The sequence below is a fragment of the Daucus carota genome, chromosome 2 (genome assembly GCF_001625215.2).
Source record: "Daucus carota subsp. sativus chromosome 2, DH1 v3.0, whole genome shotgun sequence".
NCBI lineage: Eukaryota > Viridiplantae > Streptophyta > Magnoliopsida > Apiales > Apiaceae > Daucus > Daucus carota.
The window spans coordinates 38,521,127-38,593,215 of NC_030382.2; the positions used below are offsets into that span (position 1 = coordinate 38,521,127).

General features: G+C 33.2%; 4 protein-coding genes and 1 long non-coding RNA gene across 9 annotated transcripts; 1 reads left to right on the forward strand and 4 right to left on the reverse strand.

Annotated features, from left to right (window-relative positions):
* Positions 1–15,673: 15,673 nt before the first annotated feature.
* LOC108206924 (uncharacterized) lies at positions 15,674–22,485 on the reverse strand. Of its 2 annotated transcripts, none has more exons than XM_017377359.2 (8): positions 22,359–22,485; positions 21,023–21,105; positions 20,368–20,490; positions 19,350–19,478; positions 18,168–18,695; positions 17,742–17,864; positions 17,175–17,602; positions 15,674–16,680 (listed from the first exon to the last, which is right to left on the reverse strand). In XM_017377359.2, exons 3-8 carry the CDS (start codon positions 20,471–20,473, stop codon positions 16,078–16,080), a joined length of 1,917 nt encoding a protein of 638 aa, XP_017232848.1. In that variant the 5' UTR covers positions 20,474–20,490; positions 21,023–21,105; positions 22,359–22,485; the 3' UTR covers positions 15,674–16,077. The 2 variants fall into 2 exon arrangements, with proteins under 2 accessions (XP_017232848.1, XP_017232849.1); XM_017377360.2 differs by having other exon boundaries at positions 20,368–20,493.
* Positions 22,486–28,739: 6,254 nt separating this feature from the next.
* LOC108208012 (uncharacterized) lies at positions 28,740–31,307 on the forward strand. The gene is made up of 3 exons (XR_001804256.2): positions 28,740–29,157; positions 30,031–30,084; positions 30,970–31,307. It is a non-coding gene; the product is annotated as an uncharacterized LOC108208012 (long non-coding RNA).
* An 887-nt stretch (positions 31,308–32,194) lies between these two features.
* LOC108208170 (uncharacterized) lies at positions 32,195–33,128 on the reverse strand. Its single transcript, XM_017378672.2, has 2 exons — positions 32,899–33,128; positions 32,195–32,706 (listed from the first exon to the last, which is right to left on the reverse strand). The coding sequence occupies exons 1-2, from the start codon at positions 32,993–32,995 to the stop codon at positions 32,333–32,335; spliced, it is 471 nt and encodes a 156-aa protein (XP_017234161.1). The 5' UTR covers positions 32,996–33,128; the 3' UTR covers positions 32,195–32,332.
* Positions 33,129–40,486: 7,358 nt separating this feature from the next.
* On the reverse strand, positions 40,487–47,417 carry LOC108207033 (uncharacterized). 4 transcript variants are annotated; one of them, XM_064087409.1, is made up of 6 exons: positions 47,309–47,417; positions 46,937–47,070; positions 43,301–43,810; positions 42,318–42,449; positions 41,762–42,192; positions 40,487–41,401 (listed from the first exon to the last, which is right to left on the reverse strand). In XM_064087409.1, exons 5-6 carry the CDS (start codon positions 41,990–41,992, stop codon positions 40,838–40,840), a joined length of 795 nt encoding a protein of 264 aa, XP_063943479.1. In that variant the 5' UTR covers positions 41,993–42,192; positions 42,318–42,449; positions 43,301–43,810; positions 46,937–47,070; positions 47,309–47,417; the 3' UTR covers positions 40,487–40,837. The 4 variants fall into 3 exon arrangements, with proteins under 4 accessions (XP_063943478.1, XP_063943479.1, XP_063943480.1 ...); XM_064087408.1 differs by having other exon boundaries at positions 43,319–43,810; XM_017377498.2 differs by having other exon boundaries at positions 40,491–41,401; positions 43,319–43,810.
* A 7,665-nt stretch (positions 47,418–55,082) lies between these two features.
* LOC108209489 (uncharacterized) lies at positions 55,083–66,495 on the reverse strand. Its single transcript, XM_017380418.2, has 14 exons — positions 66,050–66,495; positions 63,715–63,881; positions 63,157–63,260; positions 62,032–62,098; positions 61,591–61,683; positions 61,343–61,507; positions 61,091–61,231; positions 60,919–60,996; positions 59,121–59,233; positions 58,982–59,042; positions 58,235–58,402; positions 58,001–58,102; positions 56,220–56,309; positions 55,083–55,517 (listed from the first exon to the last, which is right to left on the reverse strand). Exons 1-14 carry the CDS (start codon positions 66,312–66,314, stop codon positions 55,455–55,457), a joined length of 1,677 nt encoding a protein of 558 aa, XP_017235907.1. The 5' UTR covers positions 66,315–66,495; the 3' UTR covers positions 55,083–55,454.
* Positions 66,496–72,089: the final 5,594 nt, after the last annotated feature.

The following is a 72,089-nucleotide window of genomic DNA, read 5'->3' on the forward strand; positions in this document are numbered from 1 at the left end:
TGGCTTGTCCCTCGTAACAGAGCCAAAAACATCCAGTTGGAATCTAAATACCCGACAAGTACTAGGTATAGAATTGTCTTTAGGTCAAGGTATCAGAATCCGCACAATCTGCTTTACGACTTGATTGAGATCATATAGTTGTGCAATCACTCAATCTGGATCCCTTTAAGAGCTTCTGAATCTGCCTCAAGTTTCACTTCAGATTGAAACTCAAAGAAATAACATCCTTTCACAATAGCTCTCCCAGTCTTCACTTCACCGTTAGGAACATTTAAGAATTAGAACCCGGGAATGATATTGACTCCAAACCCTTTGTCTAAGCAGATACGTTCTTTATATGTCCTGTTCATCTTGTGTGGTGTTGAGTTTGACTAGTAGATCCACCAAATGCTCCCCCTAAGCTGTTGTTGGGATTTCCTTAACAATTCTTATCCTTGCAAAGAGATTCTGCTTGGATTTGAATCATCATAATACCAATGATATCACCTTTAACAGCTTGGAGCAAAGTGTCATTCAATGTCCTGTCCAGACTTACAATCACCTTCTGTTGATTAATCACAATCACCCTGTAGATTGTAGACTCCATAGAGTAGCCGAGGAAAGTATTCTTTGATCTTCAAATGCAAGACTTTCGAAGAGGCATTTTCCTCCAAGCACATACCAAAAGTTAGTGTTTGCTTCTGATTGGCCACTGGCAAGAATGGTGTCTTTCTGGATTTATCAATGATCAGGGTTCATCTTGATCAACCTTCATTTGTGACGTCTTGTCCTTCGAACACATACGAACAACACGAAAGAATCTAGAGTAGTCAATGATCATCGCAAAAAGATATTTGGCTTGTTTTAGACATGACATTAACTAATCCGTAGAAATCCATACGTATCATCTGAAACGGCTCAGTAATGTTGATCATATCTTTGCTTCTGTGCGATGCTCCTTTGACTTCCCTATTGACATACCTCATAATCTTCATCCACAATGAATTCCAAATGAGGTAGTCCTCTCACCAATTCTCTTCTTACGAATAAGAAGAACTCCTTGTTTTGACATACAAGTGCGAGAGCTTCAGGTGCCATAGCTAACACTTATTTGATGAAGCTTTACTATCGAAACAGCTCACTCCATCTTCCGTTGAAGTTCCATATTAGCTACGAGCAAAATTCACATCCATCCTGATTTGAGATAAAACACTATTCCATGAACTGACATACTGTCATTTGTTAGAAAACAGTCTGATACTAGGAATTTGTGTGCTTTGACTCTTCCAAGAAAGATATGCTTCCATGATGACATTCCAGGAAAACAGGCATGTCCCGCAAGAGAATCTTTGTTGTCATCTTTCAAAGATTATTGACGGAACTGCTCACATGATCAAATTTGCTAACAGGGTACTTTTGGTGAATATATGATTTCAGCTACTCAGCAAACAGAGTGCACCAAAAATCATATGGAACATATGTAACCTGCAATCACAAATGGAAAGAGTTCTATGGTCCCCAATCATAACTGGGTCCGGATGGATTAGAGATTTTTCTTTAACAGTGGTAACAACAGAAGCAACCTTAACATGCTAATTCTTATCTAGACATTGCCCTAATGTGATTCTCAAACATGCTTTTCTAAATTCAATGCAAGTACAAAGACATGCATTCACGACATGAAAATAAGCAGACATGATGTTGAATACACATGGCAAACAATCAAAGATAAGACAAGAGCAAGACATGTAGTTATGCAATTCAGAAGATTCAATACTCTCTACTTAAACCAATTAACACAAGTGCAACAGGTAGCAAGTAGAATTACATACATTCAATAATCTTCGAAAGGCATATGGATTAGACACAAGAAATTAATAATTACATTATCATTTCATACTAATCCCAGTCTGTTGTTATATGGCATTATACTATCTCTATTACCTAAGTCAGTTTTAGATCTAACATGAAGTTCTAAAGGTTCTACTGACACAAGGTAGACATTCCATCATAGAACAAAATAAAATCCTTGACAAACAATTCAGATAAATAAGCAAATCTAATTGTACTAGGGAATCTGAAACTAAGTGTTTTAACAAAGTTATATATGCTAGGATCATAACTCCTAAAACTAAGAGCCGTGTTCCAAAGGAAAGCTTCTAATCTCACTATTGCAAATAATCAAATCCTAAATATTCATACACATGTTAAGAATCTGCTAAAGACACATGCATAAGATTATCATCAATCCTAGTAACTAGAAAAGTGATCTAGCATACTAGTTCAACATTATATATGGTGATGCTATCATGCTTGTGCTTGTGTATTAAACAATTCTACTCAGAGATTTATAACATGCTTTGAATATAAAGAAATAAGTATTGCAAAGTTAGAAAGAATTCATGCCTGAGATGTGCAAAGTGAATCATCTTCAGAGAATGCTTGGATAGCCAGATAACCATAATCATCCTTCTCATCAGCAATTGATCCATCTCACACCTTTCCTAAAATAGCATAAGAACTTGTTGTGATGTTTCTTTCAAAACATCCACTTGAATTTCAGACAAGCCCTATCATCCTTGTTTGTCGAGGCTTCAATATATATAGCAACCCACCTTTGCTAAAGATACCAAACAATATTGTGTGTACTGACCAACTCAGTTTTCAAACAACCTGTCGAACTGAACCTCGAAGAGTCTCCACTTGAAACCAATGGATTCCATCTGAATCTGACATGACTAAACCTCTCAGACAGTGTTATGCTAATCCTTGAAGTTCTGTCCTCACATTCTTCAAAAGTGTTAACTTTCGTCGACTTGAGCTTCCTCAAATTCAGCAGTTACAAACTCTTCTGTTCAATCCTAAGGTTCTGACATAAATGCACGAAACTGATTTGGTGCGGTAGTAACTCAATAATTATATCCTTAAACCTCCACAGTTCTCTGTCTTTGGTTCAGTTGATTCTGGATGGATTTAGCATTGATACAATTCATTGTGTAATTGTATTTCCCTGAATCACTGAGTTAGATTGAAATCCCTTGAAGATTCGTTCGTAAAAACTTCTCTTTTCCTACTACCAGTGGTACCATTCAAAGTTGATATTCCGAGCCCTGGAAAGATGCTTCACTGCAGATGTAGCAAATTCCCATCCTGATCTGGTGATCTGATAATCAAGTAGGAGTAATTACTCAGATCAAGGCCTGAAGTACCTTCTTCAAAATTCACTGTCAGTAGTGTCCAATCAGTCTTCAATAGAATCTTCTTCGAATCACAATCAGCTTTGTCGAATCATAGAGAATAGCTTCTAATAATCCTTTGAGTAATCAATTGGATTGGGTCATCAATGTACTTCCATTATCGGTTCTGAGAATCTGGTATTTGAAAGCCCGGTGTTTGTCTTGTAATCTGTCAGCCTGATCCGTCTCAACTAAATGTCAATCTAATTTGTCTTGGAGTAGAATAATTAAAAAGGTTACGGGACACTTGATTATTTAAACTAAGTTTAAATTATAAAGAAAATAAATTTAAAAATAAGTTTTAAAAGATGAAAGAAAATAAAGTATAAAATAAGCTTAGTCAAATCTATAAAATAAATTTAATTATATTTAAAAAATAAATTCAAATAAATTCATAATAAACTGAAAAGTTTAGAATAAATTTATTTCAAATTCATTTAGTAAATATATTAAAAATTTATTGTATAAATTTAATTTTTGAAAATATTCAAGTGTCTCGTCTCCAATTAAATCATAGCTCCCAAAACAAACTAAATTGAACCCTTGAACTTGAACTTATATCCATAATCAGTTAAATCCTCTTAAATTTATATTTTATATTTTAACTTAAATTTAAATCATAAACTATACAAATTTAAATAATAAATTTATAAAAATTTATGATAAACTTGATAAAGTCTAAGAGTAAACTTTACAAGTCTAAAATAAATTTAAGCAAATTTATTAAATGAATTTAGCAAAGTTTATAAAGTAAATTTAATTAAGTTTATAAGATAAATTTAATTAATTCATGATAAACTCAATTAATAAGTTTAAAATAAATTAAGTTAAATTTATAAAATAAACTTATTAAAATTTAAAGTATAAATTTATAAGTCCCGGTCCAAAGTTCAGTATCCGACAGATAATCCTTGCTTAGGCCTACGGACAAATTCAGCAACACAAACCGGAAGAACATTTCCCCTAATCAAATATCAAAAGCTAGGTTCTTGATTTTCCGTACGATAAGGATCCTGATTTGTATATCAATCAACCTCGCTCTGATACCAATTGTTAGGTCCAAAGTATCGTAGAAGGGGGGGTTGAATACGATACTCACTACAATTTAAAATTCTTTCGAATCTTGCGGATAAACAAATTGCAGTTCTGTAATGGGTTTCGTGTTCCGGATATTTATTGGGTCGGTTTCTGAGGATATGAAAATATTAAACCAACACACAATATTTTCCAAGGTATATCTGTATATTGATAAATACCTCGAAGGTGCTACAAATCCAAACCCGAAGGTTGGCTACAATGACCACTCCTCTAAATATTACAAGCCCTATCCACTACAAATATTTATGGTACAAAACTAGGCTAGGGTGTGTGTATATTTGAGAGAGTTTGTGCATAGCACTTGGCCATCCATCCCGAAGGATGATGTTAATTGTGAGAACCACAATCACATATTTATAGGCTTTCATAAACTAACCATGGTTAACGAGTTCGTCCAGGACGACTTCGTTTTATAAAAATAAAACTAACTCCCCAGTAAATGATTGAAGTGGCGCCAGTTATATATATACATATATATATATCACAAACTTGCGCTTGGATACACATATGTATATATATGTTTGAATGAGAAGGTCAAACATGGCGCCAGTCAAAACTTGCGCCCTATGGTACTCCACTGTGATGCCTTAGAAGATTTTTACTGAACTTGCGCCTTTGGACATGGTTGGAGAGTTGTGGCGCAAACTTTGACCAGAGTCAAAGGTTGCGCCTCAACTGAGCACACTGTACCACAGTTGTTGCCTTAGACAAATCTAGAAGTGAACTCAAGTCAAAGTTGGCGCTTTGACTTGAGGTCAAACCTTGCGCCACTTACTTGTACACAGCCATGACTTGGAGAAACTAAGTAGAAATGCTGTGAGTAGAACTTGGAGTCGCAAACTTTGACTGGTCAAAGTTTGCGCTCCAAGTGCACTTATATCCTCCTGTAATGAACTTGGTACTTAGACAATTTCTCATGTCTTTTCTTGTTATCACTCCTTTGACTGAGATTGACTTGAGTTTGCTTCATTCATATAATATATTATATTCATAATATTATATAAATATATGTATAAATAAAGATATATATATAAATGTATATAAATAATATTTATATAAACATATAGTAATATATATATATACATATATTTAAATATATTCTCATATATTTAAATATATATAATATACATAAAATTATATGTAAATATAAATATAAATATATATAGGGATATATATATAATTATCTATAGATATAAATATACACATATTTATGCACATAATATAATATATATATATACACTTAAATATATAAGTGTTTATGTGAAATATAAATACATATACTATATACATATATATTTATTTAAATATATATACATATAAATATACATATACATATGTTTAAAAACATATATACATATATATTATATATATTATATTTAATTAAATATACATATATACATATATGATTATATTTGTACATATACAAATATATAAGTGCACACATATATAAAATGTCACTTCCTGATATGGCTTTCTGTGGAAGCTTTGACATATGGCATTTGAGCAGTAAGCTTTGGCATAGCTGGCATTTGGCTTGACTTGGCTTTGGAACAAATGACTTGATATGACTGGATCAATTCTTCGATCGATAAATACTTTGCAAAGCTCCGTACGTGCTGACGCTTAGTGCACTGGTCTGGTTCACAAGCGACTAACACTGAAGTTAAACATTGTACCGTCTTTGTCAGCAAACATTGATCAGTCGGTTCCGGGTTAGTTTATGCTTCAGTTTGTTGATTATAAATAACCAACCAAGATATATAGAAATATCTTGCTTCAGGGGTTGCACTGAAATCTTTCGAGTACTTGGACAACATCTTCATTGTTTCCACAATCTTGAATACTTCAATCTTTATTCTTCACTGAGGCATGAACATATTAATGAACTTCTTCCAGTGAACTTATTCCTTCAAGACTGTAGATGGCTTCTTCAACCTTTGTCTTCGTATCTTCCGATTCCGGTGCAGGCGTAGTGTTATTTACTTGTCCTGTTCTATTGTTGAGTTATCATCCCTATGTAACAGATAGGGTTGTCTTTACATTTAGACTTACATCTCGCTCGAAACTGTCACTTCCTCGCGAAGAACGATCTAATACAACTGATAATGTGCTTGAATGATTAAACTGAAAACTACGATATTGTTCTATTCTACTAAACTACTTCTATGAGGCTAGGGTTTTACACACGAGAAATTATAAAGTGCATTGACCAAGTCAACCGGGCCTCGACCGCTGCGAAAATCCATCAGAAAAGCTGTAAAAATCGGCCCGCGGAGTTCTGCTGGGCGCGGCCGCGCTAAGTATAGCGCAGGCGCGCTAGTTGCAGCAGTTAGTAGCGCGGGCGCGCTAACAAGTAGCGCGGGCGCGCTACTGTCTGTGATGACAGCCCCGTTTCTTCGTTTCTCGCTCGTTCTCGCGTGCATGTCCTTCCTCGCTTCTAGTACCACTTCCGTAGGTGATCACGGTTGCATTTAGCACATGCAACAAGCCCTTTAAACCCCTAGATAGCTCTAGTGGACGAGTGTGCTCTCGTGAGGGTTTGTAGAAGATTTACCCACAAAATCCCAAGTCGCGGTGAATCCACAATCCTCTATTCTTGCAAATAATGCACCAAAACCAACCTAAAATGATAGAAAATCACTTCATCACCTCAACTCGTGACCTGCACAGAAAAACAATAAAAACACATCAAAAGACACTAAACACTTAAGTACAACCAACCAATTTAAACGGAAATGAAGGCCTATAAGTGTGTATAAATACCACTTATCACACCCCCAAACTTAAACTGATGCTTGTCCTCAAGCGTCAAAGACACTAACAATAATACAATGCAATGCATGAATGCAACTACGTGATGAATGAGTGAACTATGAAGTAATTGCCTTGCCAAATATAATACCTCAGATTGTGCTAATGTTCTCAAATTTCATCTCTCTCACTACTAAGTCAATTACTCTTCTATTTACAAGTGTGGAGTGCCCGTGTGTGCAAGCATGCTCTTTTATTGAGACAAGACAAAACTACTACTCCCACAGAATCCCAATCAAGAATCGTAAAAGTTTAGAACTAACACCCCGTCACTCAAGTCCAACTAAAAGCCAAGGTCCCAAAGAATGTCTACACCCTTCTATTTTATTCACTATAAATTTTTTTTTTTCTTTTTATTGGTGATTAATTGCTCGGTCTAAGGTCAGAGCGCTTCGCAGTGTAAATGCGTTACGAACACCATAAGACTTCACACACCAATTATTCACTCTATTTTAGTGGTTTATTTAACCGTGCAATGGTTGAGATCCCTAAAGATTTATGCACTAGTACCCATGTAGCGAGCGTTGGGTCAACAATCCCAAACCACGAAGGGCTTTAGGTTGTTAGGCACAAAGTCCCCTCAGACTTAATTACTCGAGTACTAATGAGCTCAACCTAGTTAATTCTGCCACTTATTTTTGTAGTGAATTTATTTACTACTCTTTTTTTTTTTTTTTTTTTTTTAGAAAGGCATATCTACTCCTCAGTTCCCCCAAACTTAAGATTTACAGACCTAAGCTGAAGGATGCTCAATTCAATCCTAGAATTCATGGAATTTCGTCTAAATCCTATCTCAAGAACATATGTGAATTACAATTTCCAACACAAGCAATTTCCAAGTACTAACCTAGCATTGCAATTGAAATTACTAATCAAGAACTACGCACATAACTCATCATAGGCAATTAGCTTGGCTTAACTTCATAATTCATGCAAATGCTCGTGATACTAACTACGACAATTACCACTAAACATGTAAAAATAAAGAAAATATGAGAAAAATAGAAAGAAAACGTGAGAAAATAAAATAAAAAAAAATCAATCAAATAAACGTGAACTACATGAACTAACTAACACATGCAATAAAATATAATATATGCTCTTCCTTAGATTACCACCCCCAACCGAAAATTTTCAATGTCCCCATTGAAAGTGATAAAAAGGCTAGAGCACCCACGTACCTACTCGGTGTCCGAGTCCTCCCCCTCCTCTGCAGGAGGTGAATCAGGTGGCGGATACTGCATCCCCGCTCCGAATACTGGCCACTGAACTGTGACCCCCTGTGCCTGGAAAGCACTACCTAGAGCCTGTGTCAAGTCAAAAGCAAACCTCTGGTGGATGTCATGCATGGTATCCATCCGTCTCGCTAGGCGGCGATAATGAGCATCTCCCATCGGTTCGGAGCTCCTCTCCGTCTGTGAAGTACTAGCTCCAGAAGCTCTAGGCTGCTCCCTCCTCACAAATGCTGGACGTCCCCCTGGCACCTCATCATATATGTACCCGAGGCCTCGAGGGTGGGGAACTCCTCCATCCCACTCCGTCATCCGACTGATCGCCGAATGATCAATAGGTGTTCCCGGCAACTGTAGTTGCTCGTTGGCTGGCCAACGAACACCGCTTGATCGACAGAGCTTCGTAACAATTGTGCCATATGGAATGGCACCAGTGGTTCCTCCCCGTAAGAACCTCAGCATCCCCTGATGAATAACATGTCCCAGATCAATATACTTGCCTGAGACAATCCCAAAGAGCAGAATCGCTCTATCCACTGTCACCTCATGCCCATGAGAAGATGGCGTGATGTTAGCACAGATGAAGGCATTCCACGCCTTCGCATACCTGTTCAAAGCGGCTGCAGGAAAAGAAACATGTGCCGGCAAGGGAGGTGCAGTCATCTTCCAATGCGTGTCCGGTACACACATGTCATACACCAACCGCTCAAGATCAATCGGATCATCATCAAATCGGCGTTTGGCATGCCCAATCCTCTCAACAACCCAATCTTCTTCATTACGGCGCTTGGCACGCCCCCCAATCACCCTACGGATCGCCTCCGCACTATAATCAACTCGGATTCCCCGCACCACCGTGAATCCATCGCGATTCTCCTTGGCATTAGCATAAAACTCTCGAATAATAGCCAAGGGAACCGCCTCCGGAGCCTCGCAAAAAGACTCCCAACCCCGCTCTTGAACCATGTTCAAAAGCTCACCATCTTCCGCCGTGGGTAAGAATCCCCTCTCCTTGACTAACGACTTATTCATAAGCCGTTGAAACTCGGTTCGTGCTCCATCGGAAGTGAACTCAACCTCACCCATCGAGGAAGAATCGCTAGATGTAGGGGCTTGGGTGCTTGTTCCTTGTGATCTTCGGGCTCTTTTGGGTGCCATTGGTAGAGATTTAGAGTTGCAAGAGATTTGTGTGTAGTGGGTTTGAGAGATTGGATGAAGGTTATGTGTATGGATGTGTATATATAATTAGGGTTTAGAGAATTATAATGGGATTTGGAGATGGGTTTTGTGTTTATATAAGGATTGGAGAGCTGAGTTAGGGTTTAATAAGATGTATTTCGGGCTAGGCATGCAAAATTAGGATTGTGGGCTTTTAAAAACGAAAAGAAAATATTTTTGGGAGAAAAATCGCCTGGCTCGGCAGTCAGTAGCGCGGCCGCGCTAAGTATAGCGCGGGCGCGCTGTGCAACTTAGCGCGGGCGCGCTGACACTAGCGCGGGCGCGCTAGTGTCTGACACCCGGGGGCTGAATTTTTCGATTTTTGTGTTTTTGAGGTTTACAATGGTACAATGTGGTTCCAATGCGTGGGTTGCCTCCCACGAAGCGCTTGTTTAACGTCGTTAGCTCGACGTGAAGTCCAGAATTAATCCGATTCTGATGAAGTATCCTGTGGAGGATACCTCGTTCCATAGCCAAACGAATCCCAAGTAACAGTAACATCTAGTGCCAAGAATGCTTCAGCAAGAGAGTCCGTTAATATATCAGCAAAACGACCAATTCGTTCTTCCACCGCGTCAATACGCCTGATTATCCTTCGGTACTGTGCTTCGTTCAATGTTGAATCAGCAGATGATTGAATTACGGATTGGTTACTTGCATTGGCTGAGAGTAGAGGACAAGTGTCTCCACATGCATTAGAATTTGAGTCTGAATGAGCTCTAATTCTGTGCCAATTAGTCATCTGATTTTCCTGAGTGACTTCGACTGCTTCATCCTCCTCTGATTCTTCCTCTTTTGGAATTTTCCACTTTAGGTCTCTGTGCTCAGCAGCGGCCAGGTTCTCTATCAGCTCGTAAGCCTCATCAAAGCTCTTGCTCCAAAGAGTTCCTCCAGCTGCAACGTCTAACACTGCTCTACATTGACTATTAAGACCTCTGTAGAAGTAATGAATTGCCATTCCAGGAGGCATGTCATCTTCATTGAGATTTTCGAGAATCTTCTTGAATCGGTCCCAAGCTGGACAAAGATATTCTCCCGAGAATTGAGAGAATTTACCTTCAGTGTTTTTGATAGCTGATACTTTAATTAGAGGATAAAACCTTGTACAGAATATTTTCTCCAACTTGTTCCAGCTATTAGTAGTGTTTGCCGAGAGAGAGATAAACCACGATCTTGCTACATCACGTAGCGTGAATGGGAAGAGTCTCAGCTTCACCAGATCCTTAGGTCCGATATTAAAATCCAAAGCAGTAATGAATTTCTCGAAATTCCTGAGATGCAGGTTTGGGTCCTCAAGAACTGACCCCCCAAATTGAATAGTATCTTGCAGCTTGAGAATGATTGATGGCTTGATGCGAATGCCACTGGCTGATATCGCTGGCTCAATTATGTCAGCCTTATTATCATTGATGTTCAAACGAGAAAATTCACGTGCTGCCACACCAACTGCTGTCCTTGCATAATTCATTGGTTCAGAATCAGAAGAAGAAGATGAATCCATTGCTTCCTTACGGGTTTGAGAACGTGTTTGCATAAACGCGATCCAAGTACCTGAAATAAAGAAAAGAAGAAAAGTGAGAAGAGAATAGAATCCTAGTCAGTGAATTTTAATGCACACTGATGACAAGTACATAAACTAATTAATTAACACCGAGTCCCCGGCAGCGGCGCCAAAAACTTGTTCGGTGAAATCTACACGCAAGCGCACGTGATCACAAGTAATATATTTGTTCGTTCCCACAGAGACTGGTGAATTATGAATACGCACCTATGCAACAATGTATGATCAATTATCACTGCCAAGACAATTAACAAGGATTGGTTTCTTTTATACTAATACTTAAATTTACTAATCAAATTCAGAATAGGAAAACACATGGGACTCTAATTTCATTATCGAATTCATCTAGAATTGAATTTACTGATTAACCTGCGACTGTTGATCCTAATCAGACAACACGGAAGTAATACATGCCAACTCTCGTTGCACACATATCATACCAATCAAAATCCGCAATTAAGACAGAAATCTCATGGACACCAACAAAGCTCAGACCCTATATCTCTATAGCGGTAGTGTAAGCAGAGAGGTTTAATAGCAAGTCGTCTATCGTGATTACACAGGGTGATAAAAATAGTTCAAGTCTACCACAAATTATGCTTCATTCACATAATCCTATGTTTACATGGCATAGTTCTAAATTCAATCATCCACTCTCGCTTCAGAAAGAATTAACAAACAACTTAGAAGTTAGCTACGCTCCTAAGAAGAATAAGCACGGCTCATGCAAAGAAATCAACGTATGTCACACAATCAAGCAATAAATATTCGTTACTAGACTACATCGATAAATCCATTAGAATCCCATGAAGGCGGTTAGTTCATAATCGAACTAATCGATATCATGGTTTCTAATGAAAGCATTATATATAAAAGACAAGAATTAAACGAAATAAAAATGCTTGAATTAATAATAAAGATCACACGTTACAGATTGAAGTTCACGATCTCGCTCGAAACTGTCACTTCCTCGCGAAGAACGATCTAATACAACTGATAATGTGCTTGAATGATTAAACTGAAAACTACGATATTGTTCTATTCTACTAAACTACTTCTATGAGGCTAGGGTTTTACACACGAGAAATTATAAAGTGCATTGACCAAGTCAACCGGGCCTCGACCGCTGCGAAAATCCATCAGAAAAGCTGTAAAAATCGGCCCGGGGAGTTTTGCTGGGCGCGGCCGCGCTAAGTATAGCGCAGGCGCGCTAGTTGCAGCAGTTAGTAGCGCGGGCGCGCTAACAAGTAGCGCGGGCGCGCTACTGTCTGTGATGACAGCCCCGTTTCTTCGTTTCTCGCTCGTTCTCGCGTGCATGTCCTTCCTCGCTTCTAGTACCACTTCCGTAGGTGATCACGGTTGCATTTAGCACATGCAATAAGCCCTTTAAACCCCTAGATAGCTCTAGTGGACGAGTGTGCTCTCGTGAGGGTTTGTAGAAGATTTACCCACAAAATCCCAAGTCGCGGTGAATCCACAATCCTCTATTCTTGCAAATAATGCACCAAAACCAACCTAAAATGATAGAAAATCACTTCATCACCTCAACTCGTGACCTGCACAGAAAAACAATAAAAACACATCAAAAGACACTAAACACTTAAGTACAACCAACCAATTTAAGCGGAAATGAAGGCCTATAAGTGTGTATAAATACCACTTATCACTCGAGTTCGAGTTCGACCGAGCCTTTAATTTCAAGTTCAAAGCTCGGCTCGTAAATAGTTCGATAGGCTCGAGTTCGGCTCGAAAGCTCGAATCGAGTCACCAAATATTGACAAAAACTCAAAATATGATTGGTTCGACTCGAGTTCGATTCGATTAAATATATAAATTATAAATAAAATATTAAATATATTTGTAAAAAAATATTTATAATAAAAAAAATAATAGAGGCTCGATAAGGCTCGCGAACCTTACGAGCCGAGTAATTTGAAGCTCGAGCTCGGCTCAGTAAAACATCCAAATAGCTCGAGTTCGAGCTCGGCTCGATTATTACCGAATCAAATTCGAATATTTTACAAGCCGAGCTCGAATAGCTCACGAACCGTTTGGTTTGTTTACACCCCTATTGTCAACTAATAACTGCACAATTAGCAATTGATAAGCTAATTCAGTAGTCGTTGATGGTTTCTTAAATTATCAGTTGATAGTTCATTTTGAACTCAGCCATTGATTTTTTAAATAACAGTTGATAACATATTTATTCCTCATCCATTAATGCAATGATTAGTCGTTGATCTTCATTTCATTTGTGCAGTTTATATAAATTATAATATTTGTTATTGATCATCCTAACTACACATCTGTTCATTGAACAATTACATTAAAATACTGCTAGTTTTGTTACAGCGTCACAACACCGTTGATGAGCTGTCTGATCAACAAAAACTACAATATGTATGTCAGCCTTGATCAGCTACAATTTCCTAACATAGATAAACAGACTCTAAGTGTAAATAGATTGGTTAATAACTTTGTTAAAACTAATCATAAGTTATAACCAACAAATACTTAATAAATTATGTATTTTGTTCTTTTAGCATCATAATTTTGATGTATGTTAGTATCTTTAATGATAGTCATTATCATTATAAAAATGTATTTAAAATCTAAATAATTATTATACATATCTTGAATTTTTAGTATTTATGAATTCGTGATATTAGATCATCTAAAATAATTCTAAATACCATAAATTAGATAACTCATACGTATAATAATGGGATATATATATATATATATATATATATATATATATATATATATATATATAGAGTTTTACTCCAATAGAAACCTTCTTATCCTAGAAACTAAAAACCAAACTGAAATATCACTAAATCCTAAAGCAAATACCACTAAATTTTTAAACAACCCCATCTCCATCTCCATCTTCACCAAACCCACCTCCATCTTCACCAACCCCACCTCCACTACCACCACCTCCGTCGTCGCCTCCTTCATAACCACTACCACCTCTATGCCGCCCACCCCCTCCATAACCACCACCTCCATCTCCATCTCCACCTCCATTATTTCTTTAACAACACAACCTCCACACCTCCATCTTCACCAGGCCCATCTTAATCCCCGTTTCAACCTCCTTCAGATCCGTTCATACTTCTTTCTCCACCTCGACTCAACTTCAAAGGCGGAGCCGCCACTATTCCGGCAACGCTCCAACCCTCTACTTCAAGCCGCCCAAACCTCCGCTACAATCATCTTTCCTCCATCTCCACCTTCACCTCCACCATCTCCACCACTATCACCACCATCTGAATCGAAAACATGAACAGATCTGGAGATTCTAAGCTGGTTAATATCTGGAGATTGAGTTTTCACTAATTTCTGCAGCACAGATCACTAAATCCTAAAGAGATAATCACTAAATTGTACTGAGAATATCACTAACTTGTATTGGTTTCTAGTTTTTATTTTAAAATTGGTTTCTATTTGATCATGAGCCTATATATATATATATATATATATATATATGATAATTATAAGTTAATTTATGAAATTTTAGCTAAACTCTTATGGATGACTAAATTTGCCGAACCTCTACAGGCTTATAAGAAATCTGTCAGAAGATTACAGTCTGATTTCTCTTGTTTTTGTGGTTATGCTTCGTATCTATTCTCGGGAGAATTCTTAGATCTAAAACCATCAGAGATTTCGTTTTCTTTCTTCTATGTTTCAAGCGGGTAGATTTTCAGTCCGATTTCTCTTGTTTTTGTGGTTCCACTTCAGATCTAAGGTTGTTTTCTCTCCCTGGTGAGAGTTTTGTTTTTCGCTTGTTAATTGTAAGCGGGGTCTTGATTTGGTGATGAAAGTTTGTATGGAATCGTCGTTTTGGTCGATAGCTCTGTCAGGCCATGATGAAGAGGGTACCAATAATTCAACGAGGATGCTTGTATATACATTTTCTTCAAAATATCGTTAACTGTCTCTTTATGAGAACATGTGATTGCAAATTACTGTTTGTTCGACTCGATCATTGGTGTAGATGCCGAATGACTTTTAATTATTAGATTAACACATTTGTTTCAAAAAAAACAAGAATTTACGGTTTACACTTAGATGATCTTTATAATTTTCATTTATAATATGTGTTTGTAGTTAAGGATTTTATGTGATTAGAGATGCTGTTGACAAAGTTTATAAAATATTATACTGGTCCAATAAAATTAATCGTTTTTATCAAAATGGTTGGAGATGTCCTAAAAAAACCTTTTGAGTAATGTTACTTGTACCAATAATTTTTTAAAATGACATGACAAATAAATATATGATTTTAATTAAATAATTTTATATGTGTAATGAGGATTTCAATATTTGCGAGTGGAATTGGTGGAACATTACCAACTAGATCTATTTTTTGGACATGTAAAACATTTTTTCTTACTCGAGAGAGACGAGGGAAACAGAGAGAAGACACGGAGATGAGAGACAAACAATAAGCAATCACATATACATTGACTGAGAATCAATCAGTCCTCAAAAAATTAAACCAAACAGTACTGCTCTGTTACTCTGTATGGAAAGAAAGTCATAGATTTTTTTATTTTTTTTGAAACAAGAAAGAAAGTCATAGATGATACTTGGTTCGTCACAACATACCATATTGAGTTTATTTTTGCATAGACAGCTCGATAGATATTACACACTAGGCAACATAGCACCTCTAAATAAATTGCCATGAGAGGCATAAAGTTCTGCAATCATACATAATGATCCTCTGTAATTATTAAACATCATAGATCAAATTCATAACTATGTCCGAAAGGCACGCTGAAATTGGAAGTGCTGCGGAATTACTGGTTCAAGACCTTGCTTGATTTACTAGTCCGAGAGTCTGGTTGATTTGAACATGAAATGCGAGACATATAAACATTCATAAAGATCTCCAGAAAGGTGCGGTGACATTGAATGTGCTGCAGATTTAGTAGTCCGAGAGTCTGGTTGATTTGAACATGGAACTCGTGACCCAAGTTGAACGGATTATATCAGCCAAAAGGCGAAACTTCAGACATATAAACATTACTGGTACACAAGCTAACAAAAGGAGGAACCAAAGAAGCCACGCATGGCCATACGTTAGGTGGATAGCAAGGCAAAAGGCCATGAGCATGGATGCTATTGAGACGAACAATGCCACAAGTCCAAGCATCAATTTCCAGGGTAAAGAGTGTTGAAATGCATATTTGTTGAAACGTGATGTGAGGATAGATAAGAACATTAGGATTGAGGTCGAGGAGGAGAGCATACCAATGACTTGTGATACGGTTAAGAAGTCGAAACTTGCCCTGTTTAACAAATTGGGATGCCCTTCATTGTCATAATCCCCAGGTACTGTGAAGGCAGATGAAAACATCACAGTGGCAGTGAGAGCTGCAACCACCATGCAAGATTTCGCAGTATCCTTCATCCACTTCTCACCCTCCTTTAATAATTTTTTGTGCTCCTCATCAAAGATATCCGCTGATGTCCTACCATTGCAATTTCGCATGTTTCTGTATGCAGCCGGAACTATTTTTTCCACGGCCTACAATTGAAATTAAAAAAATTTGTTATCTAAATATTACAAATACTATAGTACACTTGTTAAACTTAAGGCAACTGCTAATTAAACATGACGCAAACTATACTTAAACTTTGATGACAAGTTTGTTTGAAGGGATTATGATCGCTTTATTAGTATCTTATTTATGAATTCATATTTTAATGATGTTTCTATGATATTTCAATCATTCTTGAACTTCATTTCCATGTGAATTATAATATCTTGTGACAGAATGTATTATAATCGCATAGAAATGAATCAAAAAGATGATTGCAATATAATCTCATGAGATAGTAGTTCTTTGAACTTAAAAAAAGTAATGTAGTTGTCCGATAATTATAATCATTTTAAACAGGGCTCAACTTACTAGCAGTAAACTACCAGTAACTGTATATCAGTATGTATTCTTTTATCTGTTGCACACACCACTTAGGCAATAAATGTACCTAATCAAATCACAGATTACAAATGTTTACCTTGTACCAACATATTGCTTGCTGCATTTGAAAAGCTGCTCCAGTTACAGTATCGAGCTTATCCTTTGGTGCCAAAGTTGCTGCTAAATGAAGCATAGTGTTACCATCTTTATCTTTATAAAGAGTAACTAACTTCCGGACTTCATCCATGTTATAAAGTAAAGAAAAGATGATTTCATGGCGATACTGAACAGCAAGATGGAACATGCTCACACCATGTTGGTTAATCTTCCACACAAGTTCAGGGTAATAGCAAATTAACCGCTTGAATAAATGAAAGTTGCCTCGTTTAGCTGCATCAAATAAAAGCAGGGGTGCTGTATCAACTATGTTTGCAATATTCAAGTCATTTTCCTTGAAAGCACATTCCAAAATGTCGTCTAACAGTTTTAGTGCTTGAACTTGCAGTAACTCTGCTTTCTTCCTGCCTATTGATAAGGAAAGCAAACAAATCATCATACAGGCGTGTATAATCATGCTATAGGCATTTGTAATACATAATGCAAGTCATCAAATCTATCTTCTGTGAATGAATGTTAACGAAATTCATTGAAGTTCTGGACTAACCCCAACTGAAAAGGTTTTTAAATCTTCCCCTTTTACTTCTCTCTGCCATATGCTTTGTAGCCAGCAAGAGAAGTACTTCTTTATCAGAAATAGCTAGTTGCAGGTTCATCTTCCCGGCACTCTCTGCATCCATGGCAACAAAATAAAAGGACTGGATCAACCAACAGATTTCGTTCTTTACATTCATTTAATATGGTAAATTAATTGCTTATTTTTTAGTTTATAAAATGTATTACAATTTTTTTTATCAGGATTGTTTAACATAATAGAATAATGGGGCTGTTTAGATTGACTTTAAAAAAGTGACTTCTTGCTTAAATTAAAGAAGTGAGGTAGAAGTATAATTATCATAAACTTCTAGATAATTATCTAGCTTCTGATTCCAGGAGAGGTTCTAATTTAACAACCAAGTACATGTCAACTTACCATATAAATCAGACGCAACCAAGTCCTTCATCAACTCAGCACCTTCGCTTTCTGTCCACAAAAGGCTGCTGCTCGATCGCTCACGTAGTTCTTCTACCATGGCTTCATTTCCTAACTTGGCAGCCATCCGGACTGGTAAAATTCCCTCAGGGCCACGAATCATTGCCGGTTCAAGGTGTTCTCCAATTTCATGCCTCTCCCCCACTCCAATGTATTTTCCGATAATCGCATGGGCTATGTCGACATTCCCCCCGACTGCAGCTAGACAGAGGGCAGTGTTACCTCTCTTATTTGTGATAGCCAAATCTTCCTTATCCAATTTCTTCAGTAACTCAACAACAAACGTAAGCTGATTTGCTATAGCAGAGATGTGAAGTGGAGTTTCCCATCCTTCAGTAATATAAGCACGCTTAGCAGCTGGGTATTCTATGAAGATTTTTTCAGCTACTTCCCAATTTCCATTCCTTGCAGCTTCATAAAGCGGCCGACCTTTACGAAGGTACTCAACTTTTTCCTTTCTCCCGTAGGCTTCAAAATAAATAGTGCAGATATAAAATATTAACCTTAAGCTAACAATTATAATAAATAACACTGAAATAAAATTACTTTTTTGTTATTTATAATATATCTAAGTATTATTATAGAGATATCTCTTATCTTTAACGGTTTAAATACAATTTTTTGTATATATCAATAAGAGAATTGAACAAAATTTTCGTCCCCGAAACACTATGTTCTGAAATATAGGTAGTTTGATTTTTTAACATATACGTCCAAATCATTTGACCATCTAATTAAAACTATAATTTTTACTTTTTTAAATATAAATATGATTAATTCTATAATTTTTTAAAAAAAATTTAAAAATGATAATTTTAACTATGCAGTCGAAAACTTGAAACATGTGCTAAAAAATTAAACGATCTATATTTCAAAAACATTATTGATAAATATGTTGGTAGTACTCAATTTATTCAGGGGCGAGGATATGATGTCTGAGGACCTGTGTACTGCACTTTCCGACTGTCAATTTCAATGAATGAAGCAAAGGCAGGTACAAATAAGAATTCTACATGAAAAAAGGATAAATAATATTGCAAAGCAGAGTATAAATATGAACTGCATATGGAAAAATGAATGAGATCGTTTTGGTTGTTGCGGTTTGTGTTAAGGCATACTTACGGCTATGTAAATATAGACAATCAGAAATGTTTGTCCCCGAGGCCGACTCCCGAGAGCTGTGCGCACCATCAACTTTTTCAATTTCCAACTCTGACAAGGATTGATTATCCACAGTTTCATTCTCTGATTCTGGAGAAATCATAAGATCACTATTATTTTTACTCTTACAATCCGGCGACGACTAAGCACATCCGGCTGCCAATACTAATATGAATGTCACCGGGTAATATGTTATTCACACCAAATGACCAAAACAACGAACCGGGTAGATAACATATACTATAGAACTTTCCTAAAAAAAAAACAAATATTGAATTTAATTGCAGAATACTCTCCACTACTAGAAAGCGGCTATTTTCGACTGTTAACGGCCGAGAAACCAAATTAAAAAGATTAATCTTAAAAATATAGATTAATAGTTTTTAATATTTTAGAGTTCATATTTGGGTTTTAGAATGATTTATTTATTTTGAAATTAAATTAATTAAATAAAATATTATTCAAAACCCAACTTTAAGTTGCGTTTTGAGTTTTTAAAATTAATAAAGAAAAGCATTAACGTGTCACGAAGTCACGTTTAGGTTTTAAACGGAACTACATGTGACGTTTAACGGGGAAACGATTTTTGAAGTTGCGTTTGATTTTTTTATTTTGAAACAGATACCCTCAATGTGACTTCAGACTTGAAGTCACGTTTGCATATTAAAGCAAAACTCAGAACGCCAACCGCAGTGGCGTTTGCCGGCGTTTGGCGGTAAACATAATCCGAAGTCACGTTTTGGAGTGCCATTGAGGGCCATCTTTTTGGATCGTGCCATTGAGGACTATTTGGCACAGAATTGTGCCTTATTGAGTCGTCACCCTGACATATCTGAGGAAAATTTTGTATCTAAGAACATGACTTTTATACTTTTTAAAATTATTCACGAAAAATAAGCTAAAAAATAATATATAAAAAGTTATGCAATCAAATACACTTGATGGAGGCAGTATTCGGGGGTGGGCTAGGCATACGTACGGGGAAGTTGATGCGGATGAGCCGAGATGTTTGCAGCAACAAGTATGTTGATGGATATCGACTCATCTTGTGGCACCTCCCGACCAGCAAAAGTTTCATCTGCCATGCTCCTCACGCTGGCCGCTGCTAATAAGGTATATAAATGTCATCGGATTATACTCTTGGTAAATTAATTTAACCTCATCACCATCAATATGAATGGATCCAAAAACCTTCAACATGACTCTATATAGGTAAAGTTACAAGTAAACAAAATAGAACATCAACATTTATATGTCAGTACTCTATATATCCAGATCTGTGTTATATTCGTGAGAACACAATACAACTCATGCATGCAAAATAATTGTTGAAAATAATAAATCAATATCAATGATAATGATATGATAATTGATGTGTAATATTTTAATTGGTGCTTTTAATGTATATAAGAGGTCATTCCAATCAAACTAAAACATGTTATTTTGTGAAATATTCTGTACTCAGTTTGGTTCAGGAAACATTTTCCAAATCAATACCATAATCCGCAAACAAGAGATTATTATATGAACACTAGAGATTATTATACGAACACACACATATTGAAAGAGGAGAGAAGTCATCTAACGAAAGTAGTCTTTGCATAATAGAATTCATGAAACAAACACTGGCTAACCTTAAAATTTGCTGGCAACGTCACCAGCCAGCAGCTAGGCCTGTGAGAAGTGCAGCCTTAACTCAGAGTACAATGCGGTGTATCTATATATAGAGAGAGGAGGGGGTTGTCTTTTAGGAAATAAAAAGGGAAAAATATATTAAAAAAAATAAAAAAATAATAGATGTACCCCTTATAACAAATTATGGGAGGGTGAGTCTTAGTTTGGAAGATACTTGTGTTGTGGGGTTAATGATTTTCGAGAGATTGGAATAAAAATGAATTATTATGATGTTAATTGTTAAGAAATTTCATTCCATTTTCCATGCCATTCTTTATCTATGTACTAAAAATCATAATTTGAGATGGAATTCTCCATTCTCTTTTAGCCCCATTTTCTTTGCAAATCTCATCATAACAATTTTGCACACACTTAATTTTTGTTCAAAACTTTTTTCATATTTATATTACTTTCAAGTAATTTTACTCGTTGCATTCCATTCCCCTTTCTCCCCCATTGATGTTTATAAAAGTTGAAGATCAATAAATTTATATTATATATATATATATATAGGGTAGCACTCCATATCATACTCTCTTATATGGAGTTTCGTAGCACACCATTATAAATATATACATAATATATATTCTATTATATTTTTTATGAAATATAATTGGAAATTTTGATTATTAAACCGAAAACAAAGTTATACAATTTTTTTATTCCAAAGATCATCTAAAATTATGTAATATCTCAACATGATTCTATAACAGAATAATAATCATCCAGAATTATTCTGTTGTATAATCGGTTTCGAAAATATACTTTTTAAATCAAATTTTAAGCGTTAAATTACTTAAAAAAGATTTATTTTATAGTATTCTATATTAAAATCATGTTTTATATGTATTCTATAACAGAATTTTTAATAAAATTGATGATTTATAGTGGCGCACTATGTAACTCCATAAAGAGTCTCTCTTTGGAATGTTGGCCCATATATATATATTGATAATTTATAATTTGTTAGATATTTAAATGAATAATATAATTATTATTACAAATTACTTTTAATTGATCGTATAAATTTTTTTGAAGTTAAATTTCCGCTAACTTCTCAGATTCCAAATTATAAATAAGAAGTTACTATATAATATTAAAATATCATAAACTCATTTTAACTTATAAGTCATAATTTATGACTGAACCAAGAGTTAATGAAGATATAAATATGGAGAAGCAGGGTTTCATTTTAAATATGTCTTCTCTGATTTTAACATATAATCATAATCAAAAAACACAAGCAAATCAAAATTGTAAGAAGAATATTGCAGATGAAGTGAAGAAGGGTTTTACCTTAAATATGTAGTCTTCTGTGTGCGTTTATGTCTGTGGCCCATTACAACGTCAGATTCGATTAGGACTTAGGAGTACATGCATGTTATCTGCCGGACCCAGTAATATTGGCATCATATATAGGAAATATACTGGAATCCATCCTAACATGAGAAATGAGAAATGGTAATTTGGAGAAAGTACAAGATTTTTATTTTATGGGTGAGGAGAAGATATATTTCATATCTTTATAAGATAAAAAATTGTGTTCTAATTTCTTCTAATTAACCTAAAAATATATATAGTAAGTAGAACATAAAACAGTGGAATCCTCTTTTTGATAAAAATAAAAAGAAACCATCCTGGCAAAGATAAAAATGAATTAAGTACATTAAGGATATTTTTTGACCTATTTATCAACTAGATGAGTCAACTCATGCAATTTGATTTAGCAAAAGAAGAAAAGCAAGAAAACCCTGTGCCCATTTGATTTTTAAGTCCAGATTCAGCCTTCGACATATAATGGTTTAAAGCTTTTTCTTCTATAAATTTCTCTACCTAAGGTCTGTGGTACTTGGAAATTCATGATAGGACGAGTGTAGTTTCCTTGGCAATTCCAGGAAACTTCTCAGTGTCGTAATTAGAAAAGTTCAGTGGAGAGGTGCAGAGAAGAGGATAATTAAGATAAAATTTGAAAAAAATTACAGATCTCACAAAAGAAATTTAGGTTTGGGAAGTGTCGGTCTGAGTCCTTTCTGCAAATTTCATTAACACGGCATCAGCCTTGATATAACTGTTTGCGTGGACACACTTGCCTAATGGTTTACTCGGACGATCATTTCTTACTTTCATGTTAATAAAATTTAATTATAATATAACCAGATATTTAACAATTCTATTTTCTAGCCGTTTCATTTAACCACTCTTACCTAAAACTCAAACCCTCCACGTTTAGGAAAGAATACTCCATTTCTTAACCTAATTATTTTTTATTCAAATTTATCATACAAAATTTGTATATATTCTTTTTTTTTTCAAGTCATCCTTTATACACTAAATTTCTTTTATTTTCACTCATTTCATTTCATTTAATTTGATTCACCTAACGAAACACATGAATTCTAAAATTTGTACAAAAATGTTTTCACGATCTTTTTTACCCTTGTTTAGATGATTTTATATATCTCACTATTTTTCAACAATAAATAAATTGACTGTACTACATAGCGACCCCCAGAATAATATAAAAGTTAATAGAGGACGATGTTATTTTCCAAAAGAGCTCTACTTTATCGTAGAGTACGGACCTTTTCCAAAGAGTCACCGGGAAATTATAATGCAAGAAAATTTGAAACCACCGCGTGACCAGCAGTTTTAGACGCTAAGTGTCCGTGTTAGCGCGTATTACTTCTGAATTTCAGTTACTCCCTCCGTCCCATCCATTTCTTATCAAATGGGTTGGCACGGAGGTTAAGAAATATGTATAAAGTAGTGGAAAAAAGGAAGAAAAATGGGTAAAGTGGTGGGACCCATTGATTTTTAATGTATAAAAAGAAGATAGTGGAGTAAAAGTAGTGTGAAAAGTAAAGAAAAGTGGAGAAGTGGTGGGACCCATTGACTATTTTTGGTAAGTTTTGAAATGTAATGAATTGGATGGGACACCCCAAAAGAAAAAGTGTAAAGAAATGAGTGGGACAGAGGGAGTACATGATTCCTACGCATGACTGCTGTATCTATAGAGTTTAGGAGAGTTTCCAATTTATTTGAACTGTATTTGCAGATTTTTTATTCGTATTCAACCTTAACCTTAATCTTAGATTTCTGAAAACTGTACAATATGTACAATAATTACAAACCTATAGAGTACTCCCTCCGTCCCACTGGTTTCTATACACTTTCCTTTTTTGGATGTTCCATTCAATTCTATACATTTCAAAACTTTTCCAAAATAGTATATTTTTATAATATAAAAATCCCACCCACCCCCTACTTTCATCTACTTTTCAAATCTATCTATTAAATATTGATGGGTCCCACTACTTTACCCACTTTTTTTTCTCTTTCCCATTACTTTACACTAATTTATACACTTTTCTTCCGTGTCCATTTCATATGCATATAATTCAAAGGGACGGAGGGAGTATAGACTGTCAATTCTAACTGTAAATAAAAGCAGGCAATAATTACAAGTTGATGTTTCAGCTTTTTTTTAATTGTGACGTGAAAATGACAGTGGACTTGGGGTTTACTTATCGTTGTATTTTTTACTGTCGGTCTAGAAATTTTACTGTAAACGATATTCACATTTCAGAAAAAAATCTGTGGGTGAAAATAACTCATTTTGAGCTGATTTAGGATAATACATCAAGAGGTAGACTGAAGTTATATACTAATTTTTATTTTATGAACAGCGTTCCCTTCCCAAAAGAGTTTTAGGGTTACATAAAGAATAAGACTAGTACTTCTGATAATGCAGACCACCAACTATTCATCTTCCTCCACATATTTTAACAAGCGTATATAACTCAAATTCAAATAATGTTATAATTAAATGAAATTCTAATAGAAATAGCTAGGTTTGTACGATAGTTTAAGTTGTTAGCCAAATGGTGATTTTTCATTTGTGCTATGCACATTTTGGATTTTGTATATTTGTTTTGTTTTTATGAATAATATACATGGTGCTTTACAGAAAATTTTTGAAGGACGTATGTCCTGCGATCAAAACATTCTCAAAGTTATAGTCTTTGGAAGCTAGTCATAATTCCAGGAGTTGGGGCGAGCTAGGGGCCTTAAAATTGATAAAGAGGCGCGGACTTGACATCACTCCAAGTAAAGCAAGTCAGGAACTGGTAGTCGATTTCCTCTTTCCTGGATGCAAAGACAATGATGAGTCATGAGACGTACCCTGCTTATTTTCCGCAGACTCAATAATCTCCCATATTTCTTAACAATAATTTTACTAATAATTAACCTTAATTTTTAGTTAATTATTTTCTCTGTCATACTAGAAATAATTTCTATTTAATTATAAATAATATCTCCCGATGATATCATTCAAATTTGGAAAACATCCTAACATGAATATAGTTAAAAGATAAATTCAAATACATCTCTAAATAACATGGAGATAAAAACCTAATTCAAATAGTTTTGACTTGATCCCTATATAAATAAGTTGAGAAACCTTTCAAGTACAACCCCAAACAACCAAAATCCAAAATTTCCTATTTTCTATTTCAATTATTGCAGCAACACTCAAATTTGTTATGACCAAAAATTCCTCCATTAACAGTTAAATTTTTGTTTAGGTCGATCGGTGTGTGGCCGCCAGCATCTTGTTCCTTAAATATTACAATACAATCGACCAAATATCCTAGTAAAACGGTAATAGAAAAGAAAAAGAAAAGATATTTAATATAAATATATGTGAATCTATCTGTCTAAAGAAAAAGAATTATTTTATGCAAATCTAACATATCTATATAATTTCTATAAACTGATCATATAAATATCAATTTTTATTATGTTAGATAAACCTCGTAAATACGCATTTAGAAACGTTTCTCACTTCCATGTGTATACATATGAAAGAGTATCCAAAATTCAGTACTAGCTAGAGACAAGTTGCACATCGGATCATCTTAATTAATAAATATTAGTTATTTTAATCGAATTATATAGATATTAATATCTTCTCAATATGATATTGTACATTAATTAAATTCTTTTTTTTTTGCTAACTACATTAATTAAATTCTGTTTTATTAGATTATCATTTTCAAAATTGTATTATTAATTAATTAAGATTTCAGCGATGTGGATTATTGTTATGCTTGTCTTACAATTTTCAAAACCAAACCATTATATACTTGGAGGAGATGGCGGAGATGGTTGAATACAAGTATTGTAATATATGTATATTTCTCTATTGTCAAAATAGTTGTTCAAATACTCCCTCCATCCTAAATTAGATGAGCTTTTTGAGGAAAAAAATTATCCCAAAATACTTGAGCTTCTCTCTTTTCAATACACATTTATCAACAATTTTCCATACTTACCCTTTCTTATTTATCATTTCTAATATAGCATCTAGCTAATACAATTGAAAGTCAACACAATAAATATGGGTAGAGATGGAAAAAAGAAGAATCGTTTAATACTCCTTAATATGTGTGAAATGAGCAAAAAGCTCATCTAAATTGGGATGGAGGGAGTAACGGATAATTAGACACACAATGATGAAAATAATTGTTTATATTGATACTAACGAGTGAAACTTTCTCATTTTACGCTTATAACACTCAATTAAATTCTCTCGATAAAATACAAAGCTTCACATATGATCCAGGGCACTTGTCAATCTCTCATGCATATAATTATAAAACATGAGTTTATAAACAAGGTACCTATCAATTAATAACAGTGAATTCGATCGTTTTAATGTAAATAACATGAGTTTATATACAAGGTACCTATCAATTAATAACAGTGAATTCGATCGTTTTAATGTAAATAAGAGCTACGTTCATTTCTGATTGTTGTTATATAGTTATCATTAATACCAATATTTCCATCATCTAGTATATTTTTTCTTTAGAGTAGCCATTTCAACTTTATCTTTAAGACTTGTCCATCAATAAATAGGAATTTTCTTTTATGCAGTTTTTATAGACTCTTTAAGCATGCCAATTCTAGCAGTTTGGTAGACTTTGATCAACAAACCTTGGCCTTCTCTTAACATGCCTTTGATTCTATACAACTTCCATGTTGGACATTGTTCTAGTATTTTGATCATCATCACTTTTATTTCTAACAAATTTCCTATTTATGCTTTAGACATATATCATAAATTTTGGTTGATGATGTTAAAACTATGTTAAGCACTAGAATAATTCAGACAAGAAAAGATCACATGCCAATGGTTCAATTTCTATCTTCAGGGTAATCTTCTAAATTTGGATTATGTCTCAAAAACTCAGTTAACAACAATTCTTCACCTACATCCAATGCTTGAGTGACATTTTCTTTGAATTCAACCATCTCATGATTTAGACACATATATAATATAATAGTGAAGAGCTCTCAATTTATCTGCCGGCTTCTAGTTTTATTCCAATAAATCATCAGTCAAAACTATATTATGCACCATTCATTCTTGTGAAATATACATAAGATTCTAAGAGATGCTTCTTTATGAATAAAATTTTGATTTCAATTTCTTTATCTCTTCCCCCTTGACCTATGCACATCAGCTTAAATGGAAGTTCTTCTCACTTTTGCAACATGTAAATTTCCTTATCTCTTTCTTCAATTTTGTCTAACCAAAACCATAGAGATCTTGTTCTCACTTGAGTGAATTCTGCTCTTTTATATAGTAGAAAACTAATACTGTATAAGTTAGTTCATTTTTCCTTCTTGAACTCAAGTAGAGTTTAGAAATTTATCCATCTCACACTGCCAAATTCCAAAAAATATAATAAATAATCACTGATTTATTGCTTTGTGATGAATCCTTTGTGCTTATATTCAATCCCCGTAAGATCTTGCTTCTTAACTAGACAATCTGAGATCAACTTATTAAGTTGTTTTCGTGTCATTTTTTCACCATCTTATCCAATAGAGAATGATGATCATTTGAAATTTATAGTGTAGTAATAACATTCTTAAACTTTTCTGAACTCTGTAAACAAGACTTGTCTTAGGAGCCCAAGGTTGGTAACTCTGGTTTGGTGCTAGATAGTTTGGAGCTTCACTTTCAGGAGACACCATTTCCTCCTTTCAAAAAAATAATTTGATGCTCTGAATATTCACTGGTGTAAATAGATTTTCTTTGTCGTTCTACACAGGAAATTTCTTCACCAAGTTCATAGTTATCACGAGCCTTGTTGTATATTAAGCAACAAAACTTGAGCTTACCTTTCTCAAAAATATTAATTAGGTATAGTGTTTTGTGATTTACTCACCTCCTCCTGAACAAGATAATTAAAGCTTCTTCATAATTAAGTTAACTCTAGCACATAATTCATCTACAGAAATAACAATATTAATAAATAATCTATTCAAGATTGTTGGAAATATGGACCACTACAGCAACAATGAGATATTTATATAATACTCCCTCTAATTTCTTTACAATTTTTTTGCATTACTCGACACGCATTTTAAGGCGCATATAAAATATTGTTTCATAATTTTGATTTGAAATTTTTCTTCTTTTTGTATAAAAGATAGTAAATATTCATTCAAAAGAAAAAAATATAAAATAATTATCAACTATATTTTATAACAACATTAGAACGCATGCCACACCCCATCCTCCAATTTAAACAATTGAGGAGGACGGAGTGAGTATATTTAACAATACGAGACCAAGACACAAGAATTACTACCGTTCAGTCGTTCACCAAAGTCACAACCATGTATACCAAAAAACAAAAGTAGTGCTTATGCTCTGTTTGGTTGGCCTGAATGGAATGAGTTTTGGAGAGAATCGAATGGTCCATTCAGCCCATCAAAAAATTTTATTGTTTGGTTGAGCCAAAGTAATGGAATGGTCCATTCTTTCGATCATTCCATTCTGGGCCGGCAGTATACAACCTATTCTCGAACAAAACAGAGGGACAGCTCCATTCCATTCTCTTCTCTGCTACCGCACAAAATCAACATATACAAAAATTGTCCGTTGTATCCGGCGATTCTCAGCGAGCTTCGAACTCTACCGAATCTGCAATCATCAACGAATATGTTTCGTTTTCATTGATCTACCATAATCTACGATTCTTAACATTTTCAAACCTCAATCTATCTAAATAAACAGGTTTGATTTCCATCCATTTAAATTTCTTCATTATTCTTTCTAATTTATGTGCTTTTATGTCGATTGATTTCGATAAATCATTTGTCAATCTAGCTAATTTATGTGATTTCGGTGTATGGATGTGCCTTGGGCAGTTGCTCATTCCGGATTAGATGCTTGTGTTTCACCATGTGTATTACGTGTTTGATGAAATGCCTCATAGAACAATGAGAATTGCATGTGCTTGATTTATTCTCTGATGGAGTATGTGTCAGTAGGCCGATACAGAGAATGTATTAAGCTAGATAATTTGTGAATTTTTGCATGTTAAAATACTTGCAAAGTGAATCTACAGGAGGTCCACAGGGGCTCTTATAATCAAGGATTTTATTTTTAACTATCTGATTGCTTATATTCACAAGTATATTTGTGTTATGTTTTAGACAAGGCAGATGCCATGTTTGGCTGTGAGTTTGGTCCTGATTTTCATAGGTTTCTTGGCTCTAATTTTTAAATTTTGGTGGTACTAAATTGTATGGAAGTCCATTCATTTATATTGTCCTAACTGATATGCCAGAGAAATTTTAGGTTTGTTATTCTTTAGTCTTGATTTAACTTCTGTTGCTTGTTTTAACCTATACCATATTTGTTTTCCAATGTCTTTGTGGATTTTAAGGTCATTTTCGTGTTGATTATTGACTGCAAAATTTGAGCTTTATTATAATGGTTTGCTGGAGCTTCATCTTGTTAACATAAGAGAAACATAAGAATAATTAGGCCTAAATCTTGCTTAGCAGTTGCTGTGTCGACTCAACTTAGGATGTAATCTGAACCTTGTTTTACGGATTTTACTCTATTACATGATCTAATTTGGCGGGTTTGTGCTTATGGCAGAGAAACCTGAGCCTGTTGAGGAAAAGGCTGCTGAAGGTGGTTCTGTTAACAGAGGTAAGACACCGGAACTGATTAAGAAAATTGTGATTAATTGCACAGGAGATAGCTTTGTTGGGTGGCTTTTTATCTTGGTTAATTCAGAGTTACCAAGGTTCAACACTGTACTGGATATAAATCTGCGTTGCTGAGTTCATATGATTTATCATTATTTGTCCTGAGTTCATATGATTTTATGTTGTTGAGGTGCTGCAGATTTTATAAAATTATAGTTTTATCTGATATTCTGTTCTTTGCCAAGTAGAATCTTCATCTGTTGCTATTTTAGTCATCAGGAGCACACACTTCTGATGAACTTCTCATCCTGGTTTTCTACAATCTCTCTTGTGTTATTTAGATCATGTTGTGACACTCTAAATTATTTACTCGGCTATGTTGTTCGTTGATTGCTGTCACAAGGTTCTACATTATAGAAAATTATTGTTTACTTTTGAATATGTCTTGATTTATATATATGATGACCAAACTGTTGGACTGATAATCTCACTCTCAACTGGCTAGTGAAACTTAAACCAAACTCTTGTCATTAGAGTCCTTGTACTCCTGTATTCTTTATAAGTTTCTGGTGTGTATAAATACATATTTACAAAGCATTTGCACTTGGTTTATTTTTGACCATTATTGTCGTATCATCTAGTGTTGCACATACACACTTACATTTCATCTTTTACATGGGGCTGTATTGTAATGACTCACTTTTTGTCACTGTAGATGCCATTTCATGCACTAAATGTGATACCTGGTCTATTTGAGCACTCGAAAAATGCATCTTAGACTCTGCAGTTTTGTCAATGTGGACTAACAAAGTTTCCTGTCAAGTTCTTTACTCTGCAGTTCATTCAATTTTCTGAATTTTGGCTAAACAACTAAATTTGTTCGCAGCCAGATCTGAACCTGCATCTTAGAGTACTGAATGCGGCTTCATCTTAAATTTCTGATTGTTCAGAGTGCTTTATTCTCTGATGCTGGCTTGGAAAGTGGACTTGGTCATGCTGGAGAAGTGGGAGGGCTAGTAATAGTTCGGAATCTTGACCTCTTCTTGGAGAATTTTTGTATTTTATTTGTAAATTATGAAGGAGAATTAGTAGTGGCCAAAGTTTGGATTTTTTTTTTAAATTTTTAATATTTATTATAGTTGATTTAGTTGCTACTAATTTGTGTAATGAAATGTGAAGTATGATTGACATGAAATTAATCCATTTGTCTATTTGATTTATAAATTCTGGAAGTTAAAATTTTATATGAAAAAATTTGATAAAAAAATAATTAATTACCATTCCATTCCTTTGAGTAACCAAACAACTCAAATGAATGGAATGGTTCATTCCATTCCAATCATAAAAAAAATAACCAAACAAGAGTTTTGAATTGATCATTCCATTCAACCTTCTTTCCTTTCTCTCACCATTCCATTCTTAACAAACTTCATTCCTCCCAACCAAACACAACATTAGTTGTCAGGCCTTCAAACAAGTCGTATAAAGAGGTTTGATAAAAGAGAGAGTTTGATTCGAGTTTTGTTTACGCGAGACGCAAACATTCATCCAAATCACTGATCGACCCGACATATGTCGTGGCATGATGAGTTGGCGGCGCCCGTGCGCGAGACACTCATCTATATGATACTCCTTCTGTCCCATAATAAGAGTCGATTTGACTTTTTTCACGTAATTTGGGGTGTAAATAAACATATCTCTATATATTATTTTTCAAATTTTCATTTTCTGAATAAAAGTTTAACCTCTATATTTTTATTTTTATTCAGAATAAGAAAATTTAAAAAATAATATGTAGAGACATGTTTTTTTACACCTCAAATTACTGTGTAAAAAGTGAAAGCGACTCTTAAGACACAGAGAGTACATCCTTGCACGCCTTATTAGTTGTACACTAACTTTGCACATGTTTCCTAACTAAAGTGAAAGCTACTCTTAAGACACAGAGAGTACATCCTTGCACGCCTTATTAGTTGTACACTAACTTTGCACATGTTTCCTAACTAAAGCCAACCACCTCTTCATATTATTTCTAAGTACGACAAGTCCCCGCAACTCTTTCGAAACTCTCTCAAATTCTCCATCTTAACTCAATTTCTCTAGAAAAATACTTAAATACAAACATGAGAATTTAAGTGCTCGTTAAAAGGAACAACCTCCAATCATTAGAATTCGTAAATTACATCGAGTGAATAGTTTAATTGTACCCTAAATTTTCATTTTTCTAACATATATGCATCTGGATTCAGCTATACTAAAATCGGCCAAGTTAGGCGTAATATAGTTGCTAATGATAACAGATAATGAAGATGAACAGGATGAACGCAGCAACTAGAAGCACCACTATGCTTGCCAGAGTTATGGTTGTTTCTTTCATAAGCACCACCAGCACCTGCTCCAGCAACAACTCCTCCATACTTGGGTAGACCACTGCTATCACCTCCTCCTACTCCATGCCCGTGACTCCCACCGTGGCTGCTTCCGTGAGCTGCGCCACCATGCCCCCCATGACCTCCACCTCCGCCACCAGCACGTCTGTTGACGCTACTCACAGCTTTTTCTTCTATTTCTAACTCTTGTTTTAGCATATATCCTTTGTGTATGAGTTGCTCCTTGTTGCTGGCTGTAAAGTAGTTGTATAATCAAGTATCACAGCCGAAAGAGAACAACAAAATAGTACTCTATAAGTTTGTTTGAATTATGAGAATTCATTTCAACTCAATCAATGAAAATGATAATTACAAGTATATAGCATGTTTGAGAGCTTGGATTTCATCGTCATATAAAAGAGTTAAGACTTATCATCGTCATATACCTGAGAGCGACGAATGTGGGGAAGATGTATAACTTGATGCACGGAGATGTTGAAGCCGGAAAAACAGCAGAAACACGGGTAATATTTTCATGTACATTTCTATCCCAAGCTCTGTATATTTTCTCGTAAAATTCAGCACCTAGTAATAATTTGATTCAAGTAACTACTGATGCAAAAATTATTACTGTATGCTCCACCCTCGATCTATATAAATATACATGCACCTCTTTCTTCAAGTTAAAAAAGTTGTTTAGATATACCGCGTTAAGATTTACCTTAACTCGTAAGCAAAGTACTCGATTCTTTGTTTGTGTTCGATTCATGGACACCACGTCATTTTGCAGAGGATACCTATATGGTGCAGACACTCAACTTTTGTGGTGTCACTTTTTTCTTGAGCACTTTAAAGGTATCACTTTGTTTAAACAAATATGATTTGTCTCTCGGGAAACCTCACTATTTTGTGGTAATTTTTCTATTTTGTGTTCTACACCGTAAATTCAAACCATAAATTTCTAGTAACAGTTTAAATATGTAAACATCTAATTATAACTCGTCAAATTGACTTCATGTTAATTAAAACTTACATATATATTATATAATCATTATTATTAATGTGAGTGGAACCAATCATACGTTACTATTATAATTTGAAAAAAAAAAAATTAAAAACAAAAATTTTGGATACCAAATATTTTTTCTTAAACAAATTGTATAGAAAAATTTGTATTTTGCCATACAAATGGCAAGAGTAGGAAAGCATTATAAGAACTACTGGACTATACGTATAATTACCAGTCAACCTACTAATTGGGATCTTAATTTAGGATTTCAGTTTTCAGATATTTAGATTTTAGAACATCTCCGGTAGTTACTAGCATTGTTATCCAAAACCAAATTTAGGCGTCAAGGGCAAGAACTGCTTGGGATAGCAATACCATGTCCTTATGATCTAGATAACCTGTCACATATTCAGCCGTATCATTTATTGAGGTTGCTATGTCCTGCGTGTATCGAATAATTTGCATGACATGTGTTCGATCAGTTGGGTAATCACCTGGCGGAGTTCCTCTAAAAACTTCTGTATGATCAATAATAATTGAAAGGCTTCCAGTTCCGTCAAGATTTTATCAAAATCAAGGTTAAGAGTCTGGAATCTGGATAAGACCAATCTGAATCTCACAGTGTGGCTTAAAGTTCTTATTGCGCCCTCACTGGTCCCGTTCCTCCTCATAGCTTAGACGATGCATTAATTATAGTCTGATATTTGAGATTATAACATTCAAAATTTTTTGGTTCTCTCAAATTTCTTCAGGACCTAAACTGTCCAAAGAATAGAACTGAATATTTACACATGATAGATTCTTATATATATCTGCATGTGATCCAGACCGTTGAAGTTCATTGTCAATTTTTCTCATCTGAATCTAAACCAGCTAAATATATACCATCTCTGTTTCATTCAATTTTAACAAAATTATTACAGCACAAACTATACTAATTTTATATTGGTTTCTCACAATTCTGTCAGTGTTAGAGCTTTGTAATTATAAGAAAATATTTGTGAGAGAAGTAATTATACATAGCTCAAGTTATTAACCACATGTGAAATCTACCCAGTTCAGGAGGTCTCGAGTTAATCTGAGCTCGAACTCATGATTCTGAGCACTGATGACGAGTTGGTTGATTCTGAACAAGTTTGATTCACAAATTTATGATAGGTCTCCAGATCCTTGGCAGTCAGCTGGCAAGACTTTAAAATCTTAACATCGAGAAATGTCAAACTCTTTTACAATATTTCATGCATTTTGGTTTGCTTTATATGATCGGAATTTCTAATGTGTACATTATTCTTTAGGCATGTGATAAATTTTATCATCTCCCATTCCATTTCATTAATAATAATAACTCACTACATACACTAAATCTTTACTAATAAAAATATATGAACTTCCACGAAATATTTTGCCTCGAACTCCTTGATGTACAATACACCATATTATCAGAGTTGTTGTCAATTTTTTAGACCATGGTAAGGTAGTCCATGCTGTTAAACTATATATATATTGTCATTCAACATTTTTTTTGGGGAGATCATAACTGTTTCTCTTTCATGTGACACTCTTCTGCGTGATACCGTCTATATTTATACTCAGAAGACAATAATTTAAAATACTCGATCATAACTTTACAAGACACAAACATTGAATGATAACACGTTTCACTTATCCTTTTCAAATTTAAAAAAAATTATTAATTACAGTTTTTTATTTATAATTATTTTTGAAAGAATAATATTTTTTACATTTGTACTTCTAAATTCGTACTGTTTTAAAAATTAACATCTATAGATCGTACAGATATTTATTTACGATTGAAATGTAAAGGGCTTGTGCATACGTATGAAGAAGATGCGTATACTGTTTGATGTCATAAATTGTTACGCAAGAGATAACGCCATTCTCACAGCTCACTTGCTTCTGGACTTCTTGTCCACACCTCAAGTACCAACTAAAACACGGAGACATAAATTCTATTTGACATCGAAGGCAAGGACTTGTGATATTTTACTATTTTAGACTATCCAATGTTATATTCTATTTAAATAAATTTTAATAATGCTATTCTTTTAAATTCTGAAAGATATATTATGAAAAAAATGAAGAATTTGAGCAGATATCTTAGAAGTTAGTTGCAGATATATGCTGTTAGATTAGAGATTTTCGCTATGCTAATAATATAAATTAGATCATCGTTAAGTATAGAACCTTAAAATATACTGTAATGGATATGATACAAACAATTTATTTATTAAAATAAATACAAGTGTGCTTGTACTCCATCCACTCTTATCCACTCTTATCATATTCTTGATCTGATATTCATGCTTCTACTATTGCTTCCGTCTCTGCTCGTGGACCCTGTATTCATGCTGAGTACTACTCTTTTTCTGGTTGTTATTTTGAATTTTTACACGTAATTTAAGATACATAAAAAAAATATTTTTATTTTTTATTAAATTTACTTTTTATAAATAAAAATATACATTATAAATTTTAATTCAAGAAAAAAATTATGAAAATAATAAATGAAATTATGTTTTCTGATTACTTGCAAAAAGAAGGGACGGAGGATGAATTATTAAAGACCAGACTTACCTCCGAGTGAAAACGCTTGTATAATGCATATATACATCACATCTCAACTGAGTCTTGTGTTAGAACTTCTCTTCCCTCTTAATTCTCTACCTGTTTATTGTTACTCATTAATCATATTGAATATATCATCCCTCCCCAACAACAAAATTAATCGAAGAAAATTACTCAGTACTATTTATGTTTATTACTCCCTCCGTCCCCTGAGTTGTATACATTGGGGGACGGGGACGCGGCACGGACTTTAATGCTCATGTAAAGTGTAGTTGTGTAATTTATTTTTATAATTTTCTTTTTCTGAATTAAAGTTTGGATGTTATATTTTTATTCAGAAAAAAAAAATATCAAAATTAAGTTACAGAACTATATTTTATAGGAGCATTGAAATGCGTATCGAGCAGTTGAAAAGAAACGTATACAATTAAATGGGACAGAGGGAGTACTCACCAGTCACAGTAAATGCAGTGATCGAGAAACAGGATCGAGAGCGGTGAAAGGGGAGTCACCTATTACGCGTAACATTAACTGCCTAACCAACTGCTGTGTAACCAAGATGGACTGATGACTGATATATGTGCTGATGGCTAGCAGGAACGAAAAACTATTTTGATCAAAAACGTAATTTCGCAGAATCGTACAAGAAAAATATACAAGTACGCTGCATGCAGTTAACTGGTTCCAGTCTTGCAGACTTTTTAGCTAGCTGGTACCGTAGCGTATATCAGTATACTCCCTCCGTCCCACCCAATTGTTTACATTGGGTTTGGGCACGGAGGTTAAGAAATATGTATAAAGTAGTGAAAAAGAGGAAGAAAAGTGGGTGAAGTGGTGGGACCCATTAACTATTTTGGGAAAGTTTTGTAATGTAAAGAAATGGATGGAACGTCCAAAAGAGGTAACTGTAAAGAACCTGGTGGGACGGAGGTAGTATATAAGTTGCAGATAAGTATCGAGAATGTCCATGTTTTGTCCAAAAAATGGAGCGGATCCAAATCATGCATTTCCTTTATTTCTTTTTGGCTCATTTACTTTAGTTGACTTGGTATGCATAAGATGTTATGCCTTGTGGTTTGTTTTCGATCGATCTTACTGTGCCGCGTTTGTTAACTAAATATTACTAGCGTACTGCTCCCTATATATATGCACGCACTTCTGGACCGACTATTTAAAATTATTATTTTTTAAATTAAATTAATTTCATCTATTTTAATATAAAATGAAAAGAAAAATAGAAATAATAATTTTAATGACTCAGTCAAAATACATTGAAAAGTGGGTAAAAAGCCAAGTATCGTATAAGAACACAAGGAATATAAAAAAACAAGGTCCATCAAACACATAATTATATGATAAATTAACTTTTTTTTATATATAGTTTTAAGTACATATTTTATTGGATATAATATTATAACAAATATTGCTTATAAATATGTATTTTTATTCTTTAAAATGCGTGATAAGCAAAAGGTTATTTTTTATGAATTGAGGGAGCTTATGAATGTACAGTTTGTATAATAGCAAGTCTAGTTAGTTAAATTTTGGTTTTATAATCTGAATACCGTTATTTTAAATAGAAAATGCATCGTTGATTTTTTTTTTTTTTTTTTTTTAAGAGAGGGAATGCATTTATATGGTTGATTTTTGTTTTACTTCAATTCCAAAGTTTATAATATAATTATTGGTGGAGATCTATTATGTTTGATCAAAATCGAATTAACCAAATCAAACTGCTTGTGTGCTCATCCCTAATCTGATTGGCTTGTATACTGCTAACCTAATTGAGTCGATTCAGCGAGTTGATGCCAGTGGCAAAGGCAAGATATAGTAGGAAAGTGGGGTGAAAGAATTTAATTTATAAATAATAAATTAAAATTTTCATTTAAATAAAATTTGAAATTATGATTTGTTTGTAAGTCAGAACTATTGTAAAAATATATGGGTTCTACTTGTTTCTGTAAAAAAAACTGATTACAAATGTTGGATCATCCGACGATGCGGTATAAAATACACGGTCACACTCATTAATGGCTTCAAGTAAACTATTGTAATCAAGCCATTACTTTTCTCTTATGTATCATGCCAAAGTATTACTCCCTCCATCCCAAATTAGATGGCCCTGTTGACTTTGGGCATACAATTTAAGGTTCATTGACCGCATAGATACGTGACTTATTTTTAAAATTTTATTTTTGCAAATAAAAATTAAAAATATGAAATTTTCATTTATAAAAGAAAAATAAAAAAATAAATTTCGGAAGTAGACGGTCAATGCACCTAAAGTTACGTGCCCAAAGTCAACAGGGACATCTAATTTGGGATGGAGGTAGTATATTTTTTCTATCAAATTTTAATATATATTGAGAAGAATATGTGATATCAACTTCCATTAGATTATATTTATAAATGTATTTTATATAAGAATTATTATAATATGATTTAAATTTGGCTTACTAATTTTAAAATATATTTGATAAAAATAATTTTGTGACAGTGCGATTTATATGATTCTACAATTAAAACTGGTAGGAAATATTTATTTTGAATTAAAATATCCGGCTTATTAATTTTAAAATATATTAGATAAAAATAATTTTGTGACGGTGCAATTTATATGATTCTACAATTAAAGCTAATAGAAAATATTTATCTTGGATTAAAAAAATCATAAACATGTGAAAGACAGAATTTGTTTTGGATTCAGAAAAGGAATTATAAACATGCATATCAGTTGCCTTATAGAAATAGAAGTTAATTTTGTTTTATAGCCCGTGCAAGGCACGGGAGCTTTTTAATTATTTATAAATTTTTTAAATATATTTTAAATGGTGTGAAAAAATTTAATTTATAAATAATAAATTAAAATTTTCAATAAAATAAAATTCGAAATTATGATTTGTTTGTAAGTTAGAACTTTGGTAAATACATCATCACAGCCATTAATGGTTTCAAATAAATTATTTTAATCAAGCAATTCCTTTTCTCGTATGTATCATGCCAAAGTATTAAATTCTATCTATCAAATTTTAATATATTTTGAGTGGAATACGTTATGCCAACTCCTATTAGATTATATTAATAAATGTATTTTATATTAAAATTATTATAATGTGATTTAAATATTTTTCAATTTATATGGTTCTAAATTAAAATTGATAAACATAATTTGTTTTGAATTAAGAAAAGGAATCATAAATATGCAATAAGAAGGTAGAATCTATTTTGGATTAAGAAAAAGTTTTTGTATTTGTTGCTCACATAAATCCGGCTTATTAATTTTAAAATATATTATAAAAAAATTGTGACGGTGAGATTTATATGATTCTACGAATAAAACTGGTAGGAAATATTTAATTAGGACTAAAAAAAATCATAATTTGTTTTGGATTCAGAAAAGGAATTATAAACATGCAAGTAGATATCAGTTGCCTTCTAGAACAGAATTTAATTTTGTTCCAATCTAACGGTGCTTATTTGTTCAATATAAGATCCAACGGATGATAAGCTTTTGGACCAGAGGACCATGCGACCAAATTATCTCCCTTACGCTTATAAGTATATAATTATATAATTTGAGAGTATTTTCTCGGATGGTGATATTCTGTAAATTAAAGATAGATATTATGATACAGAGACCATTTTGAATTTTTAGTGAATATAATATATTTTTTAGAAGTGGGACCTGTGGCAATGAGATTGTTATATGGTGTTAAAAGAAAAAAATATAAAAAAAGTAACGGTAGTTTTATAAATGTAGGAGGTGGTTTTAATATTTATAAATTCATCATTAAAAGTTTAAAAATCTCGTAACATCGCGTAAATTCTTTGAAAAAGTCCCATTATATTCATGTTTTGAAGATGCATGATTATGGAAGTAGATAAATAGCAAGAGAGGCACAATGATCATTTTACACCGTTTATCGACGGAATTATATATATAGTTAATAATTTTAAAATATTGTTTTATAAAATCTTTTTCTCAAAATAATAAATTGTTAGAAAGATCTGAAAGTCATATGTATCTTTTTTTGTCACCCATGTACATACTTGTTTAAGAATTTAATTTGAGAGTAATTTACTTATAAAAAAAAGTTTGTTATCCCCAAGGTGGAGACATCTCGAACGTTTAAAAAGTAGATTTTAAAATCAGATGATAAAAATCTTTAAATTAAACACAACTATGTTTTTTATTTGACAAGTAACAAAGTTAAGACAATATCAAAAAGTACAAATTTTGAAATTAGTTAAATTAATTATAAGACTATTAATGAAGAAGAAACCAAAATTAATAACATGAAAATAATTGTAAAATCCAACTAAATGAAAGTATTATATCGCGGATCGAGTAAACAAATCAATATCTATTTAACATTTATAAATTATTGACAGTTTTGCCAAATAACATTAAGAATCAAATACAGTTAGAATCGCAATAATTAGGTGGAAATATATATAGCGAAACCAGATTATTCAGCATACACAACTCCATGTATAGATAGAAACATCACACAAATCTTTAAAAAGAAAAATATTACACACTAGGCAGCTCCATAGATATTACAGACTTCAATAAATAAATAAAAATAGGCATCATAGAAATTGTTACGGGGGAGCATAAAGTATTGCAACCATACAAATGGATCGTCTGCAATTGTTAATCGTAGATAAAATTCATAAAGATCTCCAGAAGGGGGCGCGGTGACATTGACTGTGCTGCGCCGATTTAGTAGTCCGAGTGTCTGGTTGATTTGAACATGGAACTCGTGACCCAAGTTGAACCGATTATATCAAACAAAAGGCGGAACCTCAGACATAAAACCAATGTTGGTGCACAAGCTAACGAAAGGAGTAGCCAAAACAATCCATGCATGGCCATACGACAGGTAGATTGCAGCGCAAAAGGCTATGACCATGGACGCTATTGAGACGAACAATGCCACAAGTCCAATCATCAATTTGCAGGGTAAAGATTTCTGAAATTCATATTTGTTGAAATGTGATGTGAGGATAGATAAGAACATTAGGATTGAGGTCGAGGAGGAGAGCATTCCAATGACTTCTGTTACGGTTAAGAAGTCGTAACTTGCCCTGTTTAACAAATGGGGATGCCCTGTATTATCGTAATCCCCAGGTACTGTGAAGGCAGATGAAAACATCACAGTGGCGGTGAGAGCTGCAACCACCATGCAAGATTTCGCAGTATTCTTCATCCACTTCTCACCGTCTTCTAATAACTTTTCGTGCTGTTTATCGAAGATATCCGCGGGCCTCTTTGGGGCGTCATCTGTCTCGTCGTCAACCGTCTCATTTGGCATGTTTCTATATGCAGGCGGAACTATTTTTTCCACTGCCTACAATCAAAATTAAAAAATTTCATTACCCTAAACATCACCCATACCAGAGTTCACATGCTAAAAAATAGGACAATTGCTAAACATGACTTCAATCATACTTAAACCTTTAACGTACTGGAGTAAACTAACAGTAACTATATAAATGCTTTCATGTGATGCAAACAGCACTTGGACCATAATGTACCTAATCACAGAGTTAATAGGCTAAAATATCACTGAACTAACTCAAAACTTGCAAATGAGTTACTGAACTCACAAAATTTTCACTCGACTGACCGAACTAATATAAACTTGTAATTAACTAACTATTATAAACTTGCAATCATATACTAGCATATTATAAACAGGTAAGGTTACCTTGTACCAACATATTGCTCGCTGCATTTGAAAAGCTGCTCCAATTACGGAATCGAGCTTATCCTTTGGTGCTAAGGTCGCTGCTAAATGAAGCATATTGTTATTAGTATCTTTCTCTTGATAAGTAGTGACTAACTTCCTGACTTCATCCATGTTGTAAAGTAAACTGAAGATTCTTTCATGGCGAAACTTAACAGCAACATGGAACATGCTCAGATGATCGGTGTCCATCTTCCATACAATTTCAGGGTAATAGTAAATCAACCACTTGACAAAATGGAAGTTGCCTTGTTCAGCTGCATCAAATAAAAGCCGTCCCGCTATTGAAACTACGCTTTGAATATTGAAATCATTCTCCGTGAAAACAAGTTTCAGTATGTCTTTTAGCAGTTCTAGTGCTTGAATATGCCGTGAATCCTCTTGCTTCCTGCCTATATATATTGATGGGGAAAAAAAATCATCATACAACGGCATACACCTTTTTAGAATGATGCATTAGGCACTTGTACGTAACATATGATACTAATCATCAAATTCATTGAAGTTCAGGACTAACCCCAACAAAAGAAGGTTTCCTATATTCTCTTTTCGGTTGCCTCTGCCATAGGCTTTGTAGCCAGCTTTTCAAGTATGCTTGGGTCGGAAACAGCTAGTCGTTTATGCTCTCCTAAAATCTTCCGGGCACTATCTACATCCATGACGACACAAATTGAAAAGGAATTTTAATATATAGGTTCAACATATAAAATTGATCAGCACAATAAAGTAAACTAAGATAGAACCAGTGTAACTTTAAATCAAATGTAAATACCTTGGATTCGACCTATACCAAATTCAAATACGATAACTAAAGGTCTTCCTTTTTGCATTCTGGATCATACACCATGGAGTGCCTATATATAAGATGACATGCTTTGACTTGGCAAAAAATATTTTCTTAAAATTTTATAAGATAAATGTTTTAAGTCAAAAAATTACTTTTATATTTAATAACGTCATTGATTTTACGAAAATTTGACCTATATAAATTTGTTCAACAGCTTACACACCTCGACTAATCCGAAAGGCATACTAGCACACTCCTACCCCAGTATTGTAGTCCCTTGCAGCCGAGGAAACGAACTCGTAACCTCTCTAAGAATTTTGATTTGATTGATTATAATTATTTACTATATCTTAAAACCGTATATATGTTATTATTATTTAAAATTGTTATTAATAGAATATATTATTTTAATATGCATGATAATACGATAATGTGTCATTCTGGGTCTTTTGACTAAAAATCTTAGACATTCTAGCTATAAACATAGAATATAAAAATAAACTACATTAAGAGGTTTGTTATAATATAAACAATACTCTTATATTAAATATTATATATAAATTTTATTTTTGGCATACAAAATTTTATCTAGGACTTTGCAGGGCTGAACATCCTCTGATACCACCAATTTCTTTCAACGAAGTGTCATTTTAGGAGAACTTGCTAATTTAAGTATCCAATATTCTTCCCCAGGTTGGTATGAATTAAGGTACCTGGGTGTGTGAACTTACCAAACAAGTCGGAGTCAATACATTCCTTCATTAACTCTCCTTTTAGCTCATTTGTCAACTGGGTTCTCCCACGTAGTGCCTCTACCATTCTTCCATTTCCTAATCTGGCTGCCATCATGACCGGTAAAGATGCAGCAGTACCATCACTCCCTGTTCCTATAAAATCCTGTAGTCCAGGACTCTTATCGATCAACTTTTCGGCTATCTCGACGTTCCCGTTGGCTGCAGCTAGAACGAGGGCAGTATTACCTTTCTTATTTATAATTTGCAGGTCCTCTGGTATCAAATCTTTAAGTAGCTCTTCGACAAACTCAACATTGCCTGCTAAAGCAGAGATGTGAAGTGCTGTTTCATGTCCAGCAGTAATAAAAGCGCGGCGGCCTTCATTCCCATTACAGATGCCCTGAACGTCTTTCCATTTTCCATTTCTTGCAGCTTTATAAAGGAGGCGACCCGTAATAAAGTAGTCATTTTTTGCTGGTCCTTCATAGGCTTCAAGAATAGACAATCAAGTTAAAACAAGGAATAAGCACACGTATATGTATGCGGAAAGATGTCAATATTTACATTAAGAAAAATATATGTATCACAAAAAGTGTTTTCAAATTTTTGTTTCAAATATATATGGTTGCAATATATGATTGTTTCCATTCAAATGAATAATAATAAGATCAATATATACATAAATCACTCACTAAAATTAGTCTCTCTCCACATCATTTGAAAACAGAATTTAGAATATGAAAATTATTCTTACATTAATTGTGTTAACTCCTTCAAATGTACAGATCTAGCAAGTCTACATGTCTACATGTATTACATTTTGCAATACTTGCAAGAAAATAAAATTATTATTTTTACAAAAAAAATACTTTAAACGTCGATTATTTAAATAATCGACACTATTGGACATGACGATAGATTTGACATTCTAGACCATCGTTGCTGCTGGGCAGGTCTATAGCGTCGGCATTTTAGACCGCCGATGCCAGAGCACTATGATGTTGACATTTTAGATGACAATATTGGTAGGACTACAGAGTTGGTCGTCTGAATAACCGACGCTATGTCAGGACTATAGCGTTGGTCGTATATATAAACGACGCTAATGTGTTGACATTTTAGATAACTGATGTCATAGTCAGGATAATAGCGTTGCTTACTTAATTGATGCTAAGCCTATACCTATAGCGTCTGCTACATTTACTACACCAATTAACCGACGTTTTAGGAGTTATATGACCGACTCAAAAAGTCTAGTTTGTACTAGTATTTCATCATTGAACTAGTACCTTTTTCAGTTAAAAAATCTACTGGGTTTCGACTTTCAAATCCAAATGAATAAAAAATATAAAATGTTGGGAATTAAATAAACAGAAATTATTTTAAAATTATGTCTACCATTTTTTTGTACGGAATTCTTCTAATCATAAATCAGATCTTCACTACTAATTAAATATTTGTAAATTCATATTAATATTGCCTAACATTACGATCATGTATGTTTTTCTCTACTACATAACTGACATAAAAATTTTAAGCATATAAAAATTCCATATACTCTGTGGACTACATTTCGCAATAATAAAGGGTGAATCAGGTCACTGAATTGAGGGTCGAATTAGTAAATTAGGGTCCTGGTAGACTTAGCCACTATCATTGGGACACAATCTTCAAATCATCCCACTGTCTTTTCAACTCGGGCGATGAGGTTCGAACCCGTAGCCCCTTGGATCAAGGCAAGGTCCCGTTACTACTCGGATAGCTCTCACACTCGTGTGCAATGTTTTATAAAGCTTTAGGTAGAATCTTGAAGTTGAAAAATAGAAGAGAAAAAACCCCAAAATTAACATGCTCATTCGGTTAAGGTGAAAATTTTGACTTGTAACTTATTTTCACTTCACTAAAAAGTGAGATTGAAAATTTAAATATATAAACATTATAGTTATATACTAAATAATATACATATATAATTTATCATATAATATTATAAGTTTCCATATTTTGTATCTTGAGTAGTTCATTTAATTTCCTCTGCAGTATTTGGCTTTGGTGGTATTTATCATGCACTTCCAAGAGTTGAGACGCTTGAAGAATCTTTTCATTCTCGGTTATGTATGGTATGGAAAGATAGAAACAAAATGACCACAATTTTAGGTATTCACTTAATCTTGATGATTTCATCATATATGATTGAGTTTCGAAAACTTCCGGCTTGTTTGGAATAACAGCCTTTCCTCTGGAATTGACCAATTAAGACCCAATACTAATATATATAATAAGTATAAGAGTGATAATTTGGTTATTTGATATAATATCACAAAATAAATATAAATCCTTAAATCTTCTCTTTTAACAAACGGTTAAGATTATATAATTACAAAAAAATGATAATTATATATTATAAAATTATAAATGTATTATAAAATTTTGGAAGATACTTCAAACAACTTCTAATTTAACCTCTTTCCCACTAAAATTTAAAAAACATATAAAGTCTAAGAGGGTTTATTCAATTGAGATTCTAATTAATTACTTTTAATCTATGGAATTTAATAAATTGTATCTTATTTTGATTTGGTGCGGATTCTTGATAAAATTTCGCAGAATTGATATAGAACCCTTAGGATTTTAGCGCAATATTTCGAAATCTCATGGATTTTGATGAGATTTCACTAAATCTATCAATATTTGAATGCCATCAAATTTTAATGAACCTTAAATAATTCTAGTTGTGTATCATCGGATTTTGAGGTACAATTTAATGATAAAAATTTTGTAGCATTAGAATAACTTAAAATCTTTATTAAATATTTTAAGATTCTGATACATATTTCGAAATCCGAGTTTACCTTGAATTTCATAAATAAAAAAATCTAATAAAATTCTAATTAAATACGCCCCTAATCACATTTTGTAAACAAACGTTTTCGGCAGACAAGAACATGTCATAACAGCGGCTATTGCAGGTACGGTTGTAGAGATTCCAACCGTACTTGCCATTTATTTGGTATAATCAGTGATATAAAAAGCGGAAATCATATTTAATCGTTAAAGTCACGAAACAAGGATCAACCGAAGATTAATTGAATTGATCGGAGATTAATCTGATTGATCGGTGATTAATCGTAGATTTAATCAGTTTGAAGAACTATGGAACAAGGATTAATCGGTGTTTAATGGTGATTTATCACGGACTTCAGAACCTGAGGGCAAAACTCAGATAAACAAACGCTTATCATAACATAAAGGCTTCAGCTGCTTATATATTTTGAATCGAGTTAGTCCATCAAAGTTTCTAAATGACAGAAAATGTCGAAGGTATATCGTTCAAAAAATTCTTTCCTATATAATAGAATTTTTGCTTCTTAATATTCTGGCACTTACTAATTATTAGTATATTTGCTATATATTTTGGGCTGTTATAAACTATATTATGAATATTTTGTGAGGTACTAAATTTGTTTTAGCTCTATTCCGCGGTACTAAATTGCTTTAGTGGCCAGAATATGAGTGCAGGACCTGTGCCGCAGTTGTGTGATTCTGTCAAATTTTAATGAATAAAGCATAGCAGCCAAATATGAAATATTTTGGGGGTTGGTGGTTGGTCATACGTACGTTCACGTAGAAACAGTTCAGAAGCGACGGCGTTTGAAGCAGTTGATGCGTTTGGACCATCGCCAGGCATAGGTACTCTCACCGATCCATCTGTCTGCTCATCGCTATTAGTATCATTTTCCATGCTGCTACGCCTGAAAATATATATCAAATTTTCGGACCAAATCATTAAAACGGGCTGATAATTAATTAATTAACCACTCGAAACACGCATTTGTAATTTAATATGGGTACATGCATGCATCAATGGTAATTGGTACATATAAAGATATATATGCCAAGTGAAACTAGAGATTACTATAACTCACACATTTTACATAGATGGCGAGAAACCATTTAAGGAAAATCAAGAAGACGGGGACAACATTTTACCTTAATTTTTGCTCAAAAGTTCACCAAGCGTGATTTTGAGAAGTATAGTTATGACTCATTGAGTTCTATCGTGTGTATGCATATATATACAAAGAGGGGGGAGGGAGGTAGCTTTAAGTTGATTAAAAAGAACACAGCAATAAAAAAATTCCAAATTACTAAATTATAAGTTATCAGTACTGGACGTCTGGACCAATAAGCGAATGAAGAATGTAGCGTTTTTAGCCCTAAATATGTTGTTTGTGTATGTATATATGGTGTCCATCAGAATGTAAGATTCTTTTTGATATCTATAATTATGTACAGGTTAAATGCTATACCCAGGGCCAAAATATTCTCTAACAGAAAATATTTGATATATGGATCAAATTAAATTTTGACTTGAAAATATTTATAGATTATTTCATTCATGAAAAGATTTTATTATGTGTTGTAGACGTTATAAAAAGTTAAATTTTTCTATTTTTTTGCAAATAAAAAATATAAGAACAAGAATTTAAAAACAGGTGTTTCGTAATTTGAAGAAAATAAAATACAGGAATAAAGATAAGAATGATAGTTGTATACTCCAATGAAATTATATCTTTGACCTAATTGTCAATCAGAATACTTAGACTGTACAAATAATTTTCGATCTGAAGGCTAATTAACTTGGACAAAATTTCAGGAACTTAGTGTCCAACGAATCTGATAAGGGGAATCCAAGAAAGATTCTTTTCATAGGCATGCATGTCCTTCGTTGACAGTACACTGCCCCTATTCTCGCTTTTATATGGTTTTAACTGGGACAATGCATTATATGAAGCAATTGGGACAACAGCAGACTGTAACTTTACTCCATAAACAAGTGACATAAAGTAAAAAACCGAAAGTAAATTGTTTTAATCAATTGTAAAAAACCTGAATCAGACGTAAGGAATGAAGACACCGAACAAAAAAGAAAAAAAAAATCAATCTCCAATTATTGAGAGGATAAATCCAATCAATTCAACGATCTAAGAAACAACGATTATTAATCTTTAGTCGGTGATTAATCTGGTTTTTTAAACAATGCAAATAAGTAGGGAGTAGATCAATTATCTATAGGCTTAAAAAGAAGAAGCAACAGCACACAAGTTTAAGCTGGGTCGAGAAATCAGTTGTCTCCTCGCCAGCTTCTTTGCATATTATTGTCGATTTTTTGTATATATGACACCGGGAGAACCAAGTCTCAGCACGTAGGAAAAGGCACAGGGTTTGGATAACCGGACATGATTGCAAAATAGTGTACTGTTTTGTAAATGAAATTGCATATATAATTTTTGAAATGTTTTTAACTTTTGTAAGTATAACTAATTAGGTTGAAAATGAATTCAAATAATTCAGGTTCGAACGTGAATTCGACTAGTTAAAAATGAATATAATTCATATTCGTATAGAAAATAAGTGAATCCGAATTCAATTTTATAATTCGAACGAATAAAGATTCGGATCTTACTACTCTGATACTCATTCATATTTATTTAAAATAATTTCAATAATTTAAAGGTACTTAGGCATTGCTCAAAAAAAGAATACCTTTAAAAGAAGAACAAAAAAGAACACTTTAGAATCGAACATAGAATCTCATCTAAAACTTGAATTAAATTCTAATTTTAAGCTAATTAACCTTTTATGATGAATAATAATAGTATCTAACATGTTTAACAACAATTATGAACTAAAAATAACATGATTCTTTGTGATATTAATCATGCAAAGAATATATATATATATATATATATATATATATATATATATATATATATATATATATATATATATATATATATATATGATTCTACTCAGGATTCTGTTTTGGATTCTATAATATTACATATTAATAATTTGGATGAGTTCGGATGTTAGATTTCATATATTAAGTTTAGTTAGTGTTTAACTATGTAATTATAATCTTAACAAATCATTTTTTATGAAAATAAAGTGTTATGAAAGTGTTCTTTGTTATGTTTTTATTAGGGGTGATCGCGGTGCGGGCGGTGCGGTTTTTGGCTCAAACCGCAAACCAAACCGCATATGCGGTTTTGTAAATTTCTCAAACCACAACCGCACCGCGAAGAATTAAAACCACATAAACCGCACCACGAAAAGGCGGTGCGGTTGCGGTACGGTTTGCGCGGTGTACACCTATTCAAATAATCAATTAAAATTTGTCTATAATCAATTATTTTTTGGAAGAAATATAATACGATAAAAGTGGAAATTAAGTCACAAATACAAGTTTTCATATCCGGCATACATTGAACTTTGCTACATTCTAACAAATTTTAAAACACTAAATAAATAACAAGAACAGAATAGTGCTTGGCTGCTCCTTCCCTCCTGCTGCTAAAAAAAATCAAATAAAGTCTTATTAATTTTGTCATTCTCTTTACTAGTTAAACACTTAAAGAAATAATGCAGCAGCTCTGGAAACACACTTTTCCACTCTAGCCAGGCTTCAGATTTGATGGGCTTGGTATACAAAAGTAGCAGAATAATGTTATAATGTTTGCACTACATTATAGTGTTCTGTATTAAATTTTATATATTAAGTTTAATTAGTGTTTAATTATGTAATTATACATGTTACATGATGTAAGCACCAAGCTAGTACATTATTATGTGCACTACACATGGGTCATATCGTCCCACAAATAAAGTTAAAGTTGAGGGGGACACGCCTATTTTTCTACCCATTAAGAAAAGAGTTCCTGGTTTAGAAAAACAAAACATGCAGTTCAGCTTTTGGGTACAATAAGTGTTCCAGATATTGAGCAGCATAGGGAAATTCTAAACCAGAAAGTTTGATTGGGCTTAATATATACTCCCTCCGTCCCCCTGAGTTGTATACATTGGGGGACGGGGACGCGGCACGGACTTTAATGCTCTTGTAGAGTGTAGTTGTGTAATTTATTTTTGAAATTTTCTTTTTCTGAATTAAAGTTTGGATGTTATATTTTTATTCAGAAAAGGAAAATCTCAAAAATAAGTTACGGAACTATATTTTATAAGAGCATTGAAATGCGTGTCGAGCAGTTGAAAAGAAACGTATACAATTAAATGGGACAGAGGGAGTATAACATCATATTGACGGTACCTGTTGTGCGAAGTAAAAAAAAAAAAGAGAAGAGGAAGAAGAAGAAAAAGAAAACATTTGTAAGAACACGTGTATTTTTTTGAAATACAAAAATGAATGAGAAAAAAAATTATTTAAAGACTAATTATTCCATTAGTACAGGCAAAATAATGTAAACAACGTGGGGATGCGTAATTCTCTATACCAACTAACTGAATATTTTTCTTTTACGTAATTCATTCTTTTTAGAACTTCACAATATATATGTCGTTCTCACTCTTGTCTATGAAAATTCTGCATGCCTTTTATTTATTATATATGATATTAGTCTTAGTTTTTATGGACATATAATTTGATTTTTTGGTTACTTGATTATTTTTATATTTGTATTTTATTTTTAAAATTAAACTTGCATTATAATGATATACACAAATGTACAAATTCATATAGGATTTATATTGAAGTCTATACTAAACTGTCAGTTTCTTTATCTGTTCTTGTTCATATAAGAACGTCATGGATAATTTCTATAATTTTTTTAAAACTATTTTCAAACTAATTTTAGTAGCAGGAGATGTTATAAAATAATTTATATTCATACTTTTATGTCGTGTTTGGTCGGCTTGAATATATTTAAAAAGAATGAAATGAATGTTGAATTATGAACCATCGTTTATCCATTTCATTCTTTCTTTAACTACAATATTCATGATATTTTGGGGACGTTTGGGTTAGTTTAAAAGAAGTGATTTCTTATTTAAATTAGAGAAGTTGAGTAGAAGTGAGAAGTAAATAAGTTAATATTTTTTTTGAAAAATAAGCAAAATCTCTAGAAACTAGCATTTCATCTTTTTAAAAGTACTTCGGCTTATTACACAAAACGGGTGAAGAAAAGTAGAAACTAGAAACAACTCCTGTTTTTCAGGAAACAAAGACCCCCTTTATATCTAATATCATATCCTTAATTTAAGGTCATATTCGAGTCACTTTATTCTCAAATTTTATCATAACAATGTTTCATTCAAATAATTTTTTTTCAAAATTTGTTTCTTATGTTCTCCCCGGCTAAACGAGTATTAATGTCACCTAGCTAGCTGCGCCATCATAATTTAAAAGGGGCCGGAGATACGGTATTTTCATTTCAACTTAAATTCAGACCAACTAATAATAACTTTTCCTTGAAGCTAAAAAAATTCTAATTGAAAGATACTTAAGTAAATTAGGCTGAATGAAGGAATATTAATTAACTACGTCACTCCAACCCTGTCAATTAGGGGTGTACATGGGTTGCCCAAACCGTTTAAACCGACCCTATTTTCGGCCGAACCAAACCGAAAATTTTAAACCGTTTTTTAATTGGGTTGAATCGGCTCCAACCCGATTTTAATGGGTTGGGCATGGTTTTAGATTTTATTTGGCCAACCCAACCCAACCCGACCCGAGGGTATTTTAATAAAAATACATTATATAGATAATATATATATATATCTAACAAAATTGTATATATATGAAATATAACTACCCAATTAAAATTATAATATTAGTGTGATAAAATTGAATTATAACATTGGTATCTTTCCTCGAGTTTCCTTTAAAATATTTTCCCTGCACCTTTGTCATTCGTCTACTTGCCTTTGAGAGTTCAATAGTGAAGCTACTATTCTTTAAAAGTCCGAACTTGTTTTAATGCTCTATAATTTATAGGTTGCGTACCAATTTTAAAACAACGATTTAGTAGTTAGTAACCCGTCAACCCGACCCAAACCAACCCAACCCGAAGTATGACAAATTGGGTTGGGTTATAAATTAATTTTAATAGGTTGGGTTCGAAAATTAGCAAACCGAATTTAATGGGTTGGGTCGATAAAAAACCAAAACCGGGCCAACCCGGCCCGCGTACACCCCTGCTGTCAATTCCAAATTGTACACAAGAGCACAGACAATAATTTTAAAAGTTGATATTCCGTTGGCCTTTTTCGTGAACCACGAAAATGATATTGCAGGTACAATCCAAAAAGACTGAGACCGAGAAAATATGATAATATTTAAAATATTATGTAGTGATAACACAATCCTCCGCAGAGAGCGTTAGGGTTAGATACTAGAAAGCAGGCCTACTTTACTCCCCCACCATACTGTTTACTCAATTTTTAGGGATACCTGGACTTCCATGTTAATTATTAATTAATACTCCCTCCGTCCCTAAATACTTTTCTCATTTGCCTCTAGCACGTTTGCCAACACACACTTTTGATCATTAATATCTTTAATTTTGTATTAGTATTAAATATAAAAACTTCACTGTATTAAAGTACTCGTAAATATGAATTTAACAAGATCACTCATGACTATATTTAGTTTTATAGATTAGATGAAAATAAGTAATTTGTCTCGTGTCATGAACAGTGCCGACATATGAAATGAGAAGAACATTAAGAACTAGAGGGAGTACTCCATAAGTTAACTATCTTATATGGTTATAATTATGTTATTAAATAGTTATATTATAAATTATTATGGATATTGAATTTATTCATTTGATTACTTGGTTTAAATATACATGTAACTCTTCAAATATATGTATAATATATATATTTAGTATATTAATATTTGCCAAATCCTCCTACCTGAGTCCCTATATTTTTAAATTTGCCGAATCTCAGTATATCTGTACCGCGCATTCTCGTATCCGCGTCCGACGCTTCCACTGCTTCCTAAGTTAGTGATCAGCTAAGAAGACTGAAACTACTTCTGATACGAAGCACAAACCTATTAGGTTTCTGGTTGGTTTATATGATTACGCGCGTACAAAATAGCAATATACAAGTTCAATTCATTAATCAAGCACTTATGTTATTCAACTAAATTATTCTAACTTGCTAAGATCAATCTATATATAATTTTTAATTATGTGTAAACTGAACACGGCAATATATCTACTATGTCGTACGAGGTACATTCTCACACGTTATAGTCGTTGGAAGGTAAAAGTCATGATTCCAGGAGCTGAGGCGAGCTGGGGACCGGTCTAGTTGTTTTTCTCAGGCGAGGAGGGGCCTTTTACTTTAAACGATATGACATCGTTCCAAGTAAAGTAATTCAAGTACTGTAAATTACATGTGCTTCCTGGATACAATTAGAATCATGGGTCATGAGACATAGATAAATAAATACTGTACTTCTTTACAATCATTTACGCATGGCTTCTATTATTCTTTTGATATATGTTTGATAGTCCAGTTTTCTAAAAGTTTCTACACTTTGTTAAAGTTCTCGATTACTTTTTATAAAATATTTTATCGATTTATCGATTTACACTTCTACTTACAAAGCTTCGAGGGAACCCGAAATAGGCCATGGACTTGGATCTATCAGGTGATAAGAATGCCTCCAGAGGTTTGGAGGATTAATTCTTCTGGCTCTCGCGGAGCATTTTTTCTTTCGTCCTCGGACGTTCAGAAATAAATTTATAAAACATTCTTGAAAATAGAATTCTTTGATCCATTCATTTCCGCAAGCAGGGAGGCTCGCCCCGCAAGCACCCAACCTTCCTTTTGCTTTTCCTTCAGTTTGCCTCCACGAACGGGCCAAGACTTAAAATTCCCGGTTCACAAGAAAAGGGATCTTTTGACATTTTCCGAGAGCAATCATATTTCTGATAAATCTTGAATCGGTAAATTAGACTATTAGTTTCGATTCACAATTTTTATAACAATCATGGATAGAACTAGTTTTTCGATAATTGATTAATTTACGATTTGTAATAGTTAAAAATAAATTGATGCTCATAATTTTTTCATTTTTTTTAAAATTTTTCTAAATTGCTGCAGGTACAGAAAGCAATTGTCTGAAGAACTTACTGTACATAAAAAAACCTTCAACTTTTAACGTATACATAAAAAGGGCTTTTCCTATACGACTAATTTTTGTTTCATCGTCACACAAAATTAATCAAAATTCGTCACACAAAATTAATCAAAATTCAGACTACCACTTCAGTTTGATGTGAACTAATCCATAACAGGGACAACACTCAACTCTCGTCATCGCATCTAGTCCAAATTCTCCGTACATGTATTAATTTGATATTAACTCATAAATGACCGATTTAGGGCATATATACAGAAAAATGAGGGGAAGAAGACCATTAAAATGGGATTTCTCATTTTACCCCTACTTACGTAACGTTAACAACATTGATTGACGAAAGGAGTATAGAATGCAGCACATAAAAATATCAATGAGTTACGAAAATGCAATTTCCAAAAGTTTATATCCTATAGTGTTTTTATCCCAAATGCAGGATGCGAAATGCAATTAACTGTTAAAAAAATTATGCATACCCCGAATGTCAGTAAGGTTGGTTAAGTGAGTGATGTAACTGAGAGAGAGACATAAAGTTTATAAACTCAGAATGGGCATTAGAGCTCGGGCACTTGTTGACTTCATGCTTGAATGCACTATTAACAAATTCTGTAATACAGAAATTTGGGAAGGGGTAAAAATAAACCATGCATGATGCAACATTTATCTGTTCTGACATTCATATTATATGCATGGGACATCTAAACCAGTGTCCGAGATGAGCACATTTGAACACTTTGCCACATTTCCAGAGACCAGAGGTGGCACAATTACTAGATAGTTTTATAATACACTTGAATAAACTTGTGGAAATATAAATTAAACTACAACTTTGGTATTAAAATTTTACACTGAAATGTTCACCCAAGGTCAACATGTAAGACTCAAGGCTGAGCACCCAACAGCCTTTACCCATGACTAAGAGAGCCCTAAGCCCAAAAAAGATTACATTAATGTATCATGACAGTGTCCTTGCAAGTCAAAACTCTCTAACAGAAACTGTATATCCGGATTACAATTGATGCAAAACTAAGCTTTACTTCCAAAATGGTGATTAGTGTAACCAGAGTAGCCTACCAAGCGACAAAAAGCCATGACATAGATTTGCTCACTTGGGTCCAGGTGTAGAACCACATCTAACCACGGGAAGAAACGGCTAATAATGTCAATGTCACCTTTTAACCTTCAAGCTGTTTTTACTTTCCGTGAAGGAGGACGTCGAAATAGACTGATAAGATCGTCAAGACCCTGTTAAAATTCAAATAATGTGAGTTATTATAAACAATGCTCTTCTAAATTATTTCTTCGCAGCCTGAGCATAATATAGTTTGATTCTAATTTGAAAATGGAAATTGGTTATACAGGGATATTCTCTTCAGCAAAACTGTACACTTGACTTCTCCCACTGCTACCATCACTTTATTTGCTTCCATCTGTGGTGACACTGTACATTTGATTTCTAATCTATAGTACCCACGCAAAATGTTATAAGATTGATTTCGAACTGTAAAACAAATTTTATATTTGAAATCTTTGCAGAAAAGGCACATGATGTAGAAGCTTAAATCATGCAAAACAAATTTTTTTTTTTAAATGTAAAACAGAGTTAATATGAGTGAGATATTCAAACTCATTTTAACCAGACTTTAAGCATGAATAATTCACACATTTTAACTCCATTTTACATGATTCAAGGGATTATTTTATGCATCTTTTCACAAAAATTTCAACTATGCAATTTGTTTTACAGTCCAAAATCAATTCTATAACACTTTACTTAAACAGATAAACAGAGGGTACTATAGATGGGAAACCAAACGTACAGGATCACCACAAATAGAAGCAAATCATAAGATGGTACCAGCGAGAGCAGTCAATTGTATAGTGGAACTAATAAGAATTTCCATCTATTTATTTTAAACCAAAATCCTGTGCAGTGAAATACCATACCCTGGTTGTTATAACAAGAAAACTGAAAAGGACGATTAAATAGGACCCCAACACTAGCAATACAAGTAAATCGAATGTCACACTGGCAACCTGCAACAAAGACAATCAGATTGTTTAGCAACAAGTAAAGAGAAATTGACTGATGATTTTTTCTGGTCTTATATTATTAAAAACAGGTAGGAAACACATATCTTGAGTAAAGAAAACTAAACAAGTTTAGCAGAATCTACCCAACAGAGAAAGTGAGACTGAACATGAAAGTTGGTTCATGTGTTTCCACTACAATCAGTGTGAAATCGTTTTAAAACCAGAAAAAATGATTTATGTGTTTATACCCTCTGTCCTTTTTACCTGAAAATCTTAAATTTAATCCTTTCATCTGAAAGTCTTCCCGTTATCTATATAAATATTATATATCTTCTTTTAACTCATGATTGAGAAAGAACTGCCTTAACATCCAATGGGAAAAGTTTAAAATCTAGACAAAGAACTATATAAGTAGATTGCAATTTTGCTGCCTGATAATCACCATCCAGTTATTGTGCAATAATTTTTGCAAAAAGACAGGGCCTTCAATTTATCAAAATTATCAGTAGGCCTACCAGTGAAATATTTCGTCTTTCAACATAGTCCACTTGCAGCCAGTGGATTTCCTGTTCTGTCTCAGAGTTCCCACATTCCGTCCTTTTCTGCTAAGATAGGTTCATCTTTCATTGCGTCTAATTTTAAGCTTGATTCCTGTTATTTAGTCTCTATCATATAGGTTGTGGGATCTACATAGCCTCTATTTTCATGCCTTACCCTTATATTTCCGATCTTTTTTATATATTATCATTCACAGTTATCCCTACATCCAATTAGATTAGGACTTTGAGTTTTACTGGTGATATTGTTGATAGTTTGATACAACTGCGTACTGTACTACTGTATATGGCTGAGCCCATTGGATTCAACTATTTTCTCTCCTTTGATTTTTGTTAGACCCCCAATCATAGCAATGTACCATAGAAGGCCATAGAAAGTTAAGGAACTATAAACAAATCAGAGACGTGTAAAGAAAGGAAATATAGAGGGTGCATTATCAATGGGTCAACTATATATCTTAATGGAAAATGCTAAATCCCAAAATGGTTCCCAAATTTCACATGTGACTTTATGATTGCACATGTCACAATTAAATAAGATGAAACCCCATAGTTACCCAATTTGGGGAACCTGGCACTGCTCTATCATGACTGCTGGGCCAGAATCAGCAGTCTTCATTGATGAGAATAATGGCAGATTATATTCATTTGAGGAAAGAATGTTCCGCATGATTTGGAGGAAATATATAGCACTAAATCTGGCAACTAGGTGTAGTTGAAGTTAGTTTTCAAAGGGATTCTTGTAGCAGAGCTTCAATGGTGAAGCACCACTGTTGTAAAGTGTACCAACAAAATATAAATTTCAATTATTTCAGTTTCCATTTCATTAAATAAAAAATTGCTTCTATCCATCCTTGAGTTGAAATTATATTTTGTTCATTCTCTCCCCTCAAAATATGTTGCTTCAACATCCCCTTTTCTCTAGGTGACCAATTTAACATTGGTGGAAAAGTTTTAATATCACACAAGTAGCAAGTCACGTCACAAAATACACACACAGGAGTAAGGATGCAAATAGCAAATGTCAGTTAGAGATCAGTTCAGTGACAAAAATGCTTCTAATTAGTACATTCAGTATCAATCAATACACAGGCACACATGTGATCATATGAGCATGTGAAAGGAGAGAATCTATACCTGATAAATGTGCAACTTAGCGTTTGTGGAATCATAGAAGGTAAAAATCCCATCTAGTACTTCATGTTGCACATTAACCTCAACAGTATGATCTGCTAATTCCTGAAGGAAGCAAAGGCCAGGGGGAAAACAAGTTCAATAACCCTAACATAGTCCTCTTACAAGACTGACCCTGTTATAGGTTATATTGCTAAGGCACACTGCCATCTGGGTGGCATATATACATAATCGTACCTTTTTCAATGCCATGATGAATGGGTCGTTCTTTGAAAGAAATGGTGCTACCCTAGGAGTGGTGGACAAAAGGTGCAACCACGATTGTATATATGATGGCTGAACTGCTAAACTACTATTCTCTTCAAATACTTTAATATTTCTTCCTTGCTGGCCGTAAACATGTCTCTGCAAAATATTATGATATATACAGACCATTTAATTATTGTACAGGAAGAGAAACGTCAATTCATGGACTTGTATAATCACATGCAAAAGAAAAATGAAAAAATAAATCTTGCAAACAATGCATTTTGTAAATAGGATATACATCTATCATAATGTAATCAACGTCTACTATGATACGTTGATATAAATATAAGGAAAAATGTAGTAATAAAAAAATCAGATCATTCAAAACAGCAAGGCAGTCCCAGTCCAAATAAATTTATGTAAATGTAACTGCCATAGACATATAAACAATGGGCCAATTGGCACAAACCAATTATGAAGTAAGCACGTCCAATTAGAAGACCCACTAAGTAATAAATCTTTAAGGTGATAAACTAATCATAATAGTTGAAGTCATGTTATTTTAAATTGTTGGATCAAAAAAGTTAGATGACTATAAGCACCAAATGCCCTTCCACCTTGGACCAACAAACTGCTGACTGTTTCTTTTACATAATATGTTTTGCAGAATATTTCTCCAAAAGATAACAAAAACAAACAAACTTCCAATTAGAAAGTAATTGCAGAAAACCATACCGCAAGACTCTCAGCAACTAATGATACAGTCTGTGCAACTGCAGCTTCACTGGTAAAATGTCTGAAAAACAATTATATACAAATTTAGTAAAATATCATTTCCGGTAATTAAATCAGGAATTTAGCATCGGATCATGACCTGTTATCCGATAGGCCTCCAGTGCTTTCCAGCAATTCTGGTGCCGCAGGAAGCTTAGAAAGTGTTGCTGCCGTAACTCTCAGCCTTGAAAATTGTTCATGCTCCCAAGCTACCTACAGCATAATAACTTCAAAACTTGCAATAACACAGTAAAACTTAAATCTTATCGACGAAAAGAATACAGCATAATAACTTCAAAACTTGCACTAACACAGTAAAACTTGAATCTGATTAACATAAAGAATATGAAGCAACAAATTATTACTCTCAATAAAATTTCATAATCATAACAGTACAAGAGAGTTCTGCAGAATGCTGAATACATTGATAAGTTACAAGTCATGAGCAACAAATGTATTCTTTTTGATGAAATGAATATTGATGATGATTAGTGAGAAAGTGTAAACATATTCCTTCCTTTAATAAAAGTTTATAGTTAAGAACCATTGCCAGAAATGAGAAGGATATATGTAACAAATATAGAGTCACATAATGGTATTCAAAATATATATATATATATACACACACATATACATACAAATATATACCTGCATACATACATATATAGGGAATTGGTCCCCAGCCAACCTTGGATGTCAACCAACCCCCACAATGAAATGTCTTACAGCAAGTATAGGACCTGCAGTGAGACATTACGGGAGTCTAATTTGGTTGATTGCCATCCAAGGTTGGCTGGCGAGCATATCCCATTTACATAAGGTTTCTCATTATTATCATTATCCTAAGTAAATACTCAATAGTTGCATACAATTATGCCTTCAGTACAAAAAACATTATGCTGCGCAACATGTCTGCAAAGGAATAGCAAATGGAAATTGGCCTCTTAGCAGTAATAGTCAACACAAGGGAGTACAACTGCAGAATGGCCAGACGTTAGCTGGAAGCAGCCACTTTACAAGAGAGATTAAAGAGAAAAATTGTGGAACAAACAATCAAGGAAAAGCCTGAATGATAAAAGAATAGAATTGGGTAAATATCAAAATATCCACTAGTCCCAAGGTGCCTAGTTATCAAATTCCTTGCCACACAACTAAATCCTTATATCATACATTGTCGTCTTTTTTTTGGTCAATAGCTTGCAGCGAAAAAGGTATATAAATTATGTTTAGCATATCCCGGCAGCCTCTAATTCCTACCTCACCTTCACTCCCATCAAAAAGCTCAATATAAACTACCAAAACAAGCTTCACATTACATCAAAACCTTACGAATTCTAGTAAGAAAATCTCATTAACACCACCATTGAGAAAATATCATATATGCTCCTCTAATGTGCTTAATACAGAACTTACACGTTAACACAAAGGAAGCAAAATAACAGTCCATGTGAAAGAAAAAACCTCCTCCGAAGGTGAATATATGCTAGTACTCATGTTTGAGTTTGATTTAAATAAAATAAGATCACAAAAGGATTAGTACAAGTTCAGATATGAATATTTTATATCTCAACCAATCATCAAAAATGGCAGTATACAATCGGAAGTAGGTTGTTCGTAAACATTATAGACTACTATAGAATTTCATGCATAGCACGAGTGTGCTATATACAGGTATTCGTCGTGGTTGATAATGTGATATTAAAAGTGCAAGGCCAGCATATGTGACAACTGTTTCTCACTCAGAGTTTACACTTCACAGATCATTACAATTTTAAATATGTATCCTATATTAGATTAAACATTTATCTTAAACAGGGTCAACTTTTAGTAAGATTAAAAAACTCTTCTGAAAACTCTTTTATTCTTATTATCCTGGAAATCAAATAGATTATACTTACTCGAGGATTTGAAATGTTTATCTTCTTGTGCTTAAGGCCAACTTTGAGTCCCAACTCTTCTGCCACATTAGAAAATCCCTGCAAAAAGGAAACTTAGAAACCTGCAAATTGTGTGGCAGAAACAATCATCATTTCATGCAATCAAAAAACAAGATAAAAATAAATTACTTACATCAAAAATTTGCTTTATGTTGGCATTTTCTGGAGGCTTAGAAACATGGAGCCATAAATCATTGCCCGATGAACCAATGCTATTAAGACAAATAGCATACTCAATATTTTCCCGCAAGCGTTGGTCGAAACTGCGAAGCCACTAGTATCAAAAAAAACAACAGTTAGTAGGTGGTAAAAATATTCTGCAACACACTCCACCTAATATATCCATGTGTGTTGAGAAGTTTAGTCTCCGGGACAAGCCAAGCACCTTGTGTGTTCCATTGTAGTTGTAAGGTCCCCCAGATGTCAGCCCAAAGAGAAGATTATATCTCCCTCTAGTTTTTGGATTTGAATACAGTAGTGAGAATAACCTAGCAATTTCAAGGAGTGCCACAACACCACTGCCGTTGCTGTCACTTCCCACTGACAATGCCTACAAATTGGCAGAAAGATGTTCAAGTTTTCCCATTACCACAGAAAAATAACATTAAGTGTCCAAATACTTTAAGTATATACAGGTGCAGCCCCGAACGTGTCATATGAGGCCACTATGGCAATAGTTGGGAGTTGGTTTGAATCTCCATCAGCTTTCAGTCCAGGTAACCATCCCTGAAATAATCATCAACAATATAATGCAAATGTCCGATCAAATATCAACACTAGCAACTTTGAACAAATGTAGCAATATGAAGTAGCTCAAGACAAGGCAGTATATAATAATCAGCTATCTACCAGATAAATATCAAGGTTCCTAATATAACATTATTCGATAACAGTGGCTTGATAGGTAGTTGATTGCATAAAGACAACTCAAAAACCAAATCATCGCTTAGCACAAGTAGTATTACATCAAGACATCAAAAGAAAAACAAAACTAATATAAAAACTAATTATACATATTCATTGGTCATCATAACTCTTACACAATAAGGAATTATCAAGGAAAGAAATAAAAACCTGAATATTAGTGATAGCAGGAGATGCAACTTTCCTAGGTTCAGGTACACTGACAACAAGCTTGTACCTGACAATAAATTTATAACACCTTAATGTGAGCTAATATGTTATCATAAGTAACTTCCGATTCATGAAGGTAAGTAGTTTATTGAGTTGCAAAATTGAAATAAGTTAACATATATGACATCTGCATTTTTAAGATGATCCATATAGCAACACATGAATTTCCCAATAAAATTGCAAAAACCACTCCAAAGGAGTTGCTCTACATAATCACCATGAATATAACACATAAAATATATTATGGTGGCTGACAAATGGAGAAAGAATCCACATTTTAAGCAAAGAAAAACATTGTGCATCCTCTTTGCATGAGAACTAATTAGATACCGTTCACCACTTGGTTATTTTACTTAAAATATTTCAAAATTGGTTCAAAGCTACCGAATTATAACATGTGTTCATTACAGAACCTGTTTTAGAAGTCTCCTGTGACTCACAGATTAAGGAACCATACCTTAAGATCATGATTAATCTAACTGTAAATGTTTTGGTAGCATAGGATTTCATCAGTGTTCCTCTCAGAAATGAAGAATCAAACAATGTAGCAGACCCCTCATCAAAACCTTAATGTGCTACAAGCATATTATGCATCCTTCAAAAGGACTTATGCAATATAACCCAGCTCCGGACTAGAGAGTGGATCATTACACACCAATTTGGAGCAGAGCACCAATCAGTGGCACCACCAATATTATGTGAGATACAACAAGGTCTGGCCAATGGTCACACTTCAGACCTCTGGGTAAATAAGCCACTGATACCATTTGAACGGACCAACTTCAATACTCTGGTTCTAAATCTAAACTCAATTGTATATCACAGACACACATTATTTACAAAAACTGATGACCAATTGACAGTTACTTCTTGGTTCTTTATTGGATAGTGACGAAAGACAAAAAGTGGACATCACCCTCCATCAAAAGTTGATACAATCAATACCACAATTGCAAAAGAGTATGCTTTATACACAAAATTTCCTTTCACTTTAAAATGTTTGTCATAATGCATTATAAATGATAACAAAATTTCAGTATGCGATTTCAGAGTTTATCAACTAACCCTCCAGTTGTTGCAGTTGCAGGCTGACCTGTAGCATCATTCCTCTTGACATCAGCTAACACAGCATCAATATCATCATCCTCAAAAGCAAAATAGACCGGATACTGTAAAATGAAAAAGTCACCTCTAATAAATGACAACATATGTTCAATTAAAGAATATAGTTTTTATTAAGCGCATACAATTCTATTAAAAAAATAAAGTACGAGGGACAAAAACCGGGCTTTCTAAAACATGAGTTATTATCAGTGCAGAGGTATACAGTATAAACATATCCTTTGAATGGAGTATCATATCCTTTGAATGTAGTATTACTCCAGGTCTCTGTATTCTTCCACATAAGAAAAGCAGAGGACGGGTTGAAAGATAACTTGAGATAATTTTAAAGACTAGATATTAACCAAGTTTTTGAAGACTATATATCTGCATCAATAAAATCAAACAAAATACAAAAATAACAGCAATCTCAAGTTTTTGATTAGGTTCTGGCTAGAGATGACAAAAAGTTGGATATTGAAGTGCATACAATAAAGAAAAAAGAATATAAGGAAAACTCACACGGATGTTGGCATGTATAAGTAACCGCTCCAGCTCCGTCAATTGGATTCTGATTAGCTCCTTTTCAGAGTTCGGGTCGTCTTCCACACCATCTTTGTTCTCAGAACTAAATATTTGAGGAAGCATGAGTAACAAACCTCCTAATGGCTTTTTCTGCCCAATACACTCTGCAGCGTCGTAAAAAATTGATATCAGGCAATATTTTGATACTACAGGAAATCGCTATATGTCCAATACACTGCCAGTTACAGAAAACATGATATCGGATGATGTAATCATAATGGATTTGTATTGGTAATACAATGCATTTGTTTGATTAGACCTTGCAGCTTATTTACTTGACCAACAGTCACCAAGACTTCCATTTGAGAATTCTACCTCCCCAATTTGACATTGTATCAGTATTTTTTCATTCAGTGCGTTAGTTTGATGAACTTCTAAATGTTTGCAACACTTGTGTGTTTCTACTTAATATTATACTGCAATCTAACTGTCATGTGATTTAAAATATATACATACATAAATATATATATCTGTCATGTATAGTCTCCAAAAGTATTATGACTGCTGATCTAAATACAAAAAAAAAAAAAAAAAAAAAAAAAGCAAAAGAAAATTTTGACAAAATACAAAATTTTGTCAAAAAATACAAAATAATTGGATTTAATTGGTGAAAAGCAAAAGAAGATAGGTGACTTGATATATTACACTATTACATTATATATATCTGGGAAGGATGAATTACTGCGACTTCCAGTATACATATCTGAATTCATTTTATTTGGATGAGTCATGAGGCAAATATATCAATGCCTCACAAGTCACAACATTGCAACTGATTATTACATTGTTCAAATAGATGTATCTGCAAGAACCAAGGAAAAGCTTAAGGAATAATTACATGGACCATCATGGCAATTGACATGACACATACTATGAAAATTATAATTACAGTAACAAACAATGGAAATTATATACTCTATATACTGTAGGAGAATATTCAGATTTCTTTAGCATTAGCCATATTTTGTGGAATTCCTAAATGGTTTTTTCGTTATAATAATTAAATTATACATTATTTCTGTAAATAGCAGCATATGCATATTTTAAAATATATACATATAAATATATATAGGCAAATGCTCAAATGCAAAATCCTTACGGTACAAACGTACAAACAATCACTAAATGTATTGAACGGAATCATTAAATGTTTGAACAGAATCACTAAATCCACCATCCACGAGTTGGGGAGGGGGTTCTGATGCAGAGATAATGGGTGGGGAGCACTTACGGGGCTGCATAGCCTCGTGGTGGTGCAGCACGGTCGGCGGCAGCCACGAGGCGCGGCCTGCAGTGCTAGAAACACGATTGAGGGAGAGAAGAAAAGCAATGGTGATATTGGGTGCGTGTGTGTAGCACTGGTCAGAGAAGAAGAATAACCACCGATGATGGTGGCGGCGAGGTAGAGAGAGAGAGATGACTTAGTGAGTCCCGTATAAACATATGGTTCATCAATTTGCAGCTGAGGTGGTAAGTTCAGCGACGTTTTATAAAAGGAAGAAAAAACAGCATCAATAAATGAATAGCTCAACCCTTCATGCCACCCCATATTGGGGTGTTAGAAATTCAGAGTAGTCAGTTGAAGTCGGATCCCCGCACAACCCTTGGTCAGATCTTATAAACCCAACCCCTCACTTTTAAGATCTTCCCATACATGATTCTTACAATTTGAACCCTCTTCATCCCAACCCTTCCCCACCCCCAACCAAAACACAACCATAAAATCATCAAAATTTCACAGAAATCTAATTTTGAGAGTTCAGTAACGACTTGACTTGACTTGACTTGGTTTGACTTTTGATTTGCGAGCCAAATAGAATTGTATTTAGCTCATCAAAACTTCTTTTATAGTGAGTAGTTTATTATGGATATAGAGACATAACATCGCTCTAGGCAACAACGGAAAATCAAGAATCATAATAATCTAGAGACGAATAATACGAAACACCGAATACTGATATTATTGATTACTCCAGTCCCTTTAGTGTAGACCCATGGAATCCCACGTTTTAAATAGAACGTGCTTCTAGGAACTTCTATAATTCCTACAATCAAAAACAAGTTAAACCTTTCTTTGCAATTGAACACTAGTTCCTACAACAGACATCATCAAACTATTTCAACAAGAAGTTCTAATTAACTTCAATTACTCACAGAATTCACATCATATCCAACACTACTATGCACCGCAACTCAAATTACTAACCTTAACTCAATCACACGCATTTCAACACAAATTAAGCAATCAACTAACAATATTAACAAAATTTACCTTTAATAAAAGTGAGATTCAGATCACGGACAGGAAGTATAACAACAGTCCTCGAGAGATCCGTATTGTGCGACAACAACGACGTTGCGTGATGATTGAGTGACGCCAATCGCGATCCGAACTGTTCGCCGGCAATATCGTACTGAATGAGGCGGTAAACGTCGACGACGGTGGCGGCGTCGCAGATTTCGACGCAAGCGACGAGTATGAACACGAGTGAGATCATCGAGTAGAGTGATTCGATAATTTCGCGTCTCGCCGCCATTGATGAGGAGCTAGGGTTTTGCAGAAGTCGATTGTATTGTATGATCTGGATTAATAGTTAAAAATTCAGTGTAATTGGAGTTTACAGAGCAGGTGTAATGAACTAATGATTGTATTAGTAATTGGACAGTTATAAATGAAAAAACAGCAGAATGATGATTTTTAAATCGTGAGAAATGTTTTACAAGGGAAATGACAAAACTGAGCATTATGAATTATTTTGGGCTTTTTTCGTAACAGCCCAAATTCTTCAAATTTTTTACAAAAATAACTTTCAATATCTTTAAAAATAACATTTTTTTATAAATTATTTACAAAAATACGACTTGCAACTTCTGCAACCTCATTTGCAACAATATCTGACAACAGTTTCAACGATTTGCAACTTCTACAACATCGTTCGCAACACCATTTGCAACAGTTGCAAATGAGAAATTTCATTTGCAACTCATGCAACTTCATTTGCAACAGTTGCAAACTGAGGTTGCAAATTAGGTTCCAGAAGTTGCAAGTCGTATGTTTGTAAATAATTTGAAAAAAAATTATATTTTTAAAAAAAAATTAATTTGACAGTATTTTTGTAAATAATTTCTAAAAAGTTGATATATTTATAAATATTCCAATTATTTTTGTCCAAAATAATGAAAAATAAAAATATATTTATTTTATACATATAAAGTCTTATACCCGTAGAAATTACTCCTCTGTTTTCAAATACCTGACGTTTGACTTTTGTGGACACATTTTTAAGTGCAGTTGACTGCATAACCAGAGTTAATATTTTAAAATTTTTATTTTTGTGAATTAAAGTATGAATTTAATATTTTTATTCAAAAAAAGAAAATTTTAAAAATAATAATTTTAAATATGCAGTCAAAACTCTTAAAATTGTGTGCGCCAAAAAATCAAACGTCAAGTATTTGAAAACAGAGGGAGTACTAAATACAAACTTAAATGCGAAGCAATGCTTTTAAAATTATGAAGAGGTTTGTGAGCCCCGAAAATGAACCTCGAGATGAGCCTTGGCAAGGCCTAGTAGACGGGGTAGGTCCTAGTGGCAAATGGTGTGGTAAAGTATTGACTCTTGAATTTGTCTAGAGCCCCTCTGGATAGGGCTAACAATATTTGACCCGACCTGACACCCGACACGAATTTGACCCGTATAATATGAATTCGGGTTGAAGTTTTTCCAGTTCAGGTTGAATTCGGGTTTACCCAAAATCAACTCAAAAAAAATGGATCAATTTCGGGTTTAATTCGGGTTACCCGACACTGACCCGAAACTACCCAAAAATTAATAAATTTAGTAGGCCCGAGATTGATTGAGTGGGGTCAGGTGTGGGCCCCTGATGGGTGATGACATCTAGGGCGGGTGATGTCGTACTAACCTAGTTTTTCTTAATTCGTATTTAAGGTTCGCATTTAGTAGTTTGTTTGTATTTGATCCTTAGTCAATGTACATATATACACATATATGGGTCCAGATCCTGGCAATCATATGTTGTGGATTTTTTAAACAACATACTACTTTCGAGTCGTCGGATGAGCAAGGTGACGATGAGGATTAGAAAAAAAATCTGTCCCGTCGAGCGCCTAATAACTACTAAACGTTGTGAGTGGTTAAAAAGCGCTGGATGACCAGATTTTTTTATGCATCAAGCATTTAAAAAGCACTGAAAGCACACAATATTCAGTTTCGATCAATCATAAAAACCCTATGATGGGAGATTATGAAGTGAGTGTCAACCCAATCTCACATTTTCAAGATTAAAATGAATTGCTATTGAATATAAGTAGCGAACAATCTACTTATCTACTTCTTCTATATATTAAATGGCAACCAAAGGCAAAAAGAGCAAAGAAATTGGCGGTGAAATGTCCACTATACCCTTTTATTACATGTAATTACAAAATTACCAGATGGTTCATGTATTACGTTTAAAATATTAAATATCAATAATTAATGTATTGACATAATAAATATCCATTCTAATCACACTTTTCACTTATTTATGATCACTCATTACAAGAAAATTAAAATATTAAATGCTAATGGAGTTAGTTAATTTACACAAAATAAATTTGTGTGAATTGAATGAATTTGTGACATTTAATTAAATCTCATGTAAATTCAACAATCATAATACTAAACTAAGATCTCCTTATTTTCATTTTATTTAAAAAAAATTAATTTTTTTTACATGTGCGGATATTTTGAATTATCTTCAATAATTTATTTTTTTGCATATGCGGATACCTCGAATTAAAAATCTCCTTTTTAACATGATTTCCAACTTTCGATTTTTTTTATCTATGATCTAAGTTGTCACGATTTTGTCTCGAGTTATGTCGAGTTTCATTGGAGATAGGCTCAAAAGCAAGTTATATCCAACTAATATATATGACTCGAAGTGCAGGTACTTAACCGAGTTACGGGTCAAATCGGTCTAATTTAAAAATATATTCTAAAAATTGACTATTAAACAAATAATCACATATAAATTATTTAAAAAACAAATCACTCAGTTAAATATTAATAAACTTCTATGATAATTTAAAAATAGAGCAGTAAATAATCTATTGATCGACTGATAATTAATGTATGATTAACCAATAATTGATGCATAAATTTTAAAGTACACTTATGAGTAAGATACATAAATACGCAGAGATTTATCGGAGAAAGAAAGAACGGGAGTGGGAAAGAGAGCAAGAAAAGAGAGAGAGAGACGGAGAGATAACAATTATTATGTGACTGACTCACATGAATATGCTTTTATGCGTGCATGTCTCTCAATATTCGATCTTATCTCTTTTTGATGATCGTAGCTCATGAACATATTAATTCAATTTTAATTATCTTACCATTTCATGGGTTAACTATATAATTCACCGTGAATAAAACCTATAATATTCTATCATTTATTGACACATTCAATTATGTTTTGATTGAATAACACACCAATAAATAGTTCTGTAAACATTTTTTACATGCGGAATCTATTCTGCCAATCCCACTCATATGAAAAATTTGTTTGGTATGCAGTATGCTGATAGTTATCATCAGTGTTCTAAAAAGCGCATTAAGCGGCCGTCTAAGCGGGCGCTTAAGCGGAATCGGAGGGTAAAACGCTTCGATTTTACATTAAGCGGGAGATTAAGCGTTTTTTAACATTAAGCGGCCTGTTAAGCGGATTAAGCGGACATTAAGCGGATTAAGCGGTCAGAATGATTTTGACTTGCTAATTTTTTATATTTAAATACAAATAGTTTTTTATAAATATTATGAAAATTATAATAAAATATTAAAAATATCTTTTTTATCAAAAACATTTTATGTTTAAATTCTTCTTACTTAATTATTTTATAATTTTAATTATATATATAATATTATTATATATAAAATTTTAAATATATATTATTAATCCGCTTAATCACCCGCTTAAAATTCCGCTTAAGCGTCCGCTTATCCGCTTAAGCGCTAGAAGGTCACCTCACCGCTTAGGACCGATTTGCGCTTTTTACAACACTGGTTATCATAGATATTATTAGTTTATTTTAAAATAAAAAATTTATATAAAATATTTCATAAAATTAATATATCATAAAAATCATATTTAAAATATTATTAAAAATAAATAATATGAAATCTAATTTATGATTAATAGGCCCGTGCCTCGCACGGGTTTTTACGCTAGTATATATAATAGCCCAACAGGTACATGTCAAGCCTCCCTCCTGAGCAAATAAATTACCTAACTACGAACCCGAGCCTTCCTCCGAACCTAACTCTTCCTCATATATAAAAAAAAATGTTATTCATAAGAATCGAACCAAGACCTCTCCATTACAAGTAAACCACTCAAACCGCTTAAGCTACACAAACATTTAGTTTTTTACTGAAATGCATTAAAGACATACATTAAGACAGTTGTATTTATATTCTCTTCATCAATAGCCTGTTTATTTGAGATCAAGTTATTATTTCACTTAAGTCTCATATGTTGTTTAAATGATAGATTAATATCTATAAGTTAATTATTTACATTGATAAATTTTAAATTGAATAAGAATCTAAATAATCGGGTTCGAACCACGATTTAGATTTCTAAAAATAGATATAATTCATATGCGAATAGAAATGAACAAATTTAAATCTAACTTACTAATCTAAATGAGTACCAATACAATATTATAGAAACTTTAAGTCATGAATGTGAGGAATAAGCACAAAAACTAAGATTTCGGTGAGCATCTTTGAAAGGAAAAAATGACAGACTTTCAACATGGACTATGTCATATTAATTTTTTTATATTATAAAAAGTTATTTATAAAGAGATTACAATATTTTGGAGAACACGAAATAAGATAACTGAAAGAATATTCTTATTTATGAATTCAGAATTTGATGTGTAAATAAATCTTTTTAAAAAAAATTATAGATATAAGAGTAGTGACAAAGACATCAAATTTAGTGTTAGAAAATATATCTAAATGATGTAATTTTTGATGATATATGAATTTGAAATATTATAACTTGTGATATAAAGGTGAATTTCGGGAAATTCTATATTGTAATAAAAAAAACATTTATGAGACCTACTAAAATGAATTGAGTTATAAATTTTACTTGGTTAAAATAAAATAACACAGAGAAATAAGTTATATATATTAAGGTCTTAAAGCCATAATTTTAATATGTCATCAATCAATATATAACACACCGATTAAATAAAATGATTCAGACTACAATTAAATTAATTGATCATTTACAAATTAAACTGAAAAATATAATTAATTCTGAACCGGATAATCCGAAGCGATATGGTGAAAACTAATATCTGACTAAATGGGACTAGATCAAGAATGGTTTTTCCATAATCCAGAGTATCGAATACCTGATTCGATCTTTAACAATTGAACATGGTATGCTACATTGCTCACCCTTAACAAAATACGAGCATCAAATATATATTTAAAAATATGAGTTTGCACAAAGCTAAAAATGTAATCACACGAATAATTAAACTAAATATTTCATATTTTTATGAGATTCATGGAGCCTAACTCATATCTACTCTCTTTTTGCTATTTGAAATTGCAGAAATCATTTTGAGATCTGGTTTATAACAATTACATGAAAAATCATTAAAAGTCTTAGTAGTTCAATTAGAAGATTAGTAGTTCAATTGATGCTTTTATAATTAAATAAGGTACAGGTCTTTTTACCTACAACATATGCTTCAATTTCTATTTATACAAAGTGTGTGCAACATATGCTAAAAAAGAATGTGTTAATAATCTGTCCCATCATGTATCACTTAACTATTACACAAACGTACGTTCAAAAAAGAAGAAACAAATGTAAAACAACGCGGACCACACGTATTCATCTAATCACATATCAAGAACAAGTTTTCATCAAAATCCTGGTTATATTAGATAAAATAATTTAATAATTTTTAACAATAAATTATAGATACTTTTAATGAGATATAATATATTCAAAATCGAAAAAATTCAATATTAATTTCAAATATAATTTTGAATATGTTGATAATATGGTAGTGGCTTCTTTATCCTAACGAATTTGAATTTTTCTAAAATCAGGCCATATGTAATTTTTGATCCATAATTTTTTTTAAAATATAGTACTTATTACTATTAATACTATTAGGTTGCAAACATTACATTTCATATTTACATGTTTTTTCAAAAAGTAAAATGTATTAATTATGCTCGAAATAATATGATGACAATTGACACATGAATATT

Bases quoted from the DNA above. Each gene is read 5' to 3' on its own strand.
- LOC108206924 (XM_017377359.2), bottom strand. From the start codon at position 20,473: ATGGCAGATGAAACTTTTGCTGGTCGGGAGGTGCCACAAGATGAGTCG. The intron at 19,479-20,367 runs GTACGTATGCCT...TGATTTCTCCAG, and splicing joins TCATCCGCATCAACTTCCCC to AATCAGAGAATGAAACTGTG. The intron at 18,696-19,349 runs GTAAGTATGCCT...TTTATTTTGAAG, and splicing joins TTGTCTATATTTACATAGCC to CCTACGGGAGAAAGGAAAAA.
- LOC108208170 (XM_017378672.2), bottom strand. From the start codon at position 32,995: ATGTACATGAAAATATTACCCGTGTTTCTGCTGTTTTTCCGGCTTCAA. The intron at 32,707-32,898 runs GTATATGACGAT...ACTACTTTACAG, and splicing joins CCCACATTCGTCGCTCTCAG to CCAGCAACAAGGAGCAACTC.
- LOC108209489 (XM_017380418.2), bottom strand. From the start codon at position 66,314: ATGGCGGCGAGACGCGAAATTATCGAATCACTCTACTCGATGATCTCA. The intron at 61,684-62,031 runs GTTTTTATTTCT...TGATTATTTCAG, and splicing joins CTGCTATCACTAATATTCAG to GGATGGTTACCTGGACTGAA. The intron at 55,518-56,219 runs GTATGGTATTTC...GAATTTTAACAG, and splicing joins TTCTTGTTATAACAACCAGG to GGTCTTGACGATCTTATCAG.
- LOC108207033 (XM_064087408.1), bottom strand. From the start codon at position 41,992: ATGGACACCGATCATCTGAGCATGTTCCATGTTGCTGTTAAGTTTCGC. The intron at 41,402-41,761 runs GTAACCTTACCT...TTTTGATTGTAG, and splicing joins GAGCAATATGTTGGTACAAG to GCAGTGGAAAAAATAGTTCC.